Genomic DNA, 72,089 nt, shown 5'->3' on the forward strand with positions numbered 1-72,089 from the left:
GTAGCTCACAAACGTAACTGAAGGACAATTTTTCACAACAACCCCACAACCAAAGCTTGCTAAAAATTCAAACTTTCTTTCACAACTTTAACAAAAACTTTCTTTCATATCAACACTTTTTGTCAAGCATATCCCTACCAGGATGACAATTTCTCAACACTTTTATGGTATCAAAAGACGTAAGATTAACAATCAGTAACTTAAAATTTGATGCTCTACTTTGCTGGGGCCTAGCGTGTAATCCGTAATGATCACAATAAAAACTTTCAGCTTATGAAAAAATCTTGTTGATAAAGAGTTTCTTCAAACAAAAGGTTATGTGGCTTGTTGCTTGCTTCGAAGAAATCTTTGGATGTGATTTGATTTTTGATGGATTGATGCAAAGTTTTAAACTTTTTCACTGTTAGTGTAGTGCAGGCTGTTTTTTGCTTTTGCCAGTTTCACTACTTGAAGAAGTACACTAAAAATTAGTGAGCATGGTGAAAGTTTTGTGCTCTTTTCATGTGAGCAAGAAAAACAGTGAGATTATTAATGTTTGATGAGTTGAGGAGATAAATTGAATTTCAAATTGGTTTCATGGTACAAGTTTGAACGGTTTTTATAAGTCGAATGTAAACAAAAGTTTTATTAGATAATAGAAAATCAAAGGCTTACATAACACACTGATTACCATGATTAATTAAAGATAGATGAAACATGTGAATGTGAAGAACGATGAAGAACTTAGAGGGAAAACATAAATATTACATTCACTTATTGATGAAAAAGAAAAGATCACGGAGAAGATAAAACTTGTTTTCTTGGTAACATGTAAGGATTTAAATGGCCACACTACGGAGCAAAACAGTCTCGACAGTGATTCCAGGTCCAAAACTGAAAAGCACACCCCATTCAAGGCCCTCACCTGTTGTGGCAAGGCCTTCTTTTTTTGATTTCCTCCTCATCTCATCCAAGACGAATAACACGGACGCACTTGACATGTTCCCATACTCGCTAAGTACATGTCGACTGGCTTGCATTTTCTCCGGCTTTAAGCCTAATTTGGCTTCAATTTTGTCAAGAATGGCTCGTCCACCGGGGTGTGAAATCCAAAAAATGGAATTGTAATCAGAGATGTTCAAAGGTTGAAAGGCCTCAACAAGAGCTTTCTCAATGTTATTTGAGATGAGTTCAGGAACATTCTCAAGCAGATGAAATGTAAGTCCCACTTCTCGAATGTGACATTCAATAGCTCCTTCGCTATCCGGAAGGATGGTTTGTGCAGTCCATACCAATTCAAACAAAGGCTTCTCAAATTGTGGCAACGGGTCTGAACCAATAATCGCAGCTGCCGCACCATCTCCAAAAATCGCTTGTCCCACCAGACCATCAAGATGAGTCTCACTAGGTCCAGAGTAAGTTAATACCTTTATCTCGGAACAAACCAACAAAACACGAGCGTCTTTGTTGTTCTCAGCCAAATCTTTAGCCAACCGAAGCCCCGTCCCACCAGCATAACAACCTTGTTGGTATATCATATAACGCTTTACATGTGGACGAAGGCCTAAGAGCTTTGTGAGCTGATAGTCCGCACCAGGCATATCGATACCGCCTGAAGTGCAAAAGACAAGATGAGTAATCTTGGACTTAGCTTGACCCCATTCCTTGATTGCCTTTGATGCAGCCTCTTTTCCTAGCTTTGGTATTTCCACAACCAGGATGTCTTGTTTGACATCCAATGAAGGTGCCATGACCTCACACAAACTTGGATTCTCCTTCAAAATATCTTCTGTCAAATGCATGTATCTCTTCTTAATCATAGCTTTTTCACCTGAAAAAAAATGATATGCAGTTCAAGATCTTTACACCAAGAGTTTATAAATAGTAAACTGATAATACTTGATATATATATATATATATATATATATATATATATATATATATATATATATATATATATATATGTATAAACATGTTACATATGCGCTTGAATTTTTGTTTAAGCTCAGTCTTGTGTTCAGAGTTTGTGATGCGGAAGTAAAAGTCTGGATATGCACTTTGATCCATACAGTTTTGAGGATTTGCGGTGCCAATTGCTAACACAGTGGCAGTGCCTTGAGCTCTCTGTGTCTGGCGGATCTCATTTACTGTCACCATCTTAACTGGACAAATAAAAAAATGGAAGAATTAAGAAACAGTAGATGAGTTTTGAGGTGTATCTGAAATTGTTGTTTGAGATATACTATGTATATAGCGTGTGCCGTGCTGCTTCAAATGGAAGGAAAAAGTGACTGTTACTTAAACATTCAATGCTTTGATTTGGTATCTTTAGTTTTAAAATAAAACTATTAAAGGACCCGTGCGTTCGCACGAGTCACGCAAAGTCGATATAAACAATAAATAAATATATAACGATGGTTAATAAATATATATAAATTAAAAATAAAAAAACATTTGAAATTATAATTGTCATATAAATATTAATTGAATTATACTTTTTGATTTACTGAGATAAGTGGTAGCAAACAAATTTAAGCTTATTAGAATATTTTATACCTTTATTTAATTTATATATTAAATGGGTCTTTGCCCCTATAATTCATTATTATTTTTTATTTTCATATTAGTCTACGGTTTATTGAGATAACTAGTGTTCGCGGTGAGGTTTGAACGGTTTTAAAGTAAGAAATTATTTGATCCATAAGTGAAAAAATGTGAGGTTCAGTTGCCTTTTAGAGATAAAACTAAATCAAACCAATGCGGTTTGAATTGATTTGGTTGGTTTGATTTTTTTTAAAATTATTGAGGCATAAATATTTGGACAACAATTTTCCATTTAATATACATAAATAAGATTAGATAAAAGTAGAATAAAAAACTTAAAATAGTACCATAAAATAATATAAAAAAATATTATAATGAAATAGAAAAACAGAAGAGTGAAAGATTAGAGAAGGTGAAAAAGAAAGAGCAAAAGATGAGAGATTAAAGAATAAAAGGAGCATTAAAAAGGCAATCCCTCCGACTCATAATAAATGTCTTATTTGAACACTACGTAGTTCTTAAGAAAATGATTAGATGTGTTTATTTTAATGATAAAATTAATATGATTTACTAAAATATCTCTATGATAAATAGTTAGTGGAGTTGTTGAAAAGTGTTAAAGTTAGTAAATAGGGGTATAGTAGTGGGAAAAAAATAATGAATATTGTATTGATATTCTAAAAAGATATTTATTTTGAGACATGGAGAAAATGGAAATTAGACACTTTTTATAAGACAGAAGGAGTAATTGGAAGAGAGAACACTAGAATAAAAATAATAAGATGAAAATGAAAGAACTTTAAGAGGTGGGAGACTAGAGAATAAGAGGTGATATGTACTTGGAAAAGAAGATGAGAAGAAGACGCAATACCGTTAGGCGAGATTTAAGAAGACTTAAACTGAAACCTTAAGTGTGAGGAAGGGAAAATAATTTGTAATCGTAAGGCTGAGACATAATAGGTTTGAGTTTGGGTTGGAGGTGGGTTAAGCGAATGTTGGTTGTAACATAATGCGGTTTGATTTGTAAATTACAAACCGCAAACAGAACCACGCGGTTTTGTTAAAAATTGGCTCAAACACAGCCGAATGTGATTTTTTGTGATTTCGATTTGGTTCAGTTCGGTTTTACAATTATATATTGGGCCGTTTTAGTTTTGAACATCCCTAGAGATAAGAATACCAAATAAACTTAAGCTTATTCGAATATTTACCTTTATTTAATTCATATATTAAATGAGTCTTTTCCCTCATAATACCTTTTTTTATTTTCATATTAGTATCTGGCCTCATAATTCGGTTCAAGAATTAACTTTTGATATCAAGTGATTTCAACCCCATTCCGATTGTAGATGCGACAATCAAACCGTGTTTAGCATCGATCATTATGAAGTGATTCCACCAAGTGTGTTAATTAGCAAAAAAATTGCATTGTCTAATCTATTTGCACATGTTTTTTTTTTGTTTTGAAAATGTGAGATATCTTGAATTTAAAAGAGCGTATATTATGTTATATATTCTTTCATTTCATTAAAATATGTCATGGGATAATATTCACATTAGAAAATGCATGAACGAACAATATTGATTGAGTTTCAAGGCAAAGATTTCTCCAATTATTCATGTTAGCATATTTAATAACAAGCGGAATTCTATGCAATTCAACTAGAAAGAAGGTGCAAACTCTAATATTAGCTGAAAAAACTCTCAAGAATGTTCCTAAATTATCCCTAAATATGCCACCTCAAGTTGATATTCAAAGATTTCCTCTTGAAGCTCTATCTGTGTTGCACCTTATCCAATTATGACTAGGAAATTAATAATTAACTTGTATGATTTTAGATGGAGAAGGAGATCGACATTTGATATCAAATCATTTAATAATTATAGACTCATAAATTGAATACTACATGTGCTCCTTAAAATAAGTAGATCTCATATAGACCAATTTTTAACATGGAGAATGTCTATCAAAGTCAATTTTACCGTTTTAAAATCTGATAACATTGTTTGTGTTCCAAGTTTTCCAAAAAATTATTATGATGATAGTCATGATCAGATCATGAATTTGAGAGCTCTAACTTCTACAAGCAAATTTGAATAAGCTTTCATAAATAGTTATATCAATGCTCATGCAAAACAATTACTCTATCTAATGCCAAAAATGTAAAATGTACCTGCCACTAAGAAATAAATAGTCTGTAGTTTCCAAATCATGATTGGATAGAACCTCGCAACCATATGCATTCCCTTTCGAAACAAGATGACTTCTGTTGCAATAACATTATACATTCATTTACATTTCATTTATGACTTAGTAGGTGGTGTGTAGGATGCTAAATGAATTTTGTCCAAGAAAGCTCAATGTGATCCCTTTTGATACAATCATAGACATCTTTAAAAGATAGATCACTACTTGAAAATCATCTCTAAATGAGTTTATCAATAGTAGTATTATCAAATGACAAGTCATTCTTCAAAATGTATTCAACAATTTGAGGAGGCAAAATGGATAAACCATGAGGAAAGATCCAATTGATGTCTTAGATGATTGAATTGACCTTACCAGTTTGCATAAATTAAATATCCACCAACAATGCTATGTGTCAATCTTTAATTTTGTATCCGAACCAATTTCCATTCCATAAATCAATTTTCTTCCCATAACCAACATGTCATCTATTATGTCCCTTTAGAAAGAAAAAGTAATGTCAAATGTCAGGCCATATTGAAGAAGAAATATGATGCACGATTGGGTTTTTGTGCCTGAAGTATTTACTAATAAGTATAAAAGACCAATGATTGTTGATAGTCAACAACTTCCAACAAAGAGATAAACATCCAAATTTGTTTATTGTCGTAATATATCTCACATAAATACATCCTATAGACAAAGATGAGCAAATAACCTTCCAAGATGTAGTAATCAACTTTCTATTATCTATGCTACCGGTCCACAAAATTTTGTTAATGCAAGAATCTAGTTTTTTTTAAAAAGATTGATTGGTCATTCATAAATTCTAAGACTATACAGAAGCATGTTGTTGCGGCGCAAAAAATACCCGAGCGTAAGGAACACTTCAAATACAATGGAGTCGCCGTCGATCTATATTTATTCCAAAATGAAAGGAAAAATATCGAATAAGACCCACGAGAAAAGGGAAATAGTCGCCGCAACCAAAAATGGGTTCAGGAGTCGGTTATGAAAAGGGAAGGTATTAACACCCACCTCACATCCGTTGTACTCAATGGAATTCATTTAGTTAGTTTTGTGAATGAGTGTTAACGTGATAGTTTGTGATTCTCTACTTATTGAGCAAGACAAAAAGAAAAGAAGGGTTTGGTTTTTTATTTTATTGGGCTCACCAAGTTTTCGAAATCCTATGCCTACGTATCCTCATGGTGCAATAAAGAAACCAGAGCTTTGTAGTTCGTGGTAGAAAACCACGTGTTGGTTGATTGATTTTAGAGAATGGTGGGTTATACATTTTAAGTGTTTAATAAGTGCCAAATTATAGTTATTTTTAGTAGTATTTTTGTGGCACTTATTAGATTGTTTCTTTTGATTTCTTTATCAAAACCACAACTTTAGTGTAAATAATAGCTTTATAGTTTTACCATTTAAATATTGTTTAGATTAATCATTTTTGTTTCATTTTGTAGGATTTATCGCATTATTGAGGCATTGGGCATTGGAACCAGAAATAAAGCTTCAAGATGCATTTTTGGAAGGAAATAAGGTGCTTCAGGGCGGGTTTAGCGATCTAGAGCATGCTTAGAGGAATTTTGGTAGCTGGGAGCGTGCTAAGTGCAGGGTTAAGCACGATTTAAGTCGGTTTAAGATGCTTTTAAGAGGATCTACGTTAAGCACGCCCTGTTTGGCCCTAGCGTGGTCTCCGATTTTTTACTTGTATAAATAGAGTTCTCATCATATTTTTGAGTGTGTGGCCCAATTTTGAGAGGGGTTTCACCATTTTTAGGGTTTCTACCATATTTTAGGATGAGACACCAATTTTGGAGTGTTAGATGCCTGGAAATTAACAAGGGAGGTTGAATCTTGAAGATTGGAAGTTGGATTAGCTTTAATTTTTTAGACATCAAGGTTGAGGTTTGCTCATATTATCTCTTCTCTTTGTATGATACCTTTTCTTGTTGGGATTTGGGTGATTTCACCATTGTTGTATGTATGTCTTTTAAACTTTATATTGTGAACTTTATTTTGTTTGAATATAGAGGTTAATCCTTTTTCATAATATGTTTGATTTGTGTTGAAAGATGTATATCAAACTATTGATTTAAGATTTGTCATCTTTTGATAAACAATCTCTAGATATAGATTGGGGAGTTGATATTCACTTTGTATCTGATCTTAATGTTTTGTGTTGTTTAAACCAATATAATCTCGCAACGCTGCTCTAGACACAGATTGTGTTGACGGGTGGTACGTGATTATAGAGATGATTAACTTTGTTCACATGCTAATATTAGGAGAATGCATATTGTTATAGGTTTTATTGATCATGGTGTTATTTGTAATCTTTGCCTGATTCAATATTGAGGATATCCCTTTGTTAGATTCTAAATGCTAGACATAGCTTTAGGTTTAACATTCACATGGAATACTGATTCTTAATGCTTTTGTATTATTTAATAGGCTGAGAGATCGTCGATTAGACAATACGGATGATATCTCAACTTTGCGTTAGACATGACATCGATTAGGAGCGATACATGATGTTATTAATGAATGTTTAGATTGTATACAACTGATTGGTAAAATGCATATTGTATGGGCGAATAAAATCCAATCCTGAAAAGTTCTCTTCTCTCTGATACTTTACTTTTTTGTATACTATACATGTAAACGAACTTGCAAATCAAGCTCAGAAACATGGAGATTGTTGAACGACATTTGATTCCTCGCATTAATCCCTGTGGAGACGATAAAATCAAAATACTTAATTTTGCTTGCCGCTTTATCGCTTCAACAACATTTACATCTTTGCTTGTTGCTCACTCTTGGAGACTAGCGTCTTAGTTTGTTTCGCGTTGAAATGACTAAAACTCACTCATTTTTTAAAAGGTTTTCAAGGTCACACACAAGAGTTGAGTTAAATTTAAACGGATGTGCATAGGTGTACTCCTAGCGCGCATTTACCCAATATATTCAAAAGGATGTGCTTCCAATTGTCACTTGTTATCCAAGTTGATGAAATTTAATCTTTGCAGATTTTTAGTAAACATTTGAGCATAAGTGTACTCCTAGCATGCGTTTAACCAAGGTATTCAAAAGGATGTGCTTCCAATTGTCACTTGTTGTCCTAGTTTAATTAGAGTGTTTTAAGGCAAAATACCAAGGTATTCAAGAGGTGTGCTCCAATTGTCACTTGGTCTTTTGATTTTATTAAGAAAAAAGAAATTTGCACGTAGAAACCTCTTGACGTTGGATCAAGCGTTTGAAGTTTATTATGAAATTATTTAAGATAAATGGAAGAGATACTCGACGTTGGATCGAGCACTTGCATTCCATTCATTTTTTTAGTTTGATTTGGAAAAAGACTCGATGTTGGATCGAGATTGTTTTTATTCTTTTTGAAAATGAATGGTTTTACGTTTATCATGAATTAGTAAATATACAAAGAAATAAAAATGAAAAAAGAAACAGTAAAATTATTATAATGCCATGGAAATGGAAATACACTTTGTCAAATAGGGAATATTGTGGGTAAAGAGTAAAGAAATAGAAATAGAATTAAGCCACACAAATAACTCTAAGCCTAAACAAATAAACAAACACAAAACTAATAATAAAATTAGTTAGTAATATTAATTACAATCAAATTAACAAATTTACATTAATTACTTAGACTAAATAAAACTAATGAAGTATTCACCTTTCAAATATATATATATATATATATATATATATATATATATATATATATATATATATATATATATATATATATATATATATATATATATATATATATATATATATATATATATATATATATATAGTTTCATTAGTATAAATATAATGATATATATGTATTTTAACATTTATAATATATGTGAACACATGTGGCGTCATTTTTCAGTCTGCGGTATATACTGTATCGCACATATAATTTCGAAACCAAGAAAACAAAACATGTTTTAAACAATGGACAAAATCAATATCCTAAATACGTGATATTTAATCTGACACTTATGTTTTAAGCTAGCATCCTATTTAAATTTACTAAAATATATTAGTTCATTAGTATGATTAATAATAATAATAATAATAATAATAATAATAATAATAATAATAATAATAATTATTATTATTATTATTATTATTATTATTATTATTATTATTATTATAATATTTAGAGTTTTGAGTTAGAGATTAATATTTGTATTATTTGGATAACTTAAGTTATTTTCAATCATGTTAGAGTTGTTATTAGGGTTGCTAGATTTGTCAATGGAGTTGTAAGAGTTGTATAAAAATTAAAGTTGAAGGTAGTTGTTTTATTATTACTTAAGTCAGACCATTAGCCAATTAGGTTCATAACTTTTACTGTTATATGTAAGAGTTGTCAGTAGAGTATTTTTTTAGGCACTTTAGAGTTGTAGGGATTTTAGAGTTTCTTGGAAACTCTGTCAAGTTATAATTATATATTAGAGTGAAGATCCATTTTGGTTCATCACAAATATTACACGAGTCAAATTAGTCCCTCACAAAAAAATTGACTGAACATAATCTCTTACAAAATTTAACCGGATCATATTAGTCCTTCTGCTAATATTTTTCTCAAATTGGTTTTTTCCTACTTCTAAATCAGTTCTTTTCATACTTTTAAACTGTGACTGAACTGACACGTTAGATTTTTTTTATTTTTTATTTTTTAAATACTAAACTAATTTTTATTTTTAATTTCATTTTTAAACAGTTATCAATGAATATTATCAAAAAAGCCAAAATTATTTTTTATAAAGTAATTTTTAAATAAGTAATTTTCATGATTTCTACTAATATTAACAAATTTTATACATAAATTTTTATCTATGAGGTCTCAAATCTAAGTCCCTTCAAGTTAAATAGACAAATTAATTTCTATTTTATTAAATTGACTGTCATTTAATCTACAGAGACTTAGGTTCGAGACCATATTAATATAAATTTTGTATTTTTTATTTTAAATTTAGAATTATTTAAGATTAACCACATCAGCCTGAGTTCAACTCCTTATAAGAAACAATTTTGGCTTTTTTATATTATTAATTTATAATTGTTTAAAAATGAAATTAAAAATAAAAATTTAAAAAATAAAATAAAATCCAACGTGGCAATCCAGTCATGGTTTAAAACTAGGAAAAAACCGGTTTGAAAAAAATATTAACAGAAGAACTTATATGATCCAGTTAAATTTTATAAGGGATTAAATTGTGTCTATCTACAATATAAGAAAGTTATATGTTCTGAAAAAGACCGAATTATCCCTTTTGTTCTACAGGCTGCCACGTGGGTACCTTGAATGCTCTTCTTTCTTTCTTGCTAACTATGCACGTATGCCAATCTACCAACTAAAAGTTATTCCAATAAATCCAAGTAAAAGCTTTTCCAATATTATATTTTGTAAATCTTTCTTGAAAACACAATTTTATCAATTCCCACACTCCAACTAAAGTTAACTCACGAGTTGTTTCCTTTTTCTCTTTGTTCTCTCTCTTCCATCTCTCTGATTTCTCAAACCCATCTTCCACCTTTTTCTGTTTTTACAATGTCTTCTCTCTCTTGCTACATCATCTCTTTCTATTTCTCTTCTTTCATATTGTTTCAATCTTTCCATTTCTCTTTCTCTCTCTTCTCTTTCTATCTGACGACTGAGTCTTCTTCCTCAACCTTCTCTTCCTCTTCCTCAACCTTCCCCCTTCTTTTTCTTCCTCACCTTCGTTCTGTAACAACATCATCACCATCCTCTTCTAACTCTTTTGTGGTTTGTTTTTAGGTTAAAGACTGAATCAAGTTTTGCCGGTGAATTTTGAAGTTAAAAAGGTATGGGTTTTGTTTGGTTTTCTTATAAACTTAGGGTTTTGATTCTATAGATAGGATTTTTGTGGTTGATTTGATGATTTTGTGGTTTATTTTCCAGGTTATAGGCTGGATCCGGTTTTACCGGTGAGTTTAAGAAAAGAATGTTGTTTTTTAAAATACAACATTTCTTCTATTCGTTTTTTAAGCATTATTTTATTTGCATTTCACTGATAATTTTGGTGCTAATTTTCACAGATCTTGACTATAATAAGATGAAGCAAAAACTTTCAGATCTGGAATGAGAACGTGTAAAATTGAAACGACTTCTAGCGGATCTGAAATTGAAACCACGGGAACATCGGATCTGAAATTGAAATCACTGAATTTGATATCAAATCCACCAGATTTGAAATCAACTCTCACCTTCTTCATACTTACAAGGTCTGTCTATTCACTTTTGCCATTGTTTTCCATGTTTTGATATGTTCAGAGGTCATACTTTTTATTTTCGATTTTATCGTGTTCAAGGTCAAACTGTGAGCAATATGTGTGTGTTGCAATGCTGAAATGTTGATGTTGCGGTTTTTTGATTTTTTTCCTTTTGTGTTTTTCAGATCTCGCCATTTTCTTCTTTCAAATTTCACCTTGCTTAACTGTTGTGTTTTTACTGTTGCGATTTTTCGCTCTCATTTAAATAAGTTTGTATTTTTATTTTATTTTAGAAAGCCTTTTGTATGTGTGCAATTGTTTTTGATAATTGGGTAGCCAATCCAATGAGTTATTTGTTGAATAAATCGATATGTTAAAATTTATTTATAATTGTAACAACAACTATAAATTTTTTACCCTAATTATTTTTCTGTAAGTTAATGTAGCAAAGATTTGTCAAATAATTATTATTTTTTAAAATATTTTTAAGTTTGTATTTTTGTAGAGTTCAACATTAATTTTTATCTTAAAAATTAAAATTTATGTTTGAGATTTTTAATTTGTTATATGTATTGAATAGGATTATGAAATGGAACAATGGAAGGATGGTATCCAAATTCAAGAGGTATCAAGAAGATTATGAATTTGAAATCAATAGTATTTGTTATATTGTAATCAATTATAGATTAATTCAAAATGGATATTTGTTCTTTATGTTAATGCCACTTTTATTATTATTTTATTTGTTGTACCCTTTGTTTATATTTGTTACTGCAATAATATATTATTATGATCTTTAATATGAAAACAATATTATTGTCTATCTTTAATATTAATTGCATCTTGAAATATTTTATTTCCAATTATATTATTGTCTTTCATATTATTGAATTTTTAATTGTGTTGATGACAAAAGGAGAATATAAAAGTGAAGTTGTGAGATTGGTGGTAGTGATGAGTGAAACAATGATAACATGAAGAAAATTGTGAGAGTGATGGTTGAACTATAAAAAATTAAATTGTGATAAGAGAGAGATTAGACATTTGCTTGGAGTTGGACAGCTACAGTAGGCTACATCATGAAAGAAAAGAGGCACACGGCTCCATTTTTTCATGTCAGACACGTTTTCACTATAATAATAGGCTAAAATTAAAACAATAGTTATATATATATATATATATATATATATATATATATATATATATATATATATATATATATATATATATATATATCGGTCGGATTCGAGTTTAACTACATAAACTTACTTTTGATACTTTTGATTCTATATATTATAGAAATAAAAAAGTGTATTTCTTATAAAAAAATCAAAACATACACGTTTTTTTTCTCATCTTTAATCTATTTTTAACTACTGATATATTATAATATTATAATAGTAAAAGAATATCAATCAAATGAACAATTTTATCAACAATTCAATAGACATGATAGAGAAATACATTATATATATATATATATATATATATATATATATATATATATATATATATATATATATATATATATATATATATATATATTAAGACATTATTTTTCATTTTTATATTACTCTTTTCAAAAAGTATTGACCATTTACATTTAATTTTTTTTTATGAAAAATAAAAGACAATTAATGATAATTAATTGTGAACCAATTTTATTTATTTAAGCAAAATATTATGATTTTATTTTAAGATGGGTGAAAAAAGTGAACTTATGTTCTCTCTTCTCTACCACATTTAATTTAATTTAATTGATTCTTTGATGTTATAACCACATGGAGGAGTATTTTAAGCAAAGGAGAATTTGAAAACTTAAAATGAAATAAAATTGAATTACATGGGTACTATATCACTATTAAACTCTTGTATGTATCTAAACTATCAATTAAAAATAAGTAAAATTTAAACACTTGAGTACATAGGTACTTGCTGCTACTATATATTATATTATGATATGCACTTGAGTACATAGGTACCTGTTGTTACTATATAGTAGATATTATGATATGCTATTGGCTCTATGACTTTGACAACACGATGCCCCTCTATCTTTTTTTGAGATGACAAATAAAACACTATTGTATATTTTATTTATCATATCAAAATAAATATATAAAAATAATTTTAAAATAATTAAAAAGAGAAAATATTAAATGTCATTAACTTAAATAGATTTTATGTTATACCAACAAATGAGAGAGAAATTTTATCTTCAAATTTATCCCCTTAATTAAAACAATTATTCTAATATATTTATTATTTTTGTTAAATAAGTAGATAAAATGATCTAATTTTCTCTAGGATAAAAAAATATACTCTGAGATGAATTATGATAGTGATGGTAGTTGGATACCAACTTGTATTATAAGTATATAGAATCAAAGTAAAATCATAGAATTTATCTCATATTAATATTTTTTTTATATATATATATATATATATATATATATATATATATATATATATATATATATATATATATATATATATATATATATATATATATAATGCACACTTCATGGATATTTAAACATGTTTATAAAAATACATGTCATTTTAGTTAATTTTCTAAGTTTTTTTTATATAATGATTTTGTTGATCTAAATATTTTTACGGGTGCTAAACATTTTTCTATACATTCAATTATTATTTTTTCACGGGTACTAGAAATTTTTCTTGTAACACCCCATACATATATGTCTAGAATAATATGTAGTGATGTTATAAATGGTACAAGAAACATACATAAGCGGTAAAGACAAGGAATTAAAATTCGTATACAATTCAAATGTCCAACTGAAAACGTATATGATTGGCTTGTCTTCAACAATGCACAGCGGAAAGGTAATGTCTAACGAGGTCTTCCTGCCAATTGCTTATCCATAGGCTTCAAGCAATCCATCCAGCAATCCATCTACCTCTAACCTGTTCCTGAAAAAAAATTAAGAGGAATGGGGTGAGATTACTAAATCTCAGTGAGTTCCCCTATCTTACGGGTTCACTCGGTTCTACAAGGTACATGCAAGCAAACGGATTCACCGAGAATCCGGGTTTTTCCTCACGGCTAGGTACAAGTACAAACAAGGGTAATATCATCGTTGGTAGTCCCATAACTAGCCGACGAGATAGCAAACAAACAGGTACACAGCCAACAACAAGCAGATATGCAGACTCGTACCCATGTACGAGGAATCCAGGAGTAAGTTTACTTGCCTGCTACATAGACTACGCATCCACACCCTCGATGAGTTACCTCTCATGCCTAATTGTCGAGAGACTTGTACATGCACATCACAAGTGAATCGGATAAGTCCTACATGGTTTATCCGTGACGAGTTACAGCTGTGACTTGCCTACATGGCTTCACGGCCCCGTCAATCACCATACGCCAATGTGATCGCTACAATGTACAAAACGCCATCACGACTACATGAGCTCACCGGGGGAAAGCCTAGTAATATTGTCTATTTGACATCACTAGAGGTGAGTTTACTGAGAAGTGCATCCTATATGGTACCACTACCTCACCATACCAAGCACGCAGATGTTTACCTGCTAGAGGAACGCCATAAAAGACCCTCTCAGCGCATCGCAATGGTAGCTCAGGTGCGTAAGACATACCCAGATCACACAGCAAGGTATCCCAGATCACACAGCAAGGCACGAACTAAAGATCACACAGCAATAGTCGTGGTCTTAAGCGATTTACCCTCTATTAGCCAGGCCTACTCCGATTCAAGCATATACACACATCACCGAGATCACACCGCACGGTATAAGCCATCACACAGGCAATCACATCCGAATGTTCAACCGGAACAAACGGGAAACAATGCATAATTATACGTAACGTTACATGTGATTCATACATCATCAAACATGTATACCAATGTCATAACCATAGTGTAATCATGCATTCAATCATCATAGAAACACATAATCAATCAATTAATATCATGATAATTCTCATTTCATAACATGAGGCTTTCGGTTCCTGATTCGGAACGAAACAACACTCAACAGGGAAAGGTATAAATTCTGCATCAGGCCAGTTCGCTACGCGAACCTCCAGCGAAGCCCCGATTCGCTACAGCGAGCAATAGCGAGCTCCAGCGAATAAATCAAATCAATTCCCAGACTTATTCGCTACTCGGTTGCTGCAGCGAACCACTCGCTACAGCGAGCCAAAGTTCGCTAAGCGAAAGTTCTTAACAAAGGAAAAACCAGAACTTCCCATAACACATTTAAACTCCTAAAAATACGCCAAGGATTCAAAGTTCAGTTTAGGGTAACATTATGCAGCTTAATAGTCAAGTTAACATCTTGGTCCAAGTCTAACACAAGGATAACATCTTATCGCCATAAACTCGTGGCTAATTGTGCTTATTCTAATCCCAAGCAACACGTAATCATGTACCATAATTTATGTCTGCATAAAAAGCATATTATCTGAGCATTATCACGTAGAGAACTGAAAGACCTTTCCAACGCTTCTGACGGCGCTCCGTTTCGAGTTGTAGAACTCAAGTCATGGCCGTTTTATTGAAAATAGAATTATGCAGTCTGCAGGCATTCGCTGCAGCGAACACAGAGTTCGCTGTAGCGAACCTGATAGTGCAGAACACGAATTTTGGGTTCTAACAGCCATTCTTTGCATCTCAATCCACCCCAAATCAAACCCTAACATACAATGTCGACCCAAGGCTTATATTAATCATCCAAAGCATAAGGAAGCATCATAAGAACACATTTATATGAATTGATCAAGCATGCAACAAGTTATCCCAATCTAAACCCTTGACATGTAAGATTCCCAAAATCCTACCCACATTCCTAACTATGGAACTCACCTTATCCCATGAAGGTTCTGAGTTGTAGAGGTTGAAAGGATGATAATGATGCTCTCAAGGTTCTCCTTTGATTAAAATTCTACCTCCAATGTTGTCAAACCCGCATGCATGTCTTTCCCAAAAATTCAGCATCAGACCCTCTACTTCAAACGCGTTTTTCTCCATGATAAAGAACATGCAAGAGGCGATCCATATATGCAAATTGTAGAGAAATTCGTAAGCTTTCCAACGGGACCAGAATCATCTCAATCGGAGTTGCGAGTGAAGAGTTATTACCTGTTTAGTGAAGGTTGTTCATAGTGTGCGAAAATGCAATTGATGAAGATGAACATGAGTCTTCCTCTCCTCTCCCATGCTTCTAAGTTTCTCATCTTCTTTCCTACTTCTGATCCCTTCAGCCAAACAAACCCTTATATCTCTCTCTTGGACCAACATGCCCTTTATCTAACCCATATTTACCATTATGCCACATTGTTCATTATTCTACTAATATCACATAATCATGCTTAGAACAATATAGGATATTACATTCTCCCCCCCCTTAAATAGAATTCGCCCTCGAATTCCTTCCAATCACCATGATAGCAAGCTTCTCACATCTTCTACCAGTGAGGGGACGAATGTTCCTTGCGTTCCTCCCTTGGACAAACCTAACGACTTCCATTGAAAGTCGTTACATCCAAGAAATACAACTCATATATGCGCATGTGTCCAAACACTCTTGACTAGGACCACAGTCGACCCACAACATATCTCTTTTGATACTTTGCATCAACATACTTCGGACGATCCTTCCAAGGTTCACAACCTTACTTCTTCACACGGAGCCGTCATAGCTTCAATATTTCGAGAAGTCTACTCTAGTCGAACAATTCTCATATGAAATGTCTGCCAAGCTCAACCCTACTCAACATAAGCCACAAACTTTCCACTCTTGCCCTTGGTTTCTAGAAACACTGTCATCCCAAGAAATCTTACTAAAACTTTCCTTCGATGACGATATTCTAGATTCACATCCAAACAGATCCTTCATTCAGTCTTAGACCACATTAGTGCCATTGCAATCCACAAGGGAGTAGAATCCCGCAACTACAACCTTGATATCCGACAACTTCTCATAAAGTGCCACTGACACGGTTGAACCCTAACAGTGGTCCTACAACCATCGTCCAAGTTTTCACGCACGCTCATAAGTGCACAAGACATATCCTCGATGAGTATTTGTCAAGAAACATCCTTTACCTGACTTCATCATTCCAATGGTCACTATGCTCACAAGCTCGACCGTTGATCAGGGGACAACTAATCACACATCAATCATGAAGCCTCCTCTAAGTCGGTCCATCAACATTACCTCTCAAGATTATGTGGATCACCGAGAGATAGAAACAAACGAAATATTGCTCTAGAGAGTTCTCTTAGGAAGATATCTTCATTCCAACATAAAATCTTACAAGTAGTTCGTCCATACCCACTACGTAACCATCTGGTTTTGCCTATCCGTTGCGCTACTCTGATCACCACCAGTCACACACTTCTTCGAATCCTCTTTATTACACTTTATCCATGGTCCACTTAATTCCTTTACTACACTACACTTAGTCTTTTAATAGTAACAGTTCCTTCTCGGCATTCGTCCGAATATAACACGTGCTAGAACCTTAAACACACTCTTCGCCCACTACTCCCTGAGGTTGAGTGATCTCAAAAATCAAGTCTCCAAATCTTCCATGATTCTGGATTAGGTCTACTTGAACACAACTTGGTCCACATACTTCGGTTCAAGAACTCCCAAAGCCAAGTGCTTTTTCCGAGTACGAGTTTGCCTGATCTTACCGACTTCCACACCTTACAACTGTTGCGATATCTCTTCCTAACTATACGACTTCATGCCGTTGGTGTGACAATACTTCTAATAACTCACATGACTTGACTGATGTAATAATCCTCTCTCGGTCGCACTTCAATCACATAGTCATCTAATACCTCTTCGTCTCCGAATCTGACACAAGTCGACTTCTTCGATTGCGTTCTCCAATGCAACATTTATAACTACAAAGGTTTAGTCACAAAACAAGAGATCATACTCAGTGCCTCTACTTTTCCGAGTTCGAAATTTCCTACGTTACTGAGGATCTACCAATACCCCTCTAGGTATGTTACACATCGAGCTAATCCAAGATACGCTTCATCCATTCCAACACTGTCCCCCAAGGTTAGAGAATTGCCACGCCTCGTGCCGCCCAGGATACATTGTTCACACATGTCACAAATCTCAGACACTCACGCGCAAAGGTTCACCAATCTGACAGATTAAGAAACATCCATGATGTAGAAACCTAAACTTCTCACGTGACCACGACCACCCAAGGTCTCCTCATTAGCGTAGCGTTAGAATCTAATTCATCCCATTATCACCCGCTCGCATAATCCTGAATCATCGAGTGCGACATATGGATTCCTATTCCACCTACCTTCTGAGAATTTTGGGTTCGTGTCTCACGAGTACCAAATCAGGATCCTACCTCGAGTTTCAGATCAACCCTGTCTCATATCTGTCGAAAAATACGACTCGCATCTCGTGCGCGACAGCGACACTGTGGCGTCATACTTGTCTAGTAGTACTAACATGGTGGTCCAACTCCGAGGCCATGCATTCAAGTAACTTACCCAGTAACATATAACGATCTCAACTCGTATCCTATCACCACGACTGATAATAACTGGACAAGTCTCCCACTGGGGTCATTGCTCCTCAAGTCTTTTCAGTCACACTCCTTAGGATGCTGAAACCTAAGAGTGTTACACGTTCAGGGTTAACTTCCGTTAAACGCAACAAGCTAGATCTGACTTGATAAGAATTTCGTCCGAGTTCCATGCCGGGAGTGCACTCGTTCACACAGGGCACACACAATATCTCTACAGATAACTCCCACCATATTAGAACATCATGGCTACAACGACAATCACAAAATGTGTTCAACCTGTCGTTGTTGCAGATAACCACTAGTTCAATCCACCTAAGTACCCAACACCTAGCGTAGTTCTACGGCTTCACTCGGGGTTAGATGAATCACAACTAGTAGAGAACAAGGATCATTGCACTCTACATTCTCATTCATTCAGTTGCCTCCTAGCGTAGTTCTAGGACTCACGCAGTTCATAATGAGCATGAAGATGTAGTAGCTCCTTCCACCAGAACAGACATCTAGGAAATCTTCCCAATTAGAGGTCACCACTTCCACTTGTTCGATCAGTTCTTCTCTGGGTGACTACCTACTACTTGGGGTACACCAGAACGAGTCAGAGTGTAGCTCCTTATCTGTACAAGTACTTCCCAAGCCAGATTAACTAAAAGATCCACTATCTCTATCCAACTCCCATAAGTCTTCCATCCAACCGTTTCTCTATCCATGTATGCTACTAACACCATGATCGGGCAACAAATTCTAAGTTGGGCTTTATCACAAAATTCCCTTACTTCATTCCTACTCAGTCGCTTCGTGAATTTCCTCCACTACTACAAGGATCCAAAGAAGGTTCACTCTGTCCAATCGAAAACTTAGAACTCCCAATCATTTCAAACCTTACTACGACAATTGGGTTGTCCACGATTCCGCGACCGACACTCCTCTTATGGCGGACAATCTCAACATCTCTTCTACTCAACTGGCTTTTACTACTTCAGCTCGAGTCATTTCAGATCTTACGCATCCTCGTAGTGGCTCTACCACGATCTTATCTATCGCATATACAGTCAGTGAGCTGGCCAGGCTCAACGAATGAATACTATGATAGTAGAAATCGGGCGAGTAACACACACATGTGAGGGAGAAGAGAATTGCTATTGATGTCTCATGGCAGGGACAAGAATCGACCTGCTCTGATACCAACTGTAACACCCCATACATATATAGGGGTGGCAAAACGGGCCGGGGCCTGCCGGGCCGCCCGCGCACCCGCCAAAAATTGGCGGGTTGGGTTGGGATTTTACGCTCGCCGCTCGCCAAAGCCCGCCCCGCCAAAACCCGCCGCCCGCCATACCCGCCCCGCCAAAGCCCGCCGCTCGCCAAAACCCGCTCCTCCTCCAAAACTCACTCTTTTTTTAGTTAATTTTAGTAATTGCAATTCTTGATGGTTTATTTTATGCATTCATTTATAAATATATGTAATATTTTTTAGAGTAAATTTGTTAAAAAATTACTTCTATAAAAAATTGTTTTAAAAAATAAGTGAAAAGTTTAATTAAAAGGTAAAAAAAACATATTAATCTATTAAAAATATATAAATAAAAATAGGCGGGTAAGCCCGCCGCCCGCCAACCCGCCATCTTGGCGGGGCGGGCATGATTTTGATGCCCATTTTACTTGGCGGGCATGCCCGCCCCGCTTGTTGTTTGGCGGGCATAAGGCGGGGCGGGCGGCGGGCGGGGCGGGCGGCCCGTTTTGCCACCCCTATACATATATGTCTAGAATAATATGTAGTGATGTTATAAATGGTACAAGAAACATACATAAGCGGTAAAGACAAGGAATTAAAATTCGTATACAATTCAAATGTCCAACTGAAAACGTATATGATTGGCTTGTCTTCAACAATGCACAGCGGAAAGGTAATGTCTAACGAGGTCTTCCTGCCAATTGCTTATCCATAGGCTTCAAGCAATCCATCCAGCAATCCATCTACCTCTAACCTGTTCCTGAAAAAAAATTAAGAGGAATGGGGTGAGATTACTAAATCTCAGTGAGTTCCCCTATCTTACGGGTTCACTCGGTTCTACAAGGTACATGCAAGCAAACAGATTCACCGAGAATCCGGGTTTTTCCTCACGGCTAGGTACAAGTACAAACAAGGGTAATATCATCGTTGGTAGTCCCATAACTAGCCGACGAGATAGCAAACAAACAGGTACACAGCCAACAACAAGCAGATATGCAGACTCGTACCCATGTACGAGGAATCCAGGAGTAAGTTTACTTGCCTGCTACATAGACTACGCATCCACACCCTCGATGAGTTACCTCTCATGCCTAATTGTCGAGAGACTTGTACATGCACATCGCAAGTGAATCGGATAAGTCCTACATGGTTTATCCGTGACGAGTTACAGCTGTGACTTGCCTACATGGCTTCACGGCCCCGTCAATCACCATACGCCAATGTGATCGCAACAATGTACAAAACGCCATCACGACTACATGAGCTCACCGGGCGAAAGCCTAGTAATATTGTCTATATGACATCACTAGAGGTGAGTTTACTGAGAAGTGCATCCTATATGGTACCACTACCTCACCATACCAAGCACGCAGATGTGTACCTGCTAGAGGAACGCCATAAAAGACCCTCTCAGCGCATCGCAATGGTAGCTCAGGTGCGTACGACATACCCAGATCACACAGCAAGGTATCCCAGATCACACAGCAAGGCACGAACTAAAGATCACACAGCAATAGTCGTGGTCTTAAGCGATTTACCCTCTATTAGCAAGGCCTACTCCGATTCAAGCATATACACACATCACCGAGATCACACCGCACGGTATAAGCCATCACACAGGAAATCACATCCGAATGTTCAACCGGAACAAACGGGAAACAATGCATAATTATACGTAACGTTACATGTGATTCATACATCATCAAACATGTATACCAATGTCATAACCATAGTGTAATCATGCATTCAATCATCATAGAAACACATAATCAATCAATTAATATCATGATAATTCTCATTTCAGAACATGAGGCTTTCGGTTCCCGATACGGAACGAAACAACACTCAACAGGGAAAGGTATAAATTCTGCATCAGGCCAGTTCGCTACGCGAACCTCCAGCGAAGCCCCGATTCGCTACAGCGAGCAATAGCGAGCTCCAGCGAATAAATCAAATCAATTCCCAGACTTATTCGCTACTCGGTTGCTGCAGCGAACCACTCGCTACAGTGAGCCAAAGTTCGCTAAGCGAAAGTTCTTAACAAAGGAAAAACCAGAACTTCCCATAACACATTTAAACTCCTAAAAATACGCCAAGGATTCAAAGTTCAGTTTAGGGTAACATTATGCAGCTTAATAGTCAAGTTAACATCTTGGTCCAAGTCTAACACAAGGATAACATCTTATCGCCATAAACTCGTGGCTAATTGTGCTTATTCTAATCCCAAGCAACACGTAATCATGTACCATAATTTATGTCTGCATAAAAAGCATATTATCTGAGCATTATCACGTAGAGAACTGAAAGACCTTTCCAACGCTTCTGACGGCGCTCCGTTTCGAGTTGTAGAACTCAAGTCATGGCCGTTTTATTGAAAATAGAATTATGCAGTCTGCAGGCATTCGCTGCAGCGAACACAGAGTTCGCTGTAGCGAACCTGACAGTGCAGAACACGAATTTTGGGTTCTAACAGCCATTCTTTGCATCTCAATCCACCCCAAATCAAACCCTAACATACAATGTCGACCCAAGGCTTATATTAATCATCCAAAGCATAAGGAAGCATCATAAGAACACATTTATATGAATTGATCAAGCATGCAACAAGTTATCCCAATCTAAACCCTTGACATGTAAGATTCCCAAAATCCTACCCACATTCCTAACTATGGAACTCACCTTATCCCATGAAGGTTCTGAGTTGTAGAGGTTGAAAGGATGATAATGATGCTCTCAAGGTTCTCCTTTGATTAAAATTCTACCTCCAATGTTGTCAAACCCGCATGCATGTCTTTCCCAAAAAATCAGCATCAGACCCTCTACTTCAAACGCGTTTTTCTCCATGATAAAGAACATGCAAGAGGCGATCCATATATGCAAATTGTAGAGAAATTCGTAAGCTTTCCAACGGGACCAGAATCATCTCAATCGGAGTTGCGAGTGAAGAGTTATTACCTGTTTAGTGAAGGCTGTTCATAGTGTGCGAAAATGCAATTGATGAAGATGAACATGAGTCTTCCTCTCCTCTCCCATGCTTCTAAGTTTCTCATCTTCTTTCCTACTTCTGATCCCTTCAGCCAAACAAACCCTTATATCTCTCTCTTGGACCAACATGCCCTTTATCTAACCCATATTTACCATTATGCCACATGGTTCATTATTCTACTAATATCACATAATCATGCTTAGAACAATATAGGATATTACATTTCTATACATTCAATTATTATTTTTTTATGGGTACCAGACATATATATTCAATATTATTTTTCACGGGTGCCATACATTTTTCCATACATTCAATTATTATTTTTTTACAGGTACCAGACATTTTTCTATACATTCAATTATTATTTTTTCACGGGTACCAGATATTTTTCTATACATTCAATTATTATTTTTTCACAGATTCCAGACATTTTTCTATACATTCAATTAATATTTTTTCACGGGTACTAGATATTTTTCTATATATTCAATTAATATTTTTTCACGGGTACCAGACATTTTTCTATAAATTCAATTAATATTTTTTCACGGGTACCAGATATTTTTCTATACATTCAATCAATAGTTTTTCACGGGTACCAGACATTTTTCTATTAAAAAATATCTGAAACAAATGCGCGTCCCGTACCAGAACCCGTGCAGACGCACGGGTTTGTTACTAGTTTTATTATAAAGGACTAATTTGACTCAGGTAATATTTGTGAGGGATTAAAATGGGTCTTCACTCTATATATTATTATAATTTGTCACAAGTTAAGAGTATAGAATAAAGTAATAAAAATATTTGGTTGGAGTGTTGAATGAGTGTGAAATTATAATGATGTTGTATGTTGGTTGTATGTGTGTGTCATTGTGTTGTTTTTGTGTGAATAACGGTGAGTATGAATTTTTTTGTGTTGTCTCTAATAGTTGGCAAGACCAAGTTGTAGGCTTATGGCCAGTGTTGAATTGTAATAGGCTTATTGCCAATGTCGAAACGTTGATACGTTGTTGTTGCTATGCCTATTTAATGGCAAGACTAAGTTGTAGGCTTATGGCCAATTGTTGATTCGTTGTTGTGTTGTTGTTGAAGTAGTGTTGTTGTTGTTGTTGAAGTTGTATTTTGTGATTGTCGCATTTCATCGAGTCACATACATACATATTTGCGATGGTCTGGATTGGCAAACACGTTGACCTGGATTGGCATAAAGTTGAAGTTGAAGGCTTATGCCTTGTTGATGCCTCTATTAATTGGCAATTATTAAGTTGGGAGTTTTGCTCTGTTATTAAGTTGGGAGTTTTGCTCCGTTATTAAGTTGGGAGTTATGCTCCATTGGTATCACATGCATGTGCATTGTAACGAGTCGCATTCCACGTCGTATATTTGAGTTGTTGTGTTGATAAATTATTGGTTATATTTTGTTGATATTTATGTTGTGGTTGATGTTGCTTGCCAAGTTGTGAAGCAGTGATTTTTGTATAATCAGATTCTAATATATTACTTATCATACGTTTTATTATATGGTTTGATATCTCACCCTTCTGTTTGAATGTTACCCCTATGTTGGTAACACGCAGGTAATCAAGAATGAAGGCTGCTTACCTTCATTAGTTCGAGTCGGTGTCGTCGCTCTGATACGTAACACTCGGGGATGAACGCGTGTTTGTTTATTGTTGTTTTTTTATTATGTTGCTGAATTTATAAGTTGTTTTCATTAAAGACTTGATGTCTTGAAGTGGTTTTGAGTTGTACATGAGATTATATCAATTTAAATTGAATTTTGTGAATCCTCTGCGTAGTAATGAAATTGTTTTGAATTTTAAAGAATAAAACAGGTGTTGTTTATGTGTTATGTATCTGAATTATAAATGATTGAATGTCGTGACTTTTATGTTGAAAGTGTAACATCCCATGTTTTGTTGGAAATTTTATAACTCTGATTTTTGTAATATTCGTCGGGTAGAAATGGGGTGTTACACTGAATCCTCAACCCTCATGAACCATAGCCCAAACGACCTCAAACCACCCTAATGCAAACACCAACACCCTCTCTCAAACTTCTCTGAACTCATTACAGGCGCCAATTTGAGGCAACAAAGCCTCCAAGAAAAATCGAAACAAAACTCACTCACAAAATAAAACCTAGTTCAGAAAATCTTTAAAAAAAACAAATGAAATTGAAGCTGGTACCTCAGTCAAAAGCCAAATCAAATAAATAACCGACCTACATTTATATTCGGACACGCAACTGTTCGGAATAATGCAAACAAAACAAAAATGGATAGTGATATTTCAAAACCAAGAAAACAGAGGAATCAAACAACAACATTCACTACTACAAAAAGGCATATAACAACGGATGGAAAAGATATGTAATCACGCAGTCCAGGCATTGTTACGTAGAGTGTTTTTGTAAATGTATTACTTACAATCACGGTCTTGTGACCGTTGTAGTATACTGGTAAGTACGGACGATATCATAACTGTTAGGAAACTCAAATGTGGTTATAAACCTAAAGATCTCATGTTTTATTCTCCGCGGCAACATTTTGGAACATAAATTACAATTCATCACGGTTACATTAGATAACCGTTATGGAAAGTATCCATAGTTTATTATATACTACGTAGATTTTTTTTCACACACCTCATTAAAGAAATAAAACCATTCAAATTGATGAAGAAGTATATAATCTGAAAATTAAACTATTCTTAAAAACCAACTTAAACAAACTATTGTTTTCCGAATTGCATGTCTCTCGTCATTCATTTCCTGCTCTTTAACACATAGTATATGGTTCAATGGTATGATTCCTTCATTGCATCGATTCCTTCGATTCTAGTTTAATTTGAATAACATTAATTTATTAGTTAGGTCTACTTCATCATCGTCTCTTATCATCGTGATTGTTATGATGACTTATCATCATAACAATGATAAGTGACGACAATGAGGTAGACCTAGCCAATAATTATATTGTATTCAAATTAAACTATAAGATATCGATGTATTGAAGGAATCATGTCATTGAATCACATTATTAATGCTAAAGAACGTGAAATGAATGAAGAGACACATGCAATCTAAAAAACATTAATTGAGATAAATTGATTTAAAAAAATGGTTTTAGACTATAAGTTTCTTCGTCAATTTTAATGAATGCATTTTCAGTGAAAGGTTAATGAAACAAACAATCTACATAGCATATAATAAACTATATTTCATCTACTGTCAACCTATATAAGAATTTAAATAAAAAAACATTGGTGCTGTAAACTCGGTTTTTTGCGAACTGACTCCTTGCTCTTTTTTTTTTCTTTTTATTTTTTTATATTTTTGCAAGAGTCGCCACCGACTTTTATTTTATCCAACATTTAGGAAAGGCATAAAAGAACAGGAAAGACCTTTTGACAGATTTTGGGTTCGGGGGGTTGGTTATACAAAGGGAAGGTTTTAAGCACCCTTTGTATCCATGGTTATCCATGGGCTCTTAATTGCTTAGCTCACTTTTTAAAATGCTTTATTGATTTGAAAATAGAAGAAGTGAAGATGGACAATATGTCACATAGGTCTCTGAAGAGTTTCACCGGGAATAATGCCCTTCAAATACCAGATGAAAGTTTTGAAAATAGATGAGAAGTTTTGAAAATACGTTGTTTGAAAATGAAAGTTTTTGAGCAAGCAATTAGGAATTATCTACTCTCAATTTATAAGATCTTTCCTATGCATTTAATACTTTTCTTAAATGATGGTATGATTAAAAAAAGTAATAAGAGGGAAAACCATAGAGGTGCAAGTGTGCAAAGTGATTTTTTTTAGTTTTATCTTGATTATTAATATTTTAGCTCAAAGGTAAAAATATGGTCCAAGTGGACAAAAGGAAGATGACGGAAACATAAACAATGCGTCCAAATGGACAAAGAAAAAATAGCGGAAGCATAAATAATATATCCAAATGGACAAAGAAAAAATAGCGGAAACATAAATAATATGTCCAAATGGACAAAGAGAAAATAGCAGAAATATAAATAATATGTCCAAATGGACAAAGAAAAAATAGCAGAAATATAAATAATATGTCCAAATGGACAAAGAAAAAAGTAGCAGAAATATAAATAATATGTCCAAATGGACAAAGAAAAAAATAGCAGAAATATAAATAATATGTCCAAATGGACAAAGAAAAAATAGCAGAAATATAAATAATATGTCCAAATGGACAAAGAAAAAATAGCAGAAATATAAATAATATGTCCAAATGGACAAAGAAAAAATAGCAGAAATATAAATAATATGTCCAAATGGACAAAGAAAAAATAGCAGAAATATAAATAATATGTCCAAGTGGACAAAGAAAAAATAGCAGAAATATAAATAATATGTCCAAATGGACAAAGAAAAAATAACAGAAATATAAATAATATGTCCAAGTGGACAAAGAAAAAATAACAGAAACATAAATAATAAATAATAAAATAAAGCATAAAGCAAGAAATATAAAGAACAATATAATAAAATGCGGAAATTAAAGTCAATTGTTAGTATGTTAGCACGTGAATCATCTTGAAGCTAGTCAAGTATATTCACGATGTTAGTAAAGATCGATGGTGAGTGAATGATGATCTCGGATTTAAAGTTAATGAAAATTTATCAGAAGCTTGATAGAATCATAGCGACTACACGATAAATTTCCAAAAGTCTTAAATCAACTGCATACAATCTCTGCCATATTTGATCTTTTATTCCAATTCGGGACAAAGAAAAAAAAAAGAAATAATATCAAATAATATACAAAAATAAATATAAAACAAATTAAACTTAATATTTTTTTTTTGTGATTTTTTTGGAATTGATTTTAAGTTAATTAATAAACTAATTAAACAAATAATTAAACTTAACAAAAAATATTCTTTTTATGTCAAAAAATAGATTATAAAAATATAAACCTAAATCGAAAGGAAATTTTTTTTTTTTGGTTTTTTAGGTATTTTTAATTAATTATGCAAAGAAAATAAATTGATTAAAAGATATTGAAGAAAATTAAATAAAAGGATCTTGTATGGTGAGTTTATGATGGATCATGGTGAGCTTGATCAATGGCAAAGAAGTATTTCAATATTTAACATCATCAAGTAAAAAAGGAAACAAGGATGAATACTTAGATAAATCAAAGTATATTTGGAAAATAAAAGAAACTATTGAATTAAAATGAAATATAAATGATGCATATTTTATAGAGTTTCAAAGTGAGGAAACTTACCTTCAAATGATGTTTGGTTTGAGTGGAGGTTTCTTAGTTTTGTAATTCCAAATTCTTACTCCCTTTGAAACTTGAAACTTGGAAGAAAGAAAAGAAAAGAGAAAACAAAGACTTGACAATGTTTTTTTTTGGTGTCCTCCTCCCTTTCATTATGAACATATGGTTGCCTATTTATAGGAAAAACTTGTATGCAATGATATAAGGATAATAACACAAATAAAAATTAAAATATAACATTTAAAGATAATATCAAAATAAAAATAGTAAAATCAAGTTATAAGATAATATCAAAATAAAACTTAAATACTAATTTTGGTTTAAGACAATACCAAAAATGAAATTAAAAATATAAAATATTATAAAAAAAGAAAAACGAAATAATAATAATAACATAACTAATAAAATAAATTTAAACAAAAATATGGTTAATTAAAATAATATTAACTAAAATAAAAATTGAGAATGAAGATTTGTAGAAAAATATAAGATAAGATGGTTAGATAAACTATTAAAATGATGGTGGAAAAAAAATATGGTTAGTTAGAATATTCTATTATAACAAAAAAAAATGATGATAGTATTTGGGATAATTATTGATAAATATGTGATGATGAACTTTGAAGATAAAATGGAATATTAGCATTTAATGCCTTAAGTTAAAAAGACTAACCATGGTTTAAAATCTCAAGTGTTTTATTATTCTTTCCAACTTATGATCATTGCATATCTTGAATGGAATCTTGGCCTTTAGAGATGAATTGGATCATTGCTTGTATCATATGAGCATCTTGGATAATATCTTTGAATTATCTCACTTTAATTAAATTTTAAATGAATAAAATTTAATTAAAATGAAATAAAAATGTCATGAATCATGGATATATTGTGAATATCTTTAAACATATGAGAATCAAGATTAAATCACAAAAGAATTGGCCTTTTTGAAAAAAAATCAAATTTTGGTCATTACTTGTTTCATGCAATTTTCCAAAAAAGGTCAACTTCATCAAGGCATATCTCCCTCAATTTTGATCCTATGAAAGTGTTCTTTTACTTTTTAGAAAGCCCAAGATGTCCTCTACAAGCCACTTTGGAAGCGTTTTTGCATTTGGAGAAGTTATTTCGATGATATGGGCTTTGACAAAAAAACTGCTTTTTGTTGACTTTGAAAATGACCTGTAATGTTTTGGCTTATATCTCTTAGGCGGAAGCATTTCTTGACCTTGGTTCCAACATCAAAGTTGTAGAGAATTGAATTTCCTTGAGAATTAGCTTTGGTTGGAATTTTTCTGATAAATTATGAGAGAGTTATGGTCGGTCAAAGTTCAGTTGACTTTTAGGTAAAAAAACTCTAATTTTGCAATTTTGAGTTTTGTTGATTTCTGAACTTTTCTTGATGAATTATGATCAACCATTGATCACATGATGAATCTTTTGACAAAATATGGATGTTGACAAAAAATTGCATTTTTGACTGTGTGTTGACTTTTTGGTCAAACTGGTCGTCTGTTGACTGTTCGAGCTATTGACTGTGCGTCCGGGTATTAACGTAACAGTTAAAGTGAAAACTTAACAGTTAAAGTTAATTTTTTTCTTTTTGTTTTTTTTGTTGTGTTAATGGTGAAAATTTTATTTACCTGAGCTGTTAGAAAAACACAAACATAATAAATAAATAAAATATACTGTACGCATACGAAATTACCGATAATAACCTTGAAAAAATATTTAATGCACAGAAAAATAAATATTTAACACACATAATATTATCTTGATAATTAAACTACCGTACAACAGATAGTACAACATTTAATACTAACAGTACAAATATTACATAATATAATGAACAGTACGACAAACAAACGGTACATTAATTGAGAATAAAAGATACGACAAACTTTAAAAATGACGATTAATAATCCATGCTATGAACAACAGAAAATAGATGATCGGAAGTGTAACCATTGCAGGTCCGCATTTTTCAGGACTATGCAGACAGAAGAAGGACATGATCACTGTAAAAATAGTGATGACTATAAGAAAAAGTGTATCCATCCACTTTGCCATTTTTGCCGGGGAAGAAGAGGAAATAATTATGAGATAGAAGTTTGAGAAATTTGGGAGATGAGTGAAATTTGATGTGAGAATTTATGGAAAAAATGAGGAGTATTTATAGAGTGAAAAGAGAGAGATAGAGACGTTGGAAATGGAGTATTACCGTTTGAATACTAGTAGGATTTGAAAAAAAAGTATGGTAGGTTTTTGAAAAGAAAAGGGGTATAGAATAAAGCTAGGATTTGATTTGAAAGAAAAAGAAAGGAAGATATTTGAAAAGAAAGAAAGAGATTTTGAAAAAATAATATAGTATAAAAATAAAAATTAGTGGGAAATAAAACCAATAATAATTTAATTGTTACCAGTATAATCTGAAACCCGGACTCCGCACCTGCAAATTTTAATTCTGTACCAACTGCGTCAGCATTATTTATCTGAAAATAAATCTCAAATAAACAGTGTATGAAGTGATAAACAGCATTTTGCGTTTATGTAAGAATAAATTTAACAGCGAACCAAAATACTGTATAAAAAAAATTCTAAAAATTGAGTATTTATAAAATCAGGATATTTATGAAATAAAAATCCAAGATTGTATAAAACTCCAAATTTTTAGACAAAAGTCTGTCGACTTCTCTTTTTAAAAAAAAACGCAGGCAAATTTTGGGGTATAACAATAATGATCATAACACTTAGAAAATGATGGGATCTCAGAGGTCAAAAATTGGGGTGCAACAGATGCCCCTATTTAAGTTTCTTCTATCCGGAGATGTGAAGATTGGAAATCTTCGTTTCGACGTGATTGAAGAGACTTAAATATATATAAAAACACAATTTTTGAACCTGAGATGCAATGTAATGCTTATGATTATGAATGCATATGATTTCCACGAGATGGAAACAGGACACCACAGGGGAGAAGTAAACAGACTCCGTTGGGGAAAAGGTATAAGTCATCCAGGAATAGAATCGGACTTCACAAAAGAAAGAAACAGTCGACAGAAGCTTTCAGGAATAAAACGTGAAAGGAACTCTGGACAGGAAATCAATAGAGACGTTCAGAAAGAAAAATCTCTGGAACCCATATCAGAAATAATTCAAGAGTAAAACATGAATGAATTTGGAAAAGAGCATAAATTAACAGAGGCATTCAAGAGTAAAACATGATTGAACATCATCACAGGCAATCAAGACTAAAACATGATTGAATAGTATCAAAAGCAATCAAGAGTAAACCATGATTGGATAACATCATAGGCAATCAAGACTAAAACATGATTGAATAGTATCAAAAGCAATCAAGAGTAAACCATGATTGGATAACATCATAGGCAATCAAGACTAAAACATGATTGAACATCAAAAGAAATCAAGAGTAAACCATGATTGGATAACATCAAAGGCCATCAAGAGTAAAACATGATTGAGACACCAACCGAGAGTAAAGCACGATCAAACAACATCAAGAGTAAAACATGATTGAATATAAATAAAGCCCAATCAAGAGTAAAGCGTGATTGAATAATATTAAAGCTCAATGCCAAGTAAGTTGGACTTTGATCTCAAGGTAAGATGTTGATAATAACAAGACTTGGAAAAATATAAATGAGCATGAGTTTGTTTCTATGCATGATGTTGAATTTTTTTTCTATGCATGATGTCAAATTTTTCTATGCATGATGAATGCTCAATGCAATGTAGTTATTTATGACAACTGAGAATGACTCTTTTGTGAGGCAAGATTGGAGCTTTGATTCCTCAACACGGAAATTCTACCAACTCTGCTTCGGAAGATGCTTGAATAAACTTCTTGTCACACTGATAACTGTATTAAACAAATGATCCTTTGAGAAGAACTGATAAACTATGCTTGAGGATTGCTGAAGAAGATTTCCCCTGATTGAATAATTGTTGCAAGTTAACTGATCATGGCTTCAGTTGAACTATGTTGGGGATGAACTGATCACGGATTCAACTCTTGAAATGAATGTTGGGAAGACTTGCCATAGTATACATCTTGAAGAGGGTATTCTGATCAACAAATCTTGATTAAACATATGAACAACAGGATCTTGAAGTAACGTGCCCCTGATAGGATCACTGATCAAGTTTCTCGACTGTTTGAACTTCCTAGAAGATGAGTGCTTACTTGCAAATAAAATGTTCATTCAAGAATGGTAATTTTAATGCAATGCTCAAAACATATTTTTGAAATTAAAGTCACTTTGTAAAGAAAATGGAATCACTGTTCAAAACATAAAGGTTAAAACAATCAACGTGAAAGATAAAACAAAGATATGGTATCAACATAAATGATTGGTAAATCTCTTGGGAGTCAGCTTACGCAACCTTGTTGTAGTATGCTTTCAAAATAAACCTCGCCTCAATTATGGCTTTTGAAGGTTGTAACGTGGTCAGGTTCATGGTTTAAAAAAACAAAAGGTAAAAGGCTCAAAAATTTTGTAACCCACCCCATCTTCGTGATGATCTTCAGTCCTAAACTCAGTTAATTCAAAATATGCATTCAGGTTCCAGGAGACTTTTAGAATTTTACCTGTTGTAATGATGATAGTTCACAAGCCAAAAAAACTTAGAGATGGCAGTCACTTCTTCCTTTTGATAGTCACAACATTTTGTGGTTCAAGAATTTATTGACTTCTCTCTATTTTCTTTCTTTTGATATCCCTAACTTTTGCCTGAACTGTTGATTTTGAACTTACAGTCAGCGGGATGCCTTAATTTTGCCTAAGCCATTTTTTTGATTTTGACTTAGCAGGCTTTTCTTTGATTTTCTATTTTTTTTACTTTTTTTTTTCTGAAAGATAGTGACTACTTTGCTTAATGATTATAATGAACCATTATCAGCTTTTGATTGGCATCTCCAGCACTTCTTTGATGTATGCGGAGGAAAGCTTGTGATTGAAACACTTGTTGAAAGGCGTATTGAATGATTCTCTTAAAATAGAATGCACAACCAAATTAACTGGGAACTACCCTGCCCCGGGTTAAAATATGGGTTATTTCGTATAGAAAGAAACACCAACTTCTAGGCTCAAAGGGGTTGACGAGGGATTAACTTCCTTATTTCTCCAGTGTTTGGGAATTGAAACAATGCCTGTACATCGTCAGCAAAGTTTTATTTGAAAGCATACAGTTCAACAACTTGGGTATTTCGTTGTCATCATCCTCCCTCCAATCTTTGCATAAAACACAAGTTTGATAGAGAAAGCAAAATAGAATTTTTTTTTTTTTGTAAAAGAAACATAAACATAGACATAGTAGATGAAAATGAATTCAAACATACGATGCTCATTTCATTAAAATCACCATTCATAAACAAACAAAGTCTAAAAGTAAACAGCACAATTAAGGAAATGCAAACAGTAAAGAAACAAGGCCTAGTGACTAATCAGCAACAAGGATGAGCTATCCCGTCTGAAACACTTGGCTTTAGGAAGATAATTGCCTTTGACTTGTCTTCAGCCACTCTGGTTTGGCAAAGGATTAGTGACAACATTGGGACCAACATTCTTAAAAGATAGCATCTTTGATCTAACCAACTCTTGAACTCTGGCCTTCAAAGGGAAACATCTTTCTAAATCATGGCCCGCCGCCCCTTGATGGAAAGGACAATGAAGATCAGATCTGAAACCATCAGGGAGAGGGTTTCGAAGAGGAGGCATAGTTCTTGTTGTGATCAACCCTTTATGAACCAATGCAGGATACAATTCAGTATAAGTCATATGGATGGGGTCAAAGTCAACCCTATTACGAATATGATTTTGGTTAGCAACCTCAGGTTGAGGAGCTTGAACTCGCACAGGAGCAACAGCAGCCACATAAGGTTGATCACCATTATGAGGTCTATGACGAGATCTTCTGTCTTCCGACACAGCATTCGTCTCATTTTTCTTCTGGAAGTTTCCAAAATGCTTCCTCGCCCCACTAGAGGATTCAACAACATGAGTAACTTTCCCATTCTTGATTCCTTGTTCAAGTCTCTGACCAATGGTTACCAAGTCTGTGAAGTTGGAAGATACACTACCGATCATCTTCTCCCAGAAGAAAGGTGAGAGAGTATCCATAAACATGCCTGTTAGTTCCTTTTCAACTAAAGGTGACTCTACTTGAGAAGCAAGCTCTCTCCAGCGTTGAGCGTATTCCTTGAAAGACTCTTTCTCTTTCTGGGACATGCTTTGTAGTTGTCGGCGATCAGGTGCCATGTCCAAATTATACTTATATTGCTTAATGAAAGCATCAGTTAGGTCTTGGAAACATTGAATACGACTCCTCTCGAGTCCCATATACCATTTTAGCGAAACTCCGCTCAAACTATCTTGAAAACAATGGATGAGCAGTTTGTCATTTTGAGTATAAGCAGCCATTTTGCGATAGTACATGATCAAATGATTTTTTGGATAGGTGTTTCCTTTGTATTTCTCAAATTCAGGAGTCTTGAATTTTGCAGGCATGACGACATCAGAAACCAAACACATATTCTTAGCAGCGACCCCAAAGTAATTATTGCCTTCCATGGCTCTCAATCGCTTTTCCAAAGTCTGATATTATTCTTTGACACCTTCAATATCTCCAGCATCCCCTTGGCTTCCATTCTGGGAATTGGCAGCTTGGTATTCAAATAAAGGATTCTCATAAGCATGTTGAGCAACAGTATGCACAATGGGCTGAGATTTAGTCATGATAGGAGCACGAATAACTGGGTTTGAAGTTTGACCTATCACAGGTCGTGATGATTGACCAATACCAGGAGTCTTCTCATAGGGAGGAGTAAAATCAAGTGGCAAACCAAACTCGGGCCATGTTGAAGGTGGTTGTTGAGTGGGTTGAGGGTCAACATCAGCACTTGGGACTTCAACAATGACAGTCTTCTGAGGCGGTTCCCCTCTAGCAATCAAAACTTGCAGCATTTCAGTGAGCTTAGTCATACTTGACTTCAAGTCCTCTATTTCCATTCTGACCTCTACGTTATGTTGCTCTTGATACTCCATTCTTAATCTGACGTTGGCTCTAGTTCCGTACTTGTGTGGAGGAATCAGCTTGACGGTAGACAGACAACTCTGAGGATAGAGACAGACAAGGATAAGTTTCATGGGTAACCTGGATGTATGTATGCAAAAGATGCAATTGTTGTTTATATTTTTTTTTGAGTTTCAAAAAACTTAAGATATTACTTTGCAAACATTCAAGCATTGGATTAAAGCATTGATCAAGTTATCATCAAAATCAATCATCCATTTTGGTGGATTAGAGTTTTCACCCCATCAACACCCAAGATCCATTGAGTTTGATGAAACTTACGATGTTTACAAAGAAAGACCTCTGAGTTCATTGGAAATCAAAGGAAAAGATTTTTATGAATGTATGAATGCATGAATGCCACATATACAGAAATTGTAACACAAACATGGTGCACATAAGGTAGGTTCCAAAGTTCAACGTCACGAGCATGAGGTCAAAGAACCAAACATGGGATAGTACTAAGGGTTAATCACCTGCACAACATGTTCTACTGATACGTCAGAGTCCACATTCTTCTTTCGGATATTACCGGCTTGCACAACTGAACTTGTGAGCTAGCAATATTCTCAAGAAAAACTCGTCTGAGTGTGGCTCTCCGCATGACAACTAATCCAAGTCTTCACCTGAATAGTTTCTGCGCCACAACCTAATAAGGCCAGGATGGGTTGGGGTTCTACGGCCAACTCAGCTTCTACAGTTTAATGAAAGCAATAATGTCTTCGCTACGAAACATGCTAAACATATATTACCAACAAGGAACCTCCACTGAGCGGAAGGATTCTCACGTACGCCTGTACATGACTATACCCTCCACCTAATTCTTATGTGTACTTAATCCGGGTTAGGATTTGTCCATAATGTATCTCAAGTGACGGAACCACACGTATATCCAGAATAGGAAAAAAAAAACAAAATAAACAAGTATAAGCAAATATTAAAGTGATCAAAAACTCTAAGGTAACCCCTCTTTTAAAAAGATTTTTCAAATCCCCAGCAGAGTCGCCAGTTCTGTAAACTCGGTTTTTTGCGAACTGACTCCTTGCTCTTTTTTCTTTTTATTTTTTTATATTTTTGCAAGAGTCGCCACCGACTTTTATTTTATCCAACATTTAGGAAAGGCATAAAAGAACAGGAAAGACCTTTTGACAGATTTTGGGTTCGGGGGGTTGGTTATACAAAGGGAAGGTTTTAAGCACCCTTTGTATCCATGGTTATCCATGGGCTCTTAATTGCTTAGCTCACTTTTTAAAATGCTTTATTGATTTGAAAATAGAAGAAGTGAAGATGGACAATATGTCACATAGGTCTCTGAAGAGTTTCACTGGGAATAATGCCCTTCAAATACCAGATGAAAGTTTTGAAAATAGATGAGAAGTTTTGAAAATACGTTGTTTGAAAATGAAAGTTTTTGAGCAAGCAATTAGGAATTATCTACTCTCAATTTATAAGATCTTACCTATGCATTTAATACTTTTCTTAAATGATGGTATGATTAAAAAAAGTAATAAGAGGGAAAACCATAGAGGTGCAAGTGTGCAAAGTGATTTTTTTTAGTTTTATCTTGATTATTAATATTTTAGCTCAAAGGTAAAAATATGGTCCAAGTGGACAAAAGAAAGATGACGGAAACATAAACAATGCGTTCAAATGGACAAAGAAAAAATAGCGGAAGCATAAATAATATATCCAAATGGACAAAGAAAAAATAGCGAAAACATAAATAATATGTCCAAATGGACAAAGAGAAAATAGCAGAAATATAAATAACATGTCCAAATGGACAAAGAAAAAATAGCAGAAATATAAATAATATGTCCAAATGGACAAAGAAAAAATAGCAGAAATATAAATAATATGTCCAAATGGACAAAGAAAAAATAGCAGAAATATAAATAATATGTCCAAATGGACAAAGAAAAAATAGCAGAAATATAAATAATATGTCCAAGTGGACAAAGAAAAAATAGCAGAAATATAAATAATATGTCCAAATGGACAAAAAAAAAAACAGAAATATAAATAATATGTCCAAGTGGACAAAGAAAAAATAACAGAACATAAATAATAAATAATAAAATAAAGCATAAAGCAAGAAATATAAAGAACAATATAATAAAATGCGGAAATTAAAGTCAATTGTTAGTATGTTAGCACGTGAATCATCTTGAAGCTAGTCAAGTATATTCACGATGTTAGTAAAGATCGATGGTGAGTGAATGATGATCTCGGATTTAAAGTTAATGAAAATTTATCAGAAGCTTGATAGAATCATAGTGACTACACGATAAATTTCCAAAAGTCTTAAATCAACTGCATACAATCTCTGCCATATTTGATCTTTTATTCCAATTCGGGACAAAGAAAAAAAAAAAGAAATAATATCAAATAATATACAAAAATAAATATAAAACAAATTAAACTTAATATTTTTTTTTTTGTGATTTTTTTGGAATTGATTTTAAGTTAATTAACAAACTAATTAAACAAATAATTATACAAATAATTAAACTTAACAAAAAATATTCTTTTTATGTCAAAAATTAGATTATAAAAATATAAACCTAAATCTAAAGGAAAAATATTTTTTTGGTTTTTTAGGTATTTTTAATTAATTATGCAAAGAAAATAAATTGATTAAAAGATATTGAAGAAAAATAAATAAAAGGATCTTGTATGGTGAGTTTATGATGGATCATGGTGAGCTTGATCAATGGCAAAGAAGTATTTCAATATTTAATATCATCAAGTAAAAAAGGAAACAAGGATGAATACTTAGATAAATCAAAGTATATTTGGAAAATAAAAGAAACTATTGAATTAAAATGAAATATAAATGATGCATATTTTATAGAGTTTCAAAGTGAGGAAACTTACCTTCAAATGATGCTTGGTTTGAGTGGAGGTTTCTTAGTTTTGTAATTCCAAATTCTTACTCCCTTTGAAACTTGAAACTTGGAAGAGAGAAAAGAAAAGAGAAAACAAAGACTTGACAATGTTTTTTTTTGGTGTCCTCCTCCCTTTCATTATGAACATATGGTTGCCTATTTATAGGAAAAACTTGTATGCAATGATATAAGGATAATAACACAAATAAAAATTAAAATATAACATTTAAAGATAATATCAAAATAAAAATAGTAAAATCAAGTTATAAGATAATATCAAAATAAAACTTAAATACTAATTTTGGTTTAAGACAATAACAAAAATGAAATTAAAAATATAAAATATTATAAAAAAAGAAAAACGAAATAATAATAATAACATAACTAATAAAATAAATTTAAACAAAAATATGGTTAATTAAAATAATATTAACTAAAATAAAAATTGAGAATGAAGATTTGTAGAAAAATATAAGATAAGATGGTTAGATAAACTATTAAAATGATGGTGGAAAAAAAATATGGTTAGTTAGAATATTCTATTATAACAAAAAAAAATGATGATAGTATTTGGGATAATTATTGATAAATATGTGATGATGAACTTTGAAGATAAAATGGAATATTAGCATTTAATGCCTTAAGTTAAAAAGACTAACCATGGTTTAAAATCTCAAGTGTTTTATTATTCTTTCCAACTTATGATCATTGCATATCTTGAATGGAATCTTGGCCTTTAGAGATGAATTGGATCATTGCTTGTATCATATGAGCATCTTGGATAATATCTTTGAATTATCTCACTTTAATTAAATTTTAAATGAATAAAATTTAATTAAAATGAAATAAAAATGTCATGAATCATGGATATATTGTGAATATCTTTAAACATATGAGAATCAAGATTAAATCACAAAAGAATTGGCCTTTTTGAAAAAAAAATCAAATTTTGGTCATTACTTGTTTCATGCAATTTTCCAAAAAAGGTCAACTTCATCAAGGCATATCTCCCTCAATTTTGATCCTATGAAAGTGTTCTTTTACTTTTTAGAAAGCCCAAGATGTCCTCTACAAGCCACTTTGGAAGCGTTTTTGCATTTGGAGAAGTTATTTCGATGATATGGGCTTTGACAAAAAACTGCTTTTTGTTGACTTTGAAAATGACCTGTAATGTTTTGGCTTATATCTCTTAGGCGGAAGCATTTCTTGACCTTGGTTCCAACATCAAAGTTGTAAAGAATTGAATTTCCTTGAGAATGAGCTTTCGTTGGAATTTTTCTGATAAATTATGAGAGAGTTATGGTCGGTCAAAGTTCAGTTGACTTTTAGGTAAAAAAACTCTAATTTTGCAATTTTGAGTTTTGTTGATTTCTGAACTTTTCTTGATGAATTATGATCAACCATTGATCACATGATGAATCTTTTGACAAAATATGGATGTTGACAAAAAATTGCATTTTTGACTGTGTGTTGACTTTTTGGTCAAACTGGTCGTCTGTTGACTGTTCGAGCTATTGACTGTGCGTCCGAGTATTAACGTAACAGTTAAAGTGAAAACTTAACAGTTAAAGTTAATTTTTTTTCTTTTTGTTTTTTTTGTTGTGTTAATGGTGAAAATTTTATTTACCTGAGCTGTTAGAAAAACACAAACATAATAAATAAATAAAATATACTGTACGCATACGAAATTACCGATAATAACCTTGAAAAAATATTTAATGCACAGAAAAATAAATATTTAACACACATAATATTATCTTGATAATTAAACTACCGTACAACAGATAGTACAACATTTAATACTAACAGTACAAATATTACATAATATAATGAACAGTACGACAAACAAACGGTACATTAATTGAGAATAAAAGATACGGCAAACTTTAAAAATGACGATTAATAATCCATGCTATGAACAACAGAAAATAGATGATCGGAAGTGTAACCATTGCAGGTCCGCATTTTTCAGGACTATGCAGACAGAAGAAGGACATGATCACTGTAAAAATAGTGATGACTATAAGAAAAAGTGTATCCATCCACTTTGCCATTTTTGCCGGGGAAGAAGAGGAAATAATTATGAGATAGAAGTTTGAGAAATTTGGGAGATGAGTGAAATTTGATGTGAGAATTTATGGAAAAAATGAGGAGTATTTATAGAGTGAAAAGAGAGAGATAGAGACGTTGGAAATGGAGTATTACCGTTTGAATACTAGTAGGATTTGAAAAAAAAGTATGGTAGGTTTTTGAAAAGAAAAGGGGTATAGAATAAAGCTAGGATTTGATTTGAAAGAAAAAGAAAGGAAGATATTTGAAAAGAAAGAAAGAGATTTTGAAAAAATAATATAGTATAAAAATAAAAATTAGTGGGAAATAAAACCAATAATAATTTAATTGTTACCAGTATAATCTGAAACCCGGACTCCGCGCCTGCAAATTTTAATTCTGTACCAACTGCGTCAGCATTATTTATCTGAAAATAAATCTCAAATAAACAGTGTATGAAGTGATAAACAGTATTTGGCGTTTATGTAAGAATAAATTTAACAGCGAACCAAAATACTGTATAAAAAAAATTCTAAAAATTGAGTATTTATAAAATCAGGATATTTATGAAATAAAAATCCAAGATTGTATAAAACTCCAAATTTTTAGACAAAAGTCTGTTGACTTCTCTTTTTAAAAAAACGCAGGCAAATTTTGGGGTATAACAATAATGATCATAACACTTAGAAAATGATGGGATCTCAGAGGTCAAAAATTGGAGTGCAACAGGTGCGTCACAAGAAGCCTCTTTCTTGTGACTTAGCAATGTCTTATTCTTGATTTGAGAATATTTGTCAACAACACCAACATACAGCAACACAACAAATACATGCAACAAAATCAGAAAAACATAAATTTTAGAAACAAAACACTAACAACATACAACATCACAATATATATTAAATTGTTTCAAGAACGCACCTTTTATTGAAAATAATCATGGAACTGGAACAAATTATGAAGTTCATCTAGTTTGTGAAGTTATGAAAAATAAATATAAGGTGGGTGAAGTTTCCACAATAACTTCACACTTCTTATATTTTTTCCATAGCTATGCAAACCATATGTACGATAGCCACGTATGTGCTTTGTTAAGGTGGTGAACACGAACCAGAAAAATGGTTTGTCAGCAACAACAAGCAACAACAAAACATGTGAAATCGAAGTAAATAATATGAAAATCATGTCAACAAACATTTATCTAGATTTATCAAGAACAACATACAAAAAAGCTAATGACGATGAAGAAGAGAAAAAATCATATGAGAATCATGTGAAAGATAACAACAACATACACGAAAATAAGAGAATAAGGAAGAAGAACAATACCTTCATGTATGAAGAACAAGATTGACAGCTATACTGTAGAATAGGAAAGTTAATGACGAAGAAGAAGAAGAAGAAGAAGAGAAAAAATTGGTGCTAGGGTTTTGTTGTGAAAGATACAGCGATATTGCCAAGAAGTGGAAGTTAATTCGCTTATATATAGGAAAATTATTTCACAACGATTGTCATTACCAACCGTGGTGATAGGTTTTTATATATATATATATATATATATATATATATATATATATATATATATATATATATATATATATATATATATATATATATATATATATATATCACAACGGTTGAACAAAGCAACCGTAGTGATATCCCTTTTATTTTTTTTATAAAATAAATAAAAAAGAAAAGGTGTGCCTTAACGTTAAAGGAATAAAATAGTTTAGTGCACTGAGGTTCGAACCCTGAAAGCTTGGTTGTAATACCACTATGAGTTTAAAACCGTTATTATATCCTAACAATTATTAATTTAAAAATATAAAAAAAATATTAACGCCTGAGTTTAGAGATGTCACCACGGTGTTTGGAAGTACCGTGGTGACTTGGGCGTTGTTGTTTGGAGAATATTCACCCTCCCTAAAGCTTCTTTTACTCCTTCTTTAGATTAGAAAATGAATGATGTTGTTGTGTTGAATATTGTTGTACGTTGAGGGATTTTCTGGGTGCATGGACCTATTGAGTATGAGTGTAGGATGATAGGAGGTTGAGAGTAGTGCATAAAGGCTTAGCTCTACTGTACCAGAGCTTCGGTGTGAAGCTCTTTGCAGTAAGGGAGAGTGAGCTTTGAGTGAAAGTGATGATGAGGATGCGATTTGGGCAAAGTAAGGATAGGTTTTTTTATGATGGAAATGAATAGAATAGTGTATTGTCATATAGTACTATTTGTATGTGTGAAATTTGACTCAAACGTGTATAGGGTTTGTTATGAAAAGGGGGGGAATTAGAGAATGAGTGAATGAAATCTGCATGAAATTAGGGTGAAATTTTTAAATAAAATTCAAGATTGATTAAGGGTGAGATTGTAAGACAAGTCACTGATCCATGTGAGTTTTGTGATTTTAAGGGTGAAGATTGGATTGTTAGGACGAAAATTGTGAATAATTTGTGATTGTTGTGAGAACTTGGATGAATTGCTCAACTAGTTGTTTGACAATATGATTTTATGTTACGGGTAAAAATGTGATTTTGGATGAAAATGATCAAATTGTGCCATGCATGATGAAAAAAGTTTGTTGAGTTTGTTATTGTTTGTGGCCCCCCTATAACTCTGATCATTCTTTTTGTGATTATGCTCTTCATTCCCTTTCTTTGTCTTATGTTAGGTGTTCATTGTTTGAAGAACTTTGCTTGATGGCTTGGCCAAAAGAGACTTACATGGGAAGCCTTTTGAAGAGCAGGGGATGTAGAACAATTTAGGGTGTGTTTGGATTGACAGTTGACATAATTGATTTCAACATAATTGAGTTTAAAAAAATTGATTTATGTTTGGATACAATGATATATAAGTGATTGTTATCAATTAATGTTGTTTTGATATTTTTAACAAAATTGATTTTGAATTGTATAATTACCAAAATGATAATAAATTCTAATACAAATAAAAAATAAGAGAAATAATTGATGAAAATTAAAGAGGGTAAATAAGAAATTTTTTGAAAGAGTTGTATTAAATAATATATAATAAATGTATAATTGATTTTTCTAAACTTAAAAATTAGATACTGTAGCTTCTACTAGAATTGCTTTTGAAGGAGGAGAATTGATTTTAGAAAAATATTCAAACAAAAAAAATTAATGTTCATGTTCAAATTAAAGTGGACTAAAAGTGTTTTTAGAATTTATAGAAACTAATTCAAACATGCACTTAATTATGAAAAAGACAACAATTTATCTGATACATGATAAACCAATTGATAAAATAATGGAACAAAGTCATGCCCCAGATAAAAATGTTATGGTTTGTAGTGGTGATGAACTTGCAGGAAATTTGTGGAATATGATGGAGCTGAAACGTGAAAATGTGGTGTTGTGGAATATAATGCTAGTAGTAGTAGTTTATGGACAAGAAAGATGTAGCAGTAGATGTCAAGTATGTTTCAAATGCAATTCTAACAACATGATGAATGGTGTCCCAACAAGCTAGGAGGTAGTGTGCCCATGCATCCCAAAGTCTGGGGTTCCAATCCCATTGTCCCCATTATATTACTTTTGAATATTAGCAAATTAATTAATTATTAATGTTCCAATTAATTATTAATTAATTTTAATTATAATTAATAATCTATTTTTTAAGAAAAAATTGACAAAAATTTATAATTTAATTTTTGTTTTGTTTTTAATTTTTTAAATACAATTATTTATGATAATATTTAATAATAATAATACAATATTGATTAATATTTTTTTTATCCTAGTCATCACTATTACATTATTAAAATAATTTTTTATCCTAATCATCATTGTCACTGCAAAAGTGAAAAAGATTTAAAAAATCTCAATGAAAGTAAAACCAAGAGATAAAAAAGTTGAATTTTGAAATAGAAGGAACAAAAATTTTAAAAGACTAAAATACGGGATTAATAGTACATTTAAATCTAACTTAAATTAAATTATTATATATTAAATTAACCAAATTAATTTTATTTTATTATTAAATAAATTATGTATAGTGGGTATCCTAAATTAAATAATATAAATAAAAAACAAAAATATACAACTCTCTTCATCCAAATATTTCCAAACCGATTTTCCCCCACCGTGTCTTTGCCATTCATGTTAAATTGTAATTTCTTGTGTCGAAGTAGGTTGTTGCTCGAACACAAGGTGTGTCGAAGTGTGTAGCAATTTGTTACACATAGATTTGTTTTAGATCTAGATAGATTTGATTTAGATTTAAAATAGAGTAGATTTGATTTAGTTCCAAAATAGGTATCTTGGGCTTTTATAGTTTTGGGTTTTGGCTTAGAGAGAAAGCTAACCTAAATCTATAAATAGGGAGTAACCCTCATTATTTTGTAATCAAGTCAATAACTTGTATTCCCAAAAGTTGCAGTTGCAAGTGAATAACAGAATTTCCACAGTTTGTGGGCAGAGAGAAACTTTATAGAAAATACTTTCTTCTTCTTTTTTAATTTCCGCAAACCCTAATCCTACTTTTGTTCTTATTTTTCTTCATTGTCATCTTTAACGATAAAGAATTACTCAAAAGTTTGAGAGTCTAATTCTAACAATTCGCAGCCAACGGCGTAAAGTTGAAAGCTTGTGTTAATTATGAAAGTGAGTCACAACAAACATTGAAAGTTTGGTTAAACTAAGTGATTAAATCTAAATCTTCAACTTTAATTGTTTCACATCACAATATATGTATAAGAAGGTTTGAAAACCCAAAAAAAATAGTTCAGTGTTTGAGTTTCACATATCAAGAAAAAAACCGAAGATAAACTATAAGAATGGGGTAGTAGAAGAATGACCAAACAATTAATGATTGAATTGAATGAAATTAGTTAAGATTTGGTATAGTTCTTTAACTTGCATTAGAACTAAGTGGCCCCAGAATTCAATGACTTTAATGAGTGAATGCTAATTTCTCTCGACTAGTTTTCTCTTAAATTTTATCAGTGAAGTATCATTTTGTCCCCTCACAAAAATTATAGAGGTCAGATTAGTCCCTGAGAAAAAAAAGTTTCTATTAAATCTCTTACAAAATTTAACCGAGCTATGTTAGTCTCTCTACTAATATTTTTTTAAACAGATTTTTCTTTTTACTTTTGAACCGTGACTGGACCACCAGTGAAGACTCATTTTAGTCCCTCACAAAAAAGGGAGAGTCCAAATTAGTCTCTGAGAAAAAAAATCTCTATTTAATCTCTTACAAAATTTAACTGAGCCATGGTAGTCCCTCTTTCAATATTTTTTTCAAACGATTTTTTCGTATTTTTAAACTATGACTGGACTTGACAAGATAGACCTGCTTTCAGAAATCGAGTACGGTTGAGTTCCTTTGCACATGATCTTCAGAGTCTAAGTTTCCACCAGAAGTTGGGTTCCCTAGATGTGAGACATTAAAATCTTATCATTCAGAATTTGAGTCATCATATTCTGGTCTTTCATAATCTGAGTCTCAAGCTTCTCTTCATATGTTCCTATCAGAGTAAGAGTCCGGTAAATTCTTTAACTAATGATCCTGCACACTTGAACATATGTTAGCGTACCTAATTGTTTATTAAATATTTTGTTATCATCAAAACCTAAGTGATATGGTATAAACCAATTTTCCTCCAACATACCATGTGTATTATTTTCGTCACAAGTATTATTTACAAAAGGAAGAAATTATCCTAAATCACCTTAGTAACAAAATTAAATCTTCCTAAAAGATCATTAACAACTAAAACAATAACGACACCTAATACACAAGAATTCATAACAACAAAAACCATAGTAACCCACTCATAAGCCTGATAATAAACCAAACAAAGAAAAGAGCGTCGTGGTATCGCGGTGATTTATCTACAATTCCTTCATAGATAATTTCAATACAACAGTCGTAAAATAGGAGTACAGTTACAATTTTTAAAAAAATCGATTTGAAAAAATACTAAAAGAGAGACTAATATGACTTGATTAAATTTTGTAAGAGATTAAATATATACCTTTTTTTTAAGGACTAATTTGGACTCTTCCTTTTTTAATTAGGGACTAAAATGACTCTTTATTAGTAGTCCAGTCACGGTTCAAAAGTAAGAAAAAAATCGATTATAAAAAATGTTAGTTGAGGGACTAACATGGTTCGGTTAAATTTTGTAAGAGATTTAATAGGAATTTTTTTTCTCAGGGACTAATCTGACCTCTACAATTTTTGCGAGAGACTAAAATGGGACTTCACTCATTTTACTACTACTAAAATTAAATTAGTTTTTATATTTTAATATGATGCTTATGGTAATTTAATTTAATTTAAATTTTTTCTAAATATAATAATTCATATTTTTATTAGAATAAAAATAATTACATATAAAATGAAATTTTAGTCATGCCAAGCAATGCCACATCATTAATTCAATTGATTCATCATAAGAAATGACACTAAAAAAGATTAAAGAACTAAAATTATAAAAATAAAAAACCAAAATAGGAGGACGATATAGGTAAATGAACTAAAATTACAATTAAGCTAAAATTTTGTTGATGGATTAGAAGAAAAGGTAGATATCATGAAAGTTGAATGAGAAAATGGTTTGGCAAATGGTATGTAAAAGCCAAATGCTACTTTTGGAAAGGTCTAAGGTGGTTTTTGTGGGCCTTATTAGGTGGATAGCTAGGGTTAACCACTACTGTGTAGATTTTGAATTGCAAGAAAGTTATGACTTTTTTTTTTAAAATGAAGCTATGACTTTAAAAATAATTCATATAAAGTATAATGTGTTTAATGATTTTATATTTACCTTTCATTGGGGTAATTTTGTTAGAGTAACAATATAAACAGTGCTATCTCCATTTTTTATTATGAGTTGTTTTGGACATTTTACATATATTAAAAAAAATTATTATATAAAAATGAGAAACTATAAAGATTTTTACAATATTGTCCTTCATAAATAATATGTGAAAGATAAATTTATATAATTGATAGGAGAGAAAATAATAACTATTTAAGAATATAATAAGAAAAATATCATTAATTATTTATTAGAATTGTAAAATAACTTATATTTAAATACAATTATTTTTAAAACGAGTTATAATAAAAAACAGATGGAGTATATATTATTTGTCCCATTAAATAGGGTGGAAATAGATCTAACCAAGTAACGCAACTCTACAGCCTAGTCTATTCTAACTCCTATCATTAATTTTATTATACTATTCTATTGTATATTATACTTTGAATTAAAAAAAAAAACTAAAATTTAATTTTCTAAAAGAAAATTATGAAAATAGATTTAAAAATATGTTATAAACAATGACATATGTTTTGATAAGATTTTCAAAACAAATAGTCTTAAAATACGCATGCTTTTAAATAGTAGTAGATAAGTAAATTTAAACAAAATTTTAATATCATTGATCTTTTAGATTTTAGATTTTGATTAAACTATTTATTATTTAAATATGTTCAGATAAAATAGGTTTTTAAGTAAGTTAATAGGTCACAGGCCAGCCAGACTTATGATAAGCTACAGGCCATCAGACTCAGGCTTTTATATTTTTAGCAGGTAGATTTAAGCTTGACACAATCTATCTCGGCCTAACCTACTCCATTCCTACCATTAATTTAACTAGGTTGTTAAATGTGAAGGGACGTTAAAGCCAATCGCACAAGTTTGAATATGCGGTATCACACTTATTCATCTTTAAGAAGTGAAATTTCAGCCATTAAACTACTAGATCAAATTAAAAAAAGTTATATACACATTTTATATCTTTTATTTTTTTTCAATGAAATAATTATTAGTAGCGACTAAAACTATAAAACCAACGGACTTTTGAAATTATAGTATTAGGGATGTTATTGAAGCAGAGCGGGGGAAAGAGGCGGGGATGCATCTCTATCATATGTTTCTCCACTCTCAAATCTATTCTCTATCTCTACTTCGGATCTCCAACACATGATATTTTATTTTAGATCCTCCGCGGATCCTCGAGAACTTTTATAAACAAAAAATAAATTCTAACTTTTTATTAAATTAATTTAAAATTTAAAAAATTAACAACAAAAAATTAAAAAATTAAGCATTTATGATAAAGCTATTATTTTAATAATACTCAATTTATTCTTATGAGATTTATAATCACAAAATCTTCAAATTTAAAAATTTAAATAATCATCTAAATATTTATCATTTACTAAATATAGATTATAATTTTGCTCTTAAATAAATCATATAAAATTGAAAAAAAATCTATGTTTAAGTTTATATATTAATTAAGAAAATTATAGTATTTTAGACGGAGATGAGACTCTGCAAAATGAAAGATAAGTTCATCGTGCTCATTCCTAAAGTATCTTCGAAGGAACTAAGTTCCCTCATCTTTATAACTCCAAACAGGACAATCCTTACGGATATCGCTACTAGTACTAACAGATAGAAAGATTAGTGATTTCTTATATTATTAGTGATATCCTGGTCTGTTGATGGTAGATCTGACATTCAAAACAGATTAGTGATTTCTTATATTGTTAGTGATATCCTGGTCTGTTGATGGTAGATCTGGCATTCAGAACTCTAGTTGGTGGGCCTACTAGTTATTTTAACGTGGTCTGAGTTCCTTCTTTGTAGGGTTTTGCTTCTTTTTTATTTGTTTTTCCAGGTTTTTTGTTGGTAGTTTCCCCTTCTTATGGATATTGTTTCTTTAGCCTTTGCTTGCACTACAAGAAAAAGGTGGTTTAGCTAGGGGTTAAAGCCTCACAACTGTAAAAAAAAAAAAAACCCACAAAACATAAATTAGCACTTAAGAAGGGCATCGCAAATTATTTGCATGGGGAGTTCCACCTCACTAAATTTGCTTAAGGCTAATCCCCTCGCAAATTGAAAATTTATAATTTGCAGATTAGACGTAGGCACAATAGGCGCAGAGCTGGGGTTAAGCCCCTAGCAAATTTTTGTTTTATGAAATTTGTGAGGGGTTAAGCCCCTAATAAATTGCATATTGTCATATTAAAAAATTATAATTATAATTATATAATTATATAAATATATATTATAATATAGAAAAATTTGTATTAAAAAATAATTGAATATATTTAAATCATTTTTAAACTGATATATACTATTATTTTTATACTGTTTTATAATATTATTTTTTTAAAAATAATATTGTTTTGAATGATAGTTTTTATTATTTAAAAACAATCTTTTTCAATATTTTTTAAACTAATAAAATTTTAAATATATTATATAGCACCCAATAACACCCAAAAATAATAAAATACAAACACAACATATTATACAAAACAATATCGGTAAAAATTTAAACAAAAAAAATTATACAAATACACATTTAATATTATACAATACTCAATTAAGCAAATATGAGTATAAATTTCAAAAAAAAAAAGGGAAAAAAATATACCGTGGATGAACACATCATTTACTTGAGAGAAGAGAAGAAGAAATGAAATAAGAAGATTAAATGAATTGAGAAAAAAAATTGTTAGTTATATATTAATAGAACAATTTGTTAGGAGACTCCCCACACCATTTTGTTTGGGGCAGCCCCTCATAAAATGGAATATCACTTTTTGAGAGCAACTTTTCTTGCATGCCTGCACACGTGATGAGACATGAGCCTGACACAACTACCATGGGCTGGCACTTTGCTAGGGGTATCCCCTCACCATTTCAAAGGTCTCTTTTAGTGACATGTATCCCCTCGCAAAATGCACATTGGATATCATTTTAAAATTTAAAATTTCCCTCTTTTTATTTTGTGAGGGGTATCCCCTCACCAATTATTTTTAAATTTTTTTTTTTTGATTTGTGCTTTGCGAGGGATTATCTCCAAACAATGTCAAAATTTAGTGAGAGGTTAATCACCCCATATAATCCCCTAGCCAATCAAGTTTTTTCTTGTAGTGTTAGTACTGCTTGTGTGATCAAACTCAGTTTGTTGTGTATATATATATATATATATATATATATATATATATATATATATATATATATATATATATATACACAACTCTTAAAAAGGTTACTAGATAGAAGTTGATATATATGATTTATTATTGGCGATTAAAATAAAGATTTATGAGGGCTAAGACTTATTTGATATCTAAATTAATGGTTTAAACTAACCACTTTCCTTCCAATCAAGCAGCAAGACACACTATATATACCATAACCCAAACAACGATTTCTTACACACCAAATATCATCCTTTAATTAATTATTCCTTTTATTACTCTGCAAGCTAATTAGCTACTACTACTAGTACGTGCTTCTTATCAACACTAATGTTTTTTAAATTACATCACATATATTAAATTTCTTCTTTCTGCAGTTAAGATGGTGACAGTTAATGATATCCGCCAAGCACACAGAGCTGAAGGCACTGCCACTGTGTTAGCAATCGGCACTGCAACACCTCAAAATTGTGTGGATCAGACTACATATCCGGATTTCTACTTCCGTATCACAAACAATGAACACAACATAGAGCTCAAAGAAAAATTCAAGCGCATATGTAAGATATCTACATGTATTTTGAGTTTAGATTTTATATACATTGTTAGCATATAAATTTTATATTTTGTGTTTTTAATGATTTGGTAGTTACAAACGGCATATTATTTTTTTCAGGTGAAAAATCTATGATTAAGAAGAGATACCTGCATTTAACAGAAGATATTTTGAAGAAAAATCCAAGTTTCTGTGAATACATGGCACCTTCATTGGATGCCAAACAAGAGATCCTAGTTGAGGAAATACCAAAGCTAGGAAAAGAGGCTGCAACAAAGGCTATCAAGGAATGGGGTCAACCTAAATCCAAGATTACTCATCTCATCTTTTGCACTTCAAGTGGTGTGGATATGCCTGGTGCTGACTATCAGCTCACAAAGCTTTTAGGCCTAAGCCCAGATGTAAAGCGTTATATGATATACCAACAAGGCTGTTTTGCTGGTGCAATGGGACTTAGTTTAGCTAAGGATTTGACCGAGAACAACAAAGATTCTCGTGCGTTGTTGGTTTGTTCGGAGATGAGAATATTAACTTTCTCTGGACCTAGTGATGCTAATGTTGAAGGTCTTGTGGGACAGGCATTGTTTGGAGATGGTGCGGCAGCTGTGATTATTGGTTCTGATCCATTGCCAGAAGTTGAGAAGCCTTTGTTTGAATTGGCATGGACTGCACAAACCATCCTTCCAGATAGCGGAGGATCTATTAAAGGTGAGATTCGTGAAGTAGGAATGATATTACATCTCCTCAAGGATGTTCCTGACCATATTTCAAAACACATTGAAAAAGCTCTTGTTAAGGCCTTTCAACCTTTGAATATCTCGGATTACAATTCCATTTTTTGGATTGCACACCCGGGTGGACGCGCCATTCTTGACCGAGTTGAAGCAAAATTAGGCTTAAAGCCAGAGAAAATGCAAACCACTAGATATATACTAAGCAACTATGGTAACATGTCAAGCGCGTCTGTACTATTCATCATGGATGAGATGAGGAGGAAATCAAAAGAAGAAGGCCTTGCCACAACAGGTGAGGGACTTGAATGGGGTGTGCTTTTTGGATTTGGACCTGGACTTACTGTCGAGACTGTTTTGCTCCGTAGTGTGGCCATTTAAATCCGCACATGTTACTTGGAAAACAAGTTTCTTTTCCACATGCCCTTTTCTTTTGTATCAATAAGTGAATGTAATACTTATGTGTTTCCCCTAAGTTGTTGGTCATTCACATTCCCATGTTTCATCTATCTAGAATTAATCATGGTTATCGGTGTGTTATGTAAAACTTTGATTTTCTATTATCTAATAAAACCTTCGTTTACATTCGGCTTTTAGAACCTAGCTTTGAGCGACACAATTGTCACAACCTAACTAAATGCATCTTACAATTGTGATGTCTTTTGAAGATCTTTGTTTTCTAGCTCTCGCAGATCAAGGCTGAATGCATCTTGCCAGTAAATTTTTATTTGGGTGCTGCTTCAGAGAATTGATTAGGATTGGCATTGCTTTAGTTTTAGTAAAAAAAAATTGGTTTAATTGTGAGACTGCGTGTTGATTTAGTTTGAATTAGGTGAATTTTATGCTGCTATCTGTTTTAGCAGTTTGATATACACTTGAATATTCTTTTTTCTCTTTGGAAACAATAATATTGATATATTGAACTAATAGTCCCATACCAATAGGTGCAAGGCGATCGTAAAAGGGATCCAGCCCACGACAAATCAACGCAACAAAAGCACTCTATCACCATATTAATCCATAAGTAAATAAGCTATGTGAGTTATCGTATTGAGTCTAGCCCAATATCAATAAGTAATGCTATAAATTTTCTCTATGTTGGTATTTGCTATGGTTTTTCAAAAGACTATATCATTCCTATACCTCCAACTTTCGTAAGCAGTTTCCGCAAGAGCCATTTTAAAAAGCTTAGCTTTCCACATTTTGCCTCTACTAGCTTCCGTCACCCAAGTAATTTCCTTATTCCACTCATCAAGCGTCTGCTGCAAACCCATCCAATTAATAACTGCTTGCCATATATGATGGATGCCAACACAGGTGAAAAACAGATGACTTTGACTCTCCTTTTGGTTACACATTGAACAATTATCATCATTAATCAGTCCAAATCTAAATCTAAGCATCCTGTCCTTGGTTGCCAATCTTCCATGGCAAGCCACCCATAAAGTGAAGAGGACCCTAGGTCCCGCAAAGTTATTAAAGAACACTTTCCTCCAATTCACCTTGATCCTGTCACCCTTTAGTGCCTCATATATTCTTTTTTCTATCTTTTGCGTTTCTTATGCTTAAAATAAATTCTTTTGTTATATTATTTTTCTTATTTTAAAAATATTATGATTAGTTGACAGAATGCGCAAGAACATCTAATATAGATTAAAGTATAAGGTCTTAATTTCATTAATATTATTTTTTATATACCAAATTGTAATAACTATTAGAAACTCACACACACAACTATGAGTATCAAAGTTCGAACTATGCGACACTTAACATAGCAATATCGACTTTTTCTAGCTGAGGTAGGATTTTAGAAATGTCTTTGATTAATATTCTACTATACACATGAATGGTTTTTGTTTTATTTTTGCATCATTGCATGTATTTTATCATTAATTGCTTGGGAACAAGAAATGATTAAAAATAGGGGATTTGATTAGTGGTATTTATTGCTTTTCAAATCAAATACATTTTATCATTAATTTCTGGTCGTTTGATCTCTATTTTGTATGTTTTAGTTTGATCTCTATTTTGTATGTGTTAGTTTTGTATCTATGTTTTTCTTCACTTTTTAGGTGTTTCTAATGAAAAGGCCAAGGCAAGATAAGTTGGAGCTAAACCGGGAAAAATATGTGAAGACTGCAAAACAAGAGGCGCCCATAAGAAGGTCATCCAACTACAGCCTGACTACAACACCTGCTACGAGCCGTAATGGCTTCATACCCTCCCCTATCGTTTTGTGGAAGTCAGTACAAAACTCAGGGAGCACTAAGGCCTGCTCATACCGGTTGCTACGACCATAGTAAGCCAAGACGTCATTGACACTACAATAAATAACACTTTTAACCTCAGACGCGAAATGCGTTTTACCTCAGCTAAAGTAGCGAGGTAACAAGGGCCGAAGGGCGTCATGAAAAGTTTCCACTTAACACCTCGGTGATTAAAAAATTGAGTGGTATAGTTATATGCACATGGGTTCTAACCCCATCAACTGCACTTTTATTATTTTCAAAAATAGCATATGTTTTATCTCGATTTATGAAAAAAAATCGAGGGGTATGATATTTTTTAAAGTTGTTATATTGTTTATCCAGAATATTAAAATTAAAATAAAGTCAAATTCCCTAGAGTTCAAGATAAAAATTTGATTCTCTAGGGATTTAGATAAAAACCAAATTTCCTCAAGATTTAGACTTTAGATCTTCGAATTATTGAATCTTAGGGAAGATCTTCTGTTGTATATGATGAAAAAAAGGGTAAGATAATTAATATCAAAAATCAAATCATTTTCTATTCGAATAAATGTTTAAGAAAATAAACCTTGAACCCATAATTTTTTTTGCTCTTGCAATCTATTATAGAGAACTTTTCTAAGCGTCCTTAGGTTTCAAGCGCTCAATATGCTTCATTTAGGTTAGATTTTCAATATTCAGCATGCTTTTATAATGGAAGTCCCTTAAGTTTCATGCAGATCACTAATGACAGCATCTTAAACGGTGATAATCATTAAATGGACGTCAAATATTTGTTAAGGCCGATGTATATAGTATAGAAAAAAATGCATAACTATCACCTCGGTCATGACAAATCATAGAGGTGAATGTGTATTTTATTTTATTTTTTAATTACATTGTTTTTATATAATACTAAAAATACATTGCATGCAACAAAACTTCGATGATATTAAGATTTATATGCTAGAGGTCTCATGCAAAATGGTAGAGATTTGTTTTCAAGGCCAATGAAATTTTTTATTTTCTGCACTTGCAATCCATCCCAGAGATAAGATGTAGCGACGGTAAATATTTCCTCTCTTTGGAGCAGCCTCATATTATTAAGGATTATGGTAAAATCTATTTAACAAGTGTTTTTATAGTAAAATATGATTATTATGCTCCTCGGTTTAACTATAAAATTAAGGTAAATTATCATCTCCTTTAAACTATTACCTCAATTTTGGATTAAAACCGGGGTGACTGATTCATTTTTTTAAAATATTACATTGTTTACACAGAATATTAAGATAAATTGTTTACAACAAATATTTTCAAAGGTTAAGCTCTCTTCTTTGTATAAGTTGAGGCTCCCTTTTTTGTTTAAGTTCCAACTTCTAAAAGAATGATGCTAGAATGTCAGAACTTTGCATTTAAATTAATCATTTTTTAGCAGTCTGTTTGTTTGAAGAGAGAGGAGTACACGAATCTTTGAAGCGAGAATGATTTTCTGCACTTGCAATCTATCAAATGAGCAAAAATACAACAACAACAACAAAAACTCCATTATGTGAGATAGATTGCAATGGCAGAAAAAATATTTTGTTCTAGATAGAAGAACATTGAAGATTTTTCTCTCTTGGAATCTATCCAAAACTACAATTTTTTTGTGCAACAGAATAATACATCAAAATATAGTACATCAAAATAGTGATATGTCTACTCAATATTATATAGTACATCAAAATAATGTCATATACATCATCCAAATAGTCATATGTCATATACATAATAAAAAATAGTACATAAATATAATCAAACTACAGACATCAAAATAATCAGCAATGTCACTATTGTGTGTCCCAGACAACATCTGCATCCCCTCCTCTACGTATACCACATCCTCTATTGCCTCTTCTGCCTCTACTATCTAAAATCCCACTCGTCATGGCGCGATGTCTGTGGTACATCAGTTCCCCTGAGCCACCTCCATAATGGCATCCAGTATACACATGGCATCAGACCTTTCATGGAAGAAACCTCCCTCAATGCCTTCCCGTCCTATCTTAACTATCTGATGACAGCGAGGAAACACTCCATGAGTGTGGTTCGACTGAGATTTTTTCTCCTGTAATATCTCCTAATGAGCTAGTCTGGGAAGTGATCCCTTTGTAGAGGGGCCATATAGGGGTTTGAGACAGTAAAGAATCGCATGATGTATTCATCGACGCACCTCCAGTCTCTCTCTGCTCTGTTCACCCAAGGCTCTCCAAAACCATGTGGTTCTGATAGTCATCAGAGATGTCATCTATTTTCCTGCGGGTCAAGCCGAGATGAGTAGAGACAGAGGGTTGGTGGGATATCGTCTGACAGTAGCCGAATTGTCGCATAACGTGCTCCGGAAGTTATGGAACAGTGACGGTCGAACTACATGCCAACCATCTAGATAATAGTGCAATGTCATCAAATGGACATGTCCCACGGTGAGCAGAGTAGGCGTTGTAGCAGGTGTCCTCAGTAACTATAATGTCTAGATAGACTCTGTAAGGCTCCATCGCCAGGCTCCCTCTGAGGAGAATGAAGGAACGAGCACGTGGGCAATCTTCGATGTACTCTTGCACAGATCCTCAACCAATGATTATCGGGAAGTGATGTAATATCATCCCCTGGAATGAAAAGAATAATGGGATCAAACATTATTACGAATATAGAATGAAAAGTAGTGAAAAAAAGTAGACGGATATAAGAATGTTACCACTAATAGTGAACAACTGCATGCAGCAATCCTAGTCTTCCACATGCATCTTTCTCCTAGTCTCGAATAGGTGTACGCCAACGTTGTTGCTCCCCGATTATAATCATGGATCCGTGTGGGATCCAAAAAGTACCTGAGGTAAACAACATCCGTATACGTTGAGCTCGTGTCCACAAACAGCTGAGTGCTGATCAAATATAGAAAGAAACACCTCAGCACATGTTGTCTGTGTATCTCCATGTTAACCCACATTTTGTGAGTTAATACATGTCTTTTCTTAGTATTTAATTTAGTGACATTTTTATGATTGTGTGTTAGTTTATTTGGTTATTTGTTGTTTTTTAGGGGGGGGGGTACATTAGGTGCTCCCATTTGTTAGTTTAATGATTATTTTGCGTGCAGGAGTTAGCAAACAGGCAAGCTGAGTCACGACTGGGCAAATTAGAAGCTGAGCTAGGAGTAAAAAAGAATAAGTTATAAAGGAATAACAAGCTCACATGGAAAATAAGAAGCAGGGAAATAGGAGGAAGTACTGAATGGAGGGAAAAAGGACTCAAAGGTACTGAAAAATATAGTGGAATTCAAATTCATAGTGGGAGCTTGCAATGCTAAAAAGCAAAAATCTGGTGCCAAAAGACTCTGCGCGTCGCCTACACCTGTTGTTTCAGACTATGCAGTTCGCCTTGTCCCCTCTGCCTTTTGGTAGTACAATTATTCCCTTTGTCTTGCTTGGAACGTTGTTGATTGCATTGGGCTGGGTGATATTATTGATCCTAGGCCTATGATCCGAGACAGAGGAGAAAAACCCTAAATCCTTGGCGTATAAAAGGAGCTTAAAACAACATTGAAGAGAGTTCAGACATTTAAAACAACATTGAGGAGAAAAACCCTAAATCCTTAGGTTATTATCTTTTATGCATTTTCTTGTCCTAAGATGTTTCTTTTAAGAACCATGTTTATGGTCTGTACTCAGCTCACTATGAGCTAAACTTCTTTTAGTATTATGGGAAGTTAATGTTATAAGTGTGTTTATGTTATATGTTTGTGTGAATAGTGCATGCTTTAGCATGTGTTTATAACTCTAACGTTTATTTCTTTGATTGATCACCTTAGAAATAGGTAAAAGCTTATTGTTATGAGAGATCCAACCACAAGTGGATTTCATGAGTAAAAATGGTTAAAAGAGTATAATAGAGACATTTACTTGAATTAGTTCCGTAGACATAAGAAATTACAACCATTAAGGAAGATCAGAACTTTTAATAGACATGTATTACGGTTACAAGAGAATTTTAGAGATTTTTTCCTTACCCTTCTATGTATGCTACTGATTGATGTAGAGATACACCTTTAGATTCTTCTGACCATGCATGTCATGAAATTACACATCATTAACACATGAACACACCATACTATGTTAACAAATCATATCTCAACTATATTTCTCTCATTACTTTTACAACATCTTATTCTCTTTACCTTATTTGCATTTTTTTATGAAAACTTGATCTGGCACCATCATCTGTTTTTATTTTTATCTACTTATGCTTAAAGTGAAAGAATGGTTTTAATGCAAAGTCATATCTAAGTAGTACACTCCTTGTGGGTACGATACTCTTATAATTATTACTTGTTGCAATCAAAACATGTATACTAGCATGTGACACCTTTGAGAAGCTAACAAGTTTTTGGCGCCGTTGTCGAGGAGTTGTTTCTACATTTCTGATTTTGTATTTAATTCTATTTATTTTCATTTTAAGCATTTGTGTTTTTGACATTCTGTTGTAGTTTGGTGTCCGGACAGGTGTAAGCTATAGCATGCTCAGATCGTCATGCCATATTTAGAGTGGATTTTCTGAACCTGAAAGAACATTCAGGGCGCTAAGAAGACAAAGACGTGCTAGACATATCCCAGACATATCGTGTAAGCTATAGCATGCTCAGATCGTCATGCCATATTTAGAGTGGATTTTCTGAACCTGAAAGAACATTCAGGGCGCTAAGAAGACAAAGACGTGCTAGACATATCCCAGACATATCGGTAGAAGTTAATCTGGCAGATATTGATCCACACCCACCAGTACAAGAAGGTTCAGACAAGGAGGAACAGATCCCATTCAGGACAGAGAACAATGACATTATTGGTATTGCCAATGACTGGGCAAGGAACATCAGAGACTATGTTATTTTTGACCCGACATCAATGAATACTAGCATTGTCTTGCCAGAGACCACCGCAGCTCAATTTGAATTCAAACCAATGATGCTCCAAATGTTGCAGACTAGTGGCCAATATTTTGGATCTCCTAATGAAAACCCTCATCTGCACTTGAGGTAGTTTCTGGATGTAGTTAGAAACTTCAAGATTCCAGGCGTGACTAATGACGCCTTCAGGCTCAGACTGTTTCCTTACTCTCTAAGGGATAGAGCCAAAAGTTGGTTAAAATCCTTGGATCCAAATTCCATCGCCACATGGAATGACTTGGCTGAGAAGTTCTTAGCTAAGTATTTTCCTCCTTCCAAGAATGCAAATATGAGAAATGAGATTACCTCATTTAGGCGAGGAGACAACGAATCGCTTTTTGATGCTTGGGAAAGATTTAAGGAGTTACTTAGGCAATGCCCTCACCATGGCATCCCTATTTGCATCCAACTCGGGACATTCTACAATGGGCTAGTTCCTTCTTCGAGGAACATGCTTGATGCATCTAGTGGAGGAGCGTTATTGTCTAAATCCTGTGAAGAGGGATATCATTTGATTGAAAGTATTACTGCAATACTTATCAATGGTCTGTTTCATGAGCCAATGTGAGCACAAATCAGAAGAGAATTATTAGAGTTCACAAAGTCATCGAGGCTACTGCCCTTGCTACACAAGTGGCACAAATTCACCAAATGATAAAGAACTTGATGACTTCAGACACGTCAAAACTTGAACCATTGAAAGTACTGCAAATCCCGTCTTTGTAAATTATGTGGGCAACAACCCCTAGAGTAACTCCTACAATCCTGGATGGAGAAATCATCCTTATTTTTCATGGAGTAATAGTCAAGATCAATCGAGGCCTCAAGCTACCCAAGCCAATCAAGCCCCGCAAGTTCCTCCTGGTTTTGTGCGCCTGCTCAAGGAAATAAATAGCTGGAAAACATAATAAAATCATTCATTCAAGAGACAAAGAATCAGTTATTATCACAAGGAGTGAGTATCAAAAACCTAGAGAACCAAATGGGGAAAATTGCCACAGCTTTGAGTTCAAGACCACAGGGGGAACTCCCTAGCTCTACTGAAGCACCCACTATATATGGGGTGAAGAATGTAGAGACTTGCAAAGTTATTAATCTAAGAAGTGGAAAAGAATGTGAAACACCCCCACGCAAAGAAGCCGGGAACAGTGGAGCCCTGCCTCTTGGAGACAACACTGAAGAAGAAAAAGAAGAAGAAGAAGAAGAAGAAGAAGACGTACCTGCTGAGGAACCGACCTCAGTAGACACTATAGAAGATGGATCTGATCGAAGGAAGATGGCTGAATCAGCCAAGCAACCTCAAGTCAGGACCCCAGTAGTCAATGAAAAGAAATTTGTTCTAGAAAGGCCACCTCCTCCTTTTCCTCAAAGGATTAGGAAGGCAAAAAAGGAGCAACAATTTAGCAAGTTCATGGAAATACTCAAGCAACTTCACATCAACATACCTTTGATTGAAGTTATTGAACAAATGACAAATTACTCCAAGTTCATGAAGGAAATGCTTACTAAAAAGGAAGATATTGGGAGAATTCACCACTGTTGCACTTAATCAAGAATGTAGCCAATTGGTGCAAGGCAAGCTTCCCCCCAAGTTAAAATATCCTGGAAGTTTCACTATACCTTGTAACATTGGTGATTCATTCTGTGGGAAAGCACTATGTAACCTTGGGGCAAGCATTAATCTGACGCCCTTGTCCATGTTCAAGAAACTAGGGATAGGCGCAGCTAGGCCTACAACCATCACTCTGCAGATGGCAGACAGCAACATTTGCTATCCTCAAGGGAAGATTGAAGACGTCCTAGTCAGGGTTGATAGGTTTGTCTTTCTTGCTGACTTCATCATAATGGATTTTGATGCTGATGAAGACATTCCTATTCTATTGGGAAGACCTTTCCTTGCTACTGGAAGAACGTTGATTAATGTGGAGAAAGGTGAACTCACTATGAGGGTAAATGGTCTATAATTGGTGTTTAATATGCTAAATGCATTGCAATACCCGGAAGAAGAGGTTGCTGATTGTTCTATGATCTCTAGTTGGGACAGAATGGTTCACAAGAATTTGCTGAAGCCCACTGATGTTTTGACTCAAGAGTTAGGAAAAGTTAAATAAATATTACAAGAAGGAATCATTTATGGTCCAATGAATCAATCAGTTATGAATAAGGAACATATGGAAACATTTGATTTAAAGGTTGGCCAAAGGCCAAATTCACCATCCATAGAGGTTCCTCCTGAGTTGGAACTGAAGCAACTTCCTACCCATCTTCAGTATGAATTTTTGGAGACAGGACAAAAGTTACCTGTGATTGTGGCAGCAAACTTGGTTGAAGAATAGAAGAACCAACTGATGGAAGTTTTAAAGAAGCGTAAAAGAGTTATTGCTTGGCAGATTGCAGACATAAAAGGGATCAGCCCTATTGTTTGCATGCACAAAATTCTTCTAGAAGAAAATGGCAACAATAGTATAGAAAGTCAAAAGAGGCTAAATCCCATTATGAATGATGTATTCAAGAAAGAAATCATCAAATGGCTCGACGCATGGATCATCTATCCCATCTCTGATAGCGTCTGGGTTAGTCTTGTTCTATGTGTACCAAAGAAGGGAGGTGTGACAGTGATCAGCAATGAAAAGAATGAGTTTATTCCCACAAGAATAGTCACTGGATGGAGAATTTGCATGGACTATATGAAGCTGAATAAAGCCATAAGGAGGATCATTTTCCTTTACCCTTCATTGATCAAATGTTGGATATAATGGCGGGAAAGAAGTACTATTGCTTCTTAGATGGCTACTCGGGCTACAACCAAATATCCATTGCACCCGAAGATCAAGAGAAGACAACATTTACTTGTCCTATGTCACCATTTCTTTTAGGAGGATGCCTTTTGGATTATGCAATGCACCAGCTACTTTCCAAAGGTGCATGATGGCTATCTTTTCTGATATTATTAAAAGTTCCATGGAAGTGTTCATAGATAACTTTTCTGTCTTTGGGGAGTTATTTAGAGTTGCTTGGAAAATCTGGATACAATCCTGACAAAGTATGAAGAAACTAATTTGGTGTTAAACTGTGAGAAGTGTCATTTCATGGTGAAAGAAGGAATTGTGCTAGGGCATAAAATTTTAAAAGATGGTTTGGAAGTCGATCAAGCCAAGATAAAAGTGATTAAGAAGCTGCCCCCTCCACTAAATATAAAGGGTACTATAAGCATTTTGGGACATGCTGGCTTAAATAGAAAGTTTATCAAGGATTTTTCAAAAACCACCAAACCACTTTACCAATTGCTGCAACATGATGTGCCCTTCGTATTCAGTAAGGAGTGTTTGAGTTCTTTCAATTTGCTAAAAAAGGCTCTAGTTTCTTCCCCAATAATGAAGGCTCTAGACTGGACGAAACCATTTGAATTGATGTGTGATGCAAGTGATTTTGCAATTGGCGTTGTACTTGGTCAGAGGCACGAAAAAGTGTTTCATACTATATACTACGCTAGAAGAACCTTGATTCAAGCTCAAATCAACTATACAACCACTGAAAAGGAGCTGCTAGTTGTAGTATTTGATTTTGACAAGTTCAGATCTTACTTGGTGGGGACCAAAGTTATAGTGTATACTAATCACACAGCAATTAAGTACCTCATTGCTAAGAAAGATGCCAAGCCGAGACTTATCAGATGGGTACTATTGCTGCAAGAGTTTGATCTTGAGATACGAGATAAGAAAGGAGTTGAGAACCTGGTAGTTGATCATTTGTCAAGGCTACTAGAAGATGTCCATGATAGAGAATTTGAAGAGATTCATGAGATGTTCCCTAGTGAGAAGCTTTTGATGATAACTGACGGAGTGACTCCATGGTATGCTGACATTGTCAACTACTTGGTAAGTGGAGTCGTGCCACCTGAGTTCAGCTCTCAATAGAGGAAGAGGTTCTTTCACATGACACGAAGCTATTTTTTGGATGAACGCTTCTTATTCAATAAGTGTGTTGATCAGTTACTAAGAACATATGTAGATCAACCAGAGGAAAGACAGATCTTGTCCGCCTGCCATGAGGCACCATATGGAGGACACTTTGGAGGAGGCAAAACAGCAGCCAAGACTCTACAATCAGGTTATTTCAGGCCCTCTCTTTTTAAGCATGCCCATGATTTTGTTAGCAAATGTGATAGATGCTAAAGAGTAGGAAACATCTCCATGAGGCAAGAAATGCCCTTAACAAATATTTTGGAAATTGAGATTTTTGATGTATGGGGCATTGACTTCATAGGAATGTTTCCTCCCTCTTTTGGTAATTTGTACATATTAGTAGTTGTAGATTATGTGTCCAAATGGATAGAGGTAGTAGCAACTCCCACTAATGACGCTAGGGTTGTGACCAAATATTTGGTAAGAACATTTTGACAAGACATGGCACACCTAGAGTGATCATTAGTGATGAAGGAACCCATTTTTGCAATAAAATCTTTGATGACTTAATGGAAAAATATGGGGTGAAACACAAAGTTGCTACAGCCTATCACCCATAATGCAGTGGGCAAGCTGAAATCTCCAATAGGGAGATAAAAAAGAATTCTGGAAAAAGTAATGAACCCTTCTAGGAAGGACTAGGCTAGGCATTTAGATGATGCCTTGTGGGCTTACATAACTGCTTTTAATACACCCATAGAAATGTCTCCCTATAGACTTGTCTACGGCAAGGCTTATCGTCTTCCTATTGAGTTGGAACATAAAACTTATTGGGCAGCCAAAACTCTTAATAATGAATTATTTAAAGCTGGCCAAGCTAGGATGTTACAATTCATTGAGCTAGAAGAACATAGATTATTTTCATATAAGAATTCTGAATTGTATAAAGAGAAGACCAAGAAATGGCATGACAGAAAGTTCCTAAAAAGATAGTTGAAAGAAGGACAACTTGTTCTCTTGTTTATATCTAGGTTAAAGCTATTCCCATGAAAGCTTAAATCTAGGTGGTTCGGCCCCTTCGAATTAATTAAAGTTTATCCTCATGGGGTTGTGGATCTTTTGAATGAGAAAACAAGCAAATCCTTCAAGGTTAATGGTCAATGAATAAAGATGTATCATGGTGAGTCCTTGGAGAATGAGAGAATCACCATTGATTTGCTGGAATCTTTCTGATTTGTGTCTAAAGTCAGGATATAAGACTCTAAAGTAGCGCTACTGGGAGGCAACCCAGATTAATTTTTGTCTTTTAGTTTGTGTTATTTTTCCAGATAATTGATTAAAGATAGAAAGTGGTGAAGAGTCGCAGATCTGTGATGTCATGCCTTTCTGGCCTGGAAGAAGTTACAAGAGAAAAGACAGGAGGTTGGAATGCTAAGTCTTTAAAGTTTAGCATAAGAAAAATAAATACTTGGGACACGTGATTCAATGAGAGAGAAACCAAAAGGCCACGCGCGTGAAATTGTTCAGATGCCAGGTGACATCACTCGAGACAAAAGCATTAATTGCTTTGCAGTTTTTGGAAGATAATAATAACCTACCAAGTCCTTTTCCATGCCCTAGTCTGTCCGTACTCATTTGTCACTCATAATTTCAAATTTCTCCCTCAAGTGACACGTAACCCCACAACGGCTCCAACCTCGCCTATCTCCCAAAAAAAACACTTCACTACCCCACTTCCCTGTAACCTCTTATAATTTTTCTGTTTCCCCACAATCAATTTCTCACGTCTTTATCTCCATAAATCCCTAAAGCCACCTTCTCTCTCACAAATCATTTTCCCCAAATTACCATTCATTCTCAAAACCCTAAAAAGTGAAAGCTTTAGCCTCCTATGTCCGAACCAAAAATGTTGTTTGAAAGAGAACAAACCCAGTTGTTGATGTCTCTGATGAAGATGGAAGTGTCGCTGAAGCAACATTCACTAACGCTGAAGCAAGGATTAAGTTCATGAAGTACATCTCCAGTCGAGCAATCCTCTTTGGTACGAGGGTTCATTCTGAATCGTGAAGACGAAAACCTAGGCCTTCCTGAAGGCATTGGGTCATTGATTAAAGCGGAGAAATGGTCTAAATGGTGCAAGCAATCGGGTCCTTACAACACTTAAATGAAGTTATGGTGAGAGGTATAAGTTTCACTTATTATGAAGAAACCATCAATATGATGTTAGGAATGAAGACCCATGGTAGCTTATATCATGAAATTCTGGAGAGAGCGACTGAGGATGAATATGAATTTTTTATACAATCTCTTTGCAACGAGGGGACAACTTGGATAGAGTATTCTGGAGAGAAGACGATGGAGAGGATGGATTTAACACCAGATTCAAAGTCATAGTACCAATTTATCAAGCACTTTGTCAAGCCAACAACATACAACAAAACTGTCAACAAAGCTAGCTCTATGGCACTGCATCACAGCTGTAGAAGATGTCAATGTTGGAAAGATCGATGTTTAAGATGTTAGAACAAGATTTGTTCTGATCAATTATCTTAGTTTTGATGATAACAATAATATGAATTTTGCTCAAGATAATATGGTACTCTAATCCAATGCAATTTCCCTTTCAGGAAATATATAAAGAGTACGCATAATTCAGCGCTCAGAAGCTTTGTCTCAAAGGGTTCAGCATGCAACATCAGAACATGGTCTGGCAAGACATCAGAAGATGGTCGAAGCAGAATCAGAACATGGGTCTATGGAAGCATCAGAAGAACAAGAGAACAGAAGCACTGAAGTTCTGATGGTATCACGCTCAGAAGCACTTCAAGGTCAGAAGATCAGAAGATGCTATGCACCAAGCTGTTTGACTCTGATGATATTCAAACGTTGTATTCACAAACATCAGATCAGAAGAAAGTACAAGTGGCAGGCTACGCTGACTGACAAAAGGAACGTTAAAAGCTACTAAAGGCTACGTCAGTAGACACAGCGTGAACAAGGCTCGAGGTAGTTGACAAAAGCGTATAACATTAAATGCGATGCTGTACGGAACACGCAAAGCATTAAATGCATTCAACGGTCATCTTCTCCAACGCCTATAAATATGAAGTTCTGATGAGAAGCAAGGTTAACGATCCTGAACAATACAATTCAAATTAACTTGCTGAAACGCTGTTCAAATTCAAAGCTCAGAATCTTCATCTTCATCAAAGCTCACTACATTGCTTTTGTAATATATTAGTGAGATTAAGCTTAAACGATTTAGAGAAATATCACAGTTGTGATTATCGCTTTTAAGAAGCATTTGTAATACTCTTAGAATTGATTACATTAAGTTGTAAGGAACTAGAGTGATCGTGTTGATCAGAATACTCTAGGAAAGTCTTAGGAGTGAACTAAGCAGTTGTAACTAGAGTGATCGTGTTGATCAGTAGACTCTAGAAAAGTCTTAGAGGGTATCTAAGCAGTGTTCCTGGAGTGATCAGTGTGTGATCAGAAGACTCTGGAAGACTTAGTTGCTGACTAAGTGGAAAACCATTGTAATCCGTGCGATTAGTGGATTAAATCCTCAGTTGAGGTAAATCATCTCTGCGGGGGTGGACTGGAGTAGTTTAGTTAACAACGAACCAGGATAAAAATAACTGTGCAATTTATTTTTGTCTGTCAAGTTTTTAAAGCTACACTTATTCAAACCCCCCCTTTCTAAGTGTTTTTCTATCCTTCAATTGGCATCAGAGCGCCGGTTCTAAGGTGCAAGCACTTAACCGTGTTTAGAAAAGATTCAGGAAGAGAAAAACGCTTCAGTAAAAGATGGTTGATGAAAGTGAAAAATCTACACCTACACCTGCATCTACATCTGGCTCTGCTGAGCAATACAACGGTAACAATGGTTATACTAGACCGCCGGTATTTGATGGTGAAAACTTTGAATACTGGAAAGATAAACTGGAAAGTTACTTTCTGGGTCTAGATGGTGATCTATGGGATCTTCTGATGGATGGTTACAAACATCCTGTAAATGCCAGAGGCGTAAAGCTGAAAAGGCAAGAAATGGATGATGATCAGAAAAAGCTTTTCAGGAATCATCATAAATGCAGAACTGTTTTGCTGAATGCTATCTCTCATGCTGAGTATGAGAAGATATCTAACAGGGAAACGGCCTATGACATATATGAGTCCTTGAAAATGACTCATGAAGGAAATGCTCAAGTCAAGGAGACTAAAGCTCTAGCTTTAATCCAGAAGTATGAAGCCTTCAAGATGGAGGATGATGAAGACATTGAAAAGATGTTTTCAAGATTTCAAACTCTTACTGCTGGATTGAGAGTTCTTGACAAGGGATACACCAAGGCTGATCACGTAAAGAAGATCATCAGAAGCTTACCCAGAAGATGGGGTCCTATGGTGACTGCATTCAAGATTGCAAAGAATCTGAATGAAGTTTCTCTGGAAGAGCTTATCAGTGCCTTGAGAAGTCATGAAATAGAGCTGGACGCAAATGAGCCTCAAAAGAAAGGTAAGTCTATTGCATTAAAATCAAATATCAAGAAATGCACTAACGCTTTTCAGGCTAGAGAAGAAGATCCTGAAGAATCAGAATCTGAAGAAGAAGATGAACTGTCCCTGATTTCCAGAAGGCTAAATCAACTCTGGAAGACCAAGCAAAGGAAGTTCAGAGGCTTTAGAAGTTCAAAGAAATTTGAACGTGGAGAATCTTCTGATGACAGAAGATTTGACAAGAAGAAGGTCATGTGCTATGAATGCAATGAGCCTGGACACTACAAGAACGAATGTCCAAATCTTCAGAAGGAAAGTCCCAAGAAAAAGTTTCATAAGAAGAAAAGTCTTATGGCAACCTGGGATGAGTCAGAAGATGATTCAGACTCTGAAGATGAGCAGGCTAACTGTGCGCTGATGGCGACAGAAGATGACGAATCAGAATCTACATCAGAATCAGATTCTGAAGAGGTATTTTCTGAACTTACTAGAGATGAGTTAGTTTCTGGTCTAACTGAACTTCTGGAACTCAAGTCTCAGATTAGTCTCAAATACAAAAAGCTGAAAAAGCTATTTGAATTTGAAACAAAGAAGCTTGAGTTGGAAAATTCTGAATTAAAAGAAAAACTTTTAAAATTATCCAATAATGTTGGATCTCCTTCTGATTCAGAAAAATCCATTCCCAGTCTAAACCATATTCTGAAAGAATATGATTTAAGTTTCAGGAAGTTCTTATCTAGAAGTATTGGCAGAAGTCAGCTAGCTTCTATGATATATGCTGTGTCTGGAAACAAAAGAGTTGGCATTGGTTTTGAGGGTGAAACCCCATACAAACTTGAACCTGTTGATGAAATGAAACTCACATACAAGCCATTGTATGATCAGTTCAAGTATGGCCACTCCCATGATATTAGGCACACCTCACATGCTCAAAGTTTTCACTTAACACACACCAAAAAGCATGTGACACAACCTAGGAAATATCATGAAACTCACATTAAAAATTATCATGTTGTTCCTCCTTCTGCTTACAATGTTAAACCTAGGTTCAATCAGAACTTGAGAAAATCTAACAAGAAAGGACCCAAGAAAATGTGGGTACCAAAGAAAAAGACTATTTCTTTTGCAGATTCTCTTGGTGACAAAGAAGATAAAAGCCAACATGACATGTCTCCTGGACTCAAGTTGATCTCAACACTTGAAGGGAAGAAAGATTGTCTTCCAAGTTCTGGTTCTTAAATCTGTTGAAGAAACTATGTTTGTAGGAATTCAGAAAAGAAGCTTATTAGTTTTGGAACCATCTGTTTTGTTTGTCTCTATAGCATTGATGTTTCTTTCTTGATTATTCTGAATGATCTAAATGCTAACAGAATAGACAATATTGAAACATTGATTGTGGACTAATCAATAAATATCTGTTTTGATGATAAACTTGTTTCTGATGAAACAAAGAAGCTTAAGAATTTCTGCAGATACAATTTTGTCGTATCAGAAGCTGCAGAACAAAGAAGTGAATCTCCAGAAGCTGTGGATCAGAAGATCATTCAGATTTATATCAGCACACTTCAGAAGGAGTGTTTCCAGAAGAGAAAGTTGATCAGATCAGAAGCAGTGATCAGAATCCGAAGGCGTAAAGTCTATTCTGAAATTTACAGCTGTCATCTATTATCTGATGGTGAACACGTGTCTGTACGGTTAGTACAAAGCGTGCAGTTGGAAAGACGCCGACCTAGGTAACTGTATTAAATCATTTCATTTACTGTGTTCTCTCTCCTAATGTCATTTCTCATTAAATGCATAATGATTTCTTTTTTAATCTTTTAAATAACCCGCTTCATCTTCATTCCCTCTCTTTATCTCTTTCTCTCTTTTTGTGCATTCACTTCGTTGCATTTCTCTTCAAACCCTAGTTTTCTGATTTGATCTCAAAGCATTATCATCATGAACTCTTCCTCCTGTTCATCTTCCTCAAAAGAAAGACTTACGTCTTCACAAATCCTTCTACGAAATTATGAATATGCTCCTTTGAAAACTTGCTTGATACCCACGAAGGACTTGGAGGTTTTATGTGAAACTGCTGTGGACTTCAACAATCTTAAAGCGAATGGCTTTAAGTGTGATGCAAGAATCCTTGAGCAAGGATGATCCAAGTATCTCAATAGATTGGTTGGTCCAATTTATCCTGATCTTGTGAAGGATTTCTGGGTACACGCAACGGTTACCCCAACGGCTATCATTTCATTCGTGCTAGGGCATGAAGTGGTTATCTCTGAAAAACTGATCAGGAAGCTATACAATCTGAATGATGAAGAAGGGTGGTCTGGTTTTCGATATACATCTGTTGATTGGTCAATAGTTGAAAAACAAATCTCTAAGTCTTCTGGGATTGACTCTAATAACACAGGCACCTTGAAGCCATTTTATAGAGTATGGGCTGAGATTATTCTGGGTTCTCTTCACCACAGAAAAAGGATGCTCTCCTCCTCTTACATCAGTCCAGATCACAAGCACACTCTTTTCTGCATTGGCAAAAAGACTGAGATCAACATCTCTCACATTCTGTTTGAGAATCTGAAGACTTCAATCCTTGAGTCAAGAGAAGAGGAAAGGGCGAAGTACCCTCATCTTCCAAGAACGACTATTCCGTTTGGAAGAATGATTTCAGATATTCTTATTGAAAGCAAAGTGCTGGACTCCATCAGAAAACTCAATGCATCCCATTTGCTTGGAGTAGTTCAAGGTCCCATTTTTAATGGTGTGGATCTGTTCAGATTAGAACTCATTAAAAATGTACCTTCTGTGTGCCCAAGTTTTCCTGACATTCTCTCAAGAAGAGTTGTTGCTGAAGGTTTTGCCTCCCTGTTTCAAGAAGAACTGCATCAGGTTGTCAAGTCTTACCTGGAAGATTGTGTTAGGAAGCAATCAGATATTGATCCTGCTTGGATCCGTGGCAGATTACTTCCGTCCAAGGCTGATCTTCTGAAGAAGGATCAGAAGGAACAAAAGGCTAGGCTAAAAAGAAAAGCCCAAGAAGATGAGGCTGAGAAAGCCAAGAAGTTGAGGGTCACCTATGATCCTGACAAGGTGGACTCTGAAGAACGAAGAGATAAAAGGATCAGAGATTCCTTTCGCAGAACAAGATCTTCTTCGTCTGTACAAATCTCCAGAAAGGTTTTTACTCCACCTCCTTCTGTCCCTAAACCTTCTCCCAAACCACCTCCTTCTGAACCAAAAGTAAACTTCACCTTACCAAATCCTTCTCCATCATCCTTCTCCTCTCCCATTCTAAACCCCACACCTTTAAGTATTCTTCCCCCAACTCCTTCTGATAAATCTTTCTCACCAATTCCCTTTACAAACACTCCATCCTCGTCTCAATCTATCATTTCTGATATTCCATCCTCATCAATCATTCTCTCAGATATCCCTTCTTCCTCATCCATCGTACCTCCACCTTCTATATCCCATCCCTTACCTACCAGAAAATCCAAACCTTACTGTCTTCTCTACCCTGATTACAAATTCACCTTCAATCCGCCTGAACCTGAACCCTATACCTACCTGGAACTTTTCAGACATGAGGTGATTAGCAGTCTAGACCTTCTGAAGGATGCATTCCTAAATGGTCTGGATGATGTTTCTACAAGAAATCTCTGGAGAAGATTTCGCAAGGATTTTCAAGTAGAAGCTATGGGAGTACAGAAAAGACTAGTGGCTGCTGCCCCTGGTTACCCTGGTTACCTTCTGGAGGAAGATAATGGTATATACTACCATCCTCTCAGAAATTGTGTTGCTGCTGAGGAGAAGCCCTTTGTGGATGAATTGGAAGTATTAAGACTGGCTGCTGAAATGGAAGCAAATCCATGCAGGGATATTGTCATCTTTGTTCCTGACTATCCTGTTCTGCTAGGAGATTTCAAGACTCTCTTTGACTATCTGAGGGAAAACCCGTCTGAGAAAGATCCAAACTTGGTCATTCCAGAAGTTGTTGACCCACCAGAAGTTGAAGGTCCTTCTGCTCCAAGGAATCTAGCTGCCATTCTTCAGGCACTTGAGAATGGAGACTCGGAAATTCCTGCTGCAGAATATGGAGATGCTTCTATGCAAGAAGCAGATGCTGAAGATCATGTTGCTAAAACTGTTCCTGTTGAGGAAATTCCTGCAAATGATCTATCCATGGAAGCGGCAGATCAACATGCTATTCCTGTGGTTGAAAGCGGTGAAGCTTCTTCTGATGAATCTTCTCGTCTTGCAAGGACTCTAGAAGAAATTCAGAAGAGACAGGATGAGCAAAGCTCACTCAATGATCAGTATAGTGCTTTCATGGTGAGGCAAGAAGGACACAACAATATGGTTCAAGAGATGCTGACCAAGATCTTGTCAAGACTATGGCCATCTTAGTTTGAGTCTGTGTTGTTTCTTTCTTTTCGTTGCATCTGTCTTTGTGCATCTGATCTTTCTTGTTTTCTTGTACTTCCATACCTGCTGTTTGAACTTCAATGAAATCATCTTCTTCCTCCGTGTGTTTCGTTTGTTTATCTCTGAATCTTTTTTGTTTTTTTTTTTTGATGATATGACAAAAAGGGGGAGAAGATAAATGATAAATGATTTGATTAATCTATCAGTTGCTGGGTAAAGCTCCCACACATTCACTAACAAGAACTGCAAGTTCTACATGGTTTAAGTGTTTTGCAGGTATAAAGAAGTGAAGAGAGTCTTCATAGCAAACACAAGAAGCAAAACCATGGAAACTGAAGCAAGCTGAGTGCTGTCAAGCTTCAGAAATCAGAAGCAAGAAAGAAGAATGAATCAGAAGCACTGATAATAGAATTTGATCCATATTTGTCTATTTGATTTGACAAAATTCTATTTGCTCTGATATATTGTTTGCTCTGATACATATAATGTGTTCAAACATATATTTTATGTTCTAACTCGTTCATGCTGACTTTTGTTGTTTAGTTTTTGTTCTGTAACATTTCAGGATGTAGAGATGCTCAGATGATGCTCTGGTACATTCAACAATGTTCTGATACAAATCTAGCATGAAGTGATGTTGATAGAAATTCAAAGCTCTGAAGCTATCCGAGGGAAGCAGAAATCAGTAGCTGTGAATGTTCTAAAGATCCAGAAAACTCAAGTTCTGAAGCTGTCCTAAATGGAAGCAGA

General features: G+C 33.9%; 3 protein-coding genes and 1 non-coding gene across 4 annotated transcripts; 1 reads left to right on the forward strand and 3 right to left on the reverse strand.

Moving 5' to 3' along the window:
- Positions 1 to 617: 617 nt before the first annotated feature.
- LOC131627140 (chalcone synthase 1A-like) lies at positions 618 to 2,229 on the reverse strand. Its single transcript, XM_058897979.1, has 2 exons — positions 1,959 to 2,229; positions 618 to 1,810 (listed from the first exon to the last, which is right to left on the reverse strand). Exons 1-2 carry the CDS (start codon positions 2,134 to 2,136, stop codon positions 819 to 821), a joined length of 1,170 nt encoding a protein of 389 aa, XP_058753962.1. The 5' UTR covers positions 2,137 to 2,229; the 3' UTR covers positions 618 to 818.
- A 2,368-nt stretch (positions 2,230 to 4,597) lies between these two features.
- LOC131627087 (uncharacterized) lies at positions 4,598 to 38,119 on the reverse strand. The gene is made up of 4 exons (XM_058897913.1): positions 37,987 to 38,119; positions 33,799 to 35,150; positions 4,698 to 4,790; positions 4,598 to 4,604 (listed from the first exon to the last, which is right to left on the reverse strand). The coding sequence occupies exons 2-4, from the start codon at positions 34,605 to 34,607 to the stop codon at positions 4,598 to 4,600; spliced, it is 909 nt and encodes a 302-aa protein (XP_058753896.1). The 5' UTR covers positions 34,608 to 35,150; positions 37,987 to 38,119.
- Positions 38,120 to 50,267: 12,148 nt separating this feature from the next.
- On the forward strand, positions 50,268 to 51,902 carry LOC131627141 (chalcone synthase 1A-like). The gene is made up of 3 exons (XM_058897980.1): positions 50,268 to 50,329; positions 50,400 to 50,582; positions 50,699 to 51,902. Exons 2-3 carry the CDS (start codon positions 50,405 to 50,407, stop codon positions 51,688 to 51,690), a joined length of 1,170 nt encoding a protein of 389 aa, XP_058753963.1. The 5' UTR covers positions 50,268 to 50,329; positions 50,400 to 50,404; the 3' UTR covers positions 51,691 to 51,902.
- Positions 51,903 to 58,804: 6,902 nt separating this feature from the next.
- Positions 58,805 to 58,911, reverse strand: LOC131627150 (small nucleolar RNA R71). The gene has a single exon (XR_009291401.1). It is a non-coding gene; the product is annotated as a small nucleolar RNA R71 (small nucleolar RNA).
- Positions 58,912 to 72,089: the final 13,178 nt, after the last annotated feature.

The sequence above is a fragment of the Vicia villosa genome, unplaced genomic scaffold, assembly GCF_029867415.1.
Source record: "Vicia villosa cultivar HV-30 ecotype Madison, WI unplaced genomic scaffold, Vvil1.0 ctg.000349F_1_1, whole genome shotgun sequence".
Classification (NCBI taxonomy): domain Eukaryota; kingdom Viridiplantae; phylum Streptophyta; class Magnoliopsida; order Fabales; family Fabaceae; genus Vicia; species Vicia villosa.

Coding starts and splice junctions, on each gene's coding strand:
- LOC131627087 (XM_058897913.1), bottom strand. CDS start 34,607: ATGGAAGGCAATAATTACTTTGGGGTCGCTGCTAAGAATATGTGTTTG. Junction 4,791..33,798: donor CATATGACTTATACTGAATT/GTATCCTGCATT, acceptor TTATTGCAACAG/AAGTCATCTTGTTTCGAAAG.
- LOC131627141 (XM_058897980.1), top strand. CDS start 50,405: ATGGTGACAGTTAATGATATCCGCCAAGCACACAGAGCTGAAGGCACT. Junction 50,583..50,698: donor AGAAAAATTCAAGCGCATAT/GTAAGATATCTA, acceptor TATTTTTTTCAG/GTGAAAAATCTATGATTAAG.
- LOC131627140 (XM_058897979.1), bottom strand. CDS start 2,136: ATGGTGACAGTAAATGAGATCCGCCAGACACAGAGAGCTCAAGGCACT. Junction 1,811..1,958: donor ACAAAAATTCAAGCGCATAT/GTAACATGTTTA, acceptor ATTTTTTTTCAG/GTGAAAAAGCTATGATTAAG.